General features: G+C 38.7%; 1 protein-coding gene across 1 annotated transcript; it reads left to right on the top strand.

Annotated features, from left to right (window-relative positions):
- The first annotated feature begins 22,392 nt into the window (after positions 1-22,392).
- On the top strand, positions 22,393-60,883 carry LOC122143623 (oocyte zinc finger protein XlCOF6-like). The gene is made up of 3 exons (XM_042754173.1): positions 22,393-22,674; positions 25,483-25,620; positions 59,037-60,883. Exons 2-3 carry the CDS (start codon positions 25,539-25,541, stop codon positions 60,746-60,748), a joined length of 1,794 nt encoding a protein of 597 aa, XP_042610107.1. The 5' UTR covers positions 22,393-22,674; positions 25,483-25,538; the 3' UTR covers positions 60,749-60,883.
- The last annotated feature ends 11,206 nt before the right edge of the window (positions 60,884-72,089 follow it).

Genomic DNA, 72,089 nt, shown 5'->3' with positions numbered 1-72,089 from the left:
GCTGATATCAACTGCAGATACCGTAATTTTGAACAAAAGTTTCCATATATTGAAGTAAAGGATTCATAGCTAAGAAAATCTCCTTTATCATTCAGTAAATCATTTACAAAAAGTACATTATTATCTAAAAAAGGACTGCCAATATACAGGTTTTTTATCTATGCAAATATTTGGAATTTAGCCACAATATCTGCTGTTTAATCTCTAATATATTATCTGGCGTAGAAAACTGAAAGCAAAACCACATAGACAAACAATTTCTAAAAAAAAAGAGAGAGATCAGGGAAAAAATTATTCAAAGTTACTTTTGATTCTTGATCTAGTTGAAAAAAAGGATAAAGTTTGGCTATTGATGGTGCACCACATTGCGCTATGAATAATTTAGATGAAAACCAGTGTTGGTTATTATATAATCGTTGGATCCAAGCACCTTTTAAAGCCATATCAAGTGTTGCAAAACTCTTCAATCCTAAACCTCCATTTTCACGTGTATTATACACATATGTACGTTTTATTTTGTCAGTTTTACCATTCCAAATAAAATTAAAAATAACCTTTTCATATGGTTTTCCTGAACAGTGTATCAGGTGAAGGTAAGGCTTGCAATAAGTATGTAAATTGTGAAAGTATCAATGAGTTAATTACAGTTACTTTTCCAAATATAGAAAGATATTTGCCTCTCCAAGCCTGAAGAATTTTATTCATTTTTTGAAGTTTTATCTCAAAATTAATCTTTACAAGGAGCTCTTTATCTACTGGTATATGTATACCAAAAGATTAACAGGGCCTTCTGAACATTGAATAGGTACAATAAAGGAAAATTGATTTGATCTTTTTAGAGATCCAATTCTAAGAATAGAGCATTTATCGTAATTTGGTTTTAATCCAGAAAGTAAGGCAAAAGAATCCAATTCTGTAATAAGTGAATCTAATGACAAAGCATCTGGATTTATGTAAAATGAGGCATCATCTGCATAAAAGGAAGACTTTGATTCTAACCCGTTTACTTCCAATCCCTTAATATTTGCATTATTCCTTATTCTAATGGCCAACATTTCAATTGAAAGAATAAATAAATGAGCTGAAAGGGGGCAGCCTTGTCTCCCTCCTTTCGATAAAACAATTTTATCAGAAATATGTCCGTTGTTAATTATTTTACTGCATGGGTTTTGATATAGTACATGAATCCATTTAATAAAACTCTCACCAAAGTTGTAAATGTTTAGACATTGATATATAAAATTCCAATTTATCGTATCAAAAGCCTTCTCAAAATCAGCTATAAATATCAATCCAGGGAAATTTTCTTTATCATAATAATCCATTATTTCAAGTAGGCGTCTAATGTTATCGACTATGAAGCGTCCTTTTAAAAAACCTGTTTGATCAGGGTGAATTAAATCCTGAATAATGTTTTTTAATCTCAGTGCTAAGCATTTGGCCAAAATACGCGTATCACAACATAAAAGTGTAAGGGGTCTCCAATTTTTTAATTTCACAGGGTCCTTGTCCTGACCCTCTTCGTCATGTTTCAAAAGTAGTGAAATTAAACCTTCTTTCTGAGAATTTGATTGACAACCAATCTCAAAAGAGTAATTGTAGCATGCCAGTAAAGAATCTTTAATCTCTGTAAAGAATGTTTTGTATACCTCCACTGGTATTCCATCTAAACCTGGTGTTTTTCCATTTTGAAAGGAACAAATTGCATCATATAACTCCTTCTTAGTAACAAGACCTTCACATAATTTTTGTTTAACATTGGTAAGTTCTGGGTGGGGATACATTTCCATATGCTCAGACAAAGAAAGATAAGATAAATGAGGTTCCTTTTCATTAAATATCCCATTATAATACTCCATCAATGTTTCCAAAAAGCCATTTGTTGAAATAATATTTGTTCCGTCATCTTTCAAAATTTTTGATATATTATTTCTGGGATAATTTCTATTTTGGAGTTGCAAAAAATACTTGTTACATTTTTCACCTTGTTCCATCCAGTTGGCTTTAGTTCTATATATAATTCCTTTGATTTTATTCTGATAGAACCTCTCTAATTCTTTTTCTTTTTCATCTTATTTTTGTAAATCTTGCTCAATGCAATCAGATTTGTTTGTATCCAAGCGATTTTTAATGTTGTGCACCTCATTTAATAAAATTCTTTCTCTATTACAAGTTTGTTTATATTTCCATGAATAAAATTTTATAGCATGGCCTCGAAAAGCACATTTAAATGCATCCCAAACAATATGTGGATTTGCTGAGTCAGTGTTAAAAAGAAAAAAATCTGAAATGAATTGTTTTGTTTTAATAATAAAATTACTATCTTCTAACAATGATTGATTGAATTTCCAATAGCCTTTACCCCTATCAATGTCAACAAAATTTAATTTTATTATAATAAGATGATGATCAGATCTAAATCTTTCAGCAATTGTTACTTGAATAGCTTTTGCTATAAGAGAGAAAGAAATCAAGAAAAAATCTATTCTACTTGCAGAAGCATTCCGCCGCCAAGTATATCTAATTAAGTCAGGATTTTTTAATCTCCAAACATCAAAAAGATCCATTGCAGACATCATAGATGTAAGTGCATGTCTTTTTTGTCCATGACAGTCCCTGCTCTCTCCGGCTCTATCTTTAGAAGGCTGAAGGGCAATATTATAGTCTCCAGCTAGAATTATAGGAATATCATAATTTCGAATCATATTATAAACAGTATCAAAAAAGATTGGCTCATTATTATTTGGAGCATAAACATTAACCAAACAGAAACGTCTACTTTTAATTTCAACATCTAAAATAATTATACGACCGTCCATGTCTCGTTCTATTTTATGCACACAAATTTCAAGATGCTCTCTAAACAATATTATAACTCCTTTTTGGTTTCTTGTACCATGATTAAAGTGAATAAAACCCATTCTCGCCTCCATTTTTCTTCAACATCCTGAGTAGAGTGACATTCTTGTAAATAGATTATATCCAATTCCTTTTTTCTAGCTAACCAGGTAAATATTTCAATTCTTTTTGTATCATTAGCCAGGCCATTACAGTTATAGCTGGCAACACATAGGGATGTAAGATTCATAATACTTTAAAAAAAAGATTAATTTCTTGCCATTAGAGTTTTATTATTAGAGTGGCCTTATTATTGAAATTAATCGTAGTGGCCTTATTCTGAAAACAAAATATTATGTATGCATAGACAATCAAAAAACTAAACAAAACAAAAAACAATAAACAAAACAACATAAAATTAAAGGAAACATACCATATGTTTGGCATATTAAAAGACCACAAAGTAGGCTATGTCAGTAGCAACAACCAAAATACGTATTTCAGGGAGATCAATTTTAAATTCATTCTTGTTCACATTCATTTAAGCTATCATCATCATACGGCTCCAGTAAGAATAGCCATGGTGTGATTGTTATATCTTTGCTTCAGATACAGCATTTCGCCATCGATATAAAGTTTATCAGCAACAAGTCTTACTCTACCCTTTTCTTTTTTGTTCTTTTTTTCTTCTTTAAATATGGGAAGCAGTGCTTTTCGTCTGTCCACAATCTCCACAGGGTACTGCTGATTAATGCCATAGCTTTTACCCTTGAGCTTTGGTCCCAACCCAAAGACCATTTCTCTGTACCTGTAATGCTCGAAGCAGGCGATGATGGCTCTTGGTTTGGCCTGCTCCTCTACCACAGCGTTCGAGTATGAACTTTTCTTTAGTCTCACAGGTCCAAGTCTGTGCACTCTGAGGAATGAAATCTTCTGAACAATCTCCTTATTGATACCCAGCTCGTTGATAAAAAAGGTTTTGAGCACGTCTTCCACATTCTCGTTTTTCTTCTCGGGGATACCGCTGAATATCAAATTATCTCTCATTGAGCGCGCTGTCATCTCCAGCATTTTTTCCTTCAGCTTGAGGTTTTCCCTGGTAACATCTTTCACAGACCGCTGCACGTTCTTCACCTTTTTTTTCGCAGACTCAAGATCCTTGCGTGTCTGCTCCAGTGATAGCTATCCCATTTGCGATCACAGTCTCTTTTAGAACTTTGATATCATCCGACATTGAGTCCAACTTGTCAAGCTTCTTTAATTTCTCATTTATTTCGGTCAATATTCCCTCCATATCCAGTGTAAAAGAAAAAGAATTATCCGGACTGCTTTCTAGTTCCGTGTTTAGTCGCTTGTTTGGTGGCTCAACTCTTTTTTTGTTTGAAGCTCTGGGCGTCTTTGTTGTATCAGACGCCATCGGAAAAAGAAAAAAAAAAGTGTGCCACTGGAGCGTAACGCCAACTTAATTTTGGCCCATTCAAAAGTCAAAAAATGATTCTTAATTGAATTTTACCATTTTTTCACTAATAATGCTTAAAATTCTCCCATAAATCAATAAAATTTGTCACGCGACATCACCTGCTGCTCACTCACTCACGCATGCGCATCACTCTCCGATTTAATTTTTAATATCTATTTTACTGTTCACTAATATTTCATTTAAAATTGATACGCAGCCAAAACGTTTACTTTCATTTCAGTTATATAGACCAGATAAATAACACGACTTAACATGCCTATAAATGTCTCATTATGATGAATGCAATTTTAAAGTTCATTTTGAAGAAGCTGGCATGAAGAAAATTTATTTACAAAACTATGCAATCACAACCAAAAAACAACAACAGAAGCTGTTATACAGAAAGTGCCTAGCTATAAAAGAGAGAGTAAAGGGGACTATGTGTCAAAATTTTTATTGATGACCGTCAAAAAATACAATTTAAAAACTAGTTAGAGTTTGTTAATGATACAAAGTTAAATAAAATAAAAAAGAGCTGACCATCTAACCATGATCTAAAACAAAAAGTACCAGATACGTTCGTTAAAACAACAGCATAAGATACTTGTCTAACATTACAATTTTAAAAAAGGTAGAGATTGTTATACAAGTTAGAAAAAAAAGAGTCGAGCATCTTACGCTATTCCACGATAATACATCCTCACTTGGCACTGCACAAACTTAGGTGCGGGACCGGTTAAACCACACCCCACTACCTGGCCCATAAACTGGTGGGGAGGACGAGGTTGTTAACGCAAAGACACATTTAAATGTATGGGTAAAAGAATTAAACAAAGTAATGTTTATAAAATTAAAGAGAGTTGTTTTAATAAATCAAGATGGCGGCTGTGTACATGGCAAGCCACTTGCTGCTCTCACCTACATTTTCTACTTTGTCCTGCTGTTGGCTGGTTATGTTTTCTCACGGGACTGAACTATGTCGAGACTCTCACTTATGATCACCAATCACTCCTGGACATTCATAGTCGCTGTATGGTTGTCTCTGAAACGAATCTGGGAAAGTTCATGGACATCCCACACAGGAGTATTTTATGAGACATTCCGGATTTTCTTCGTCGATGGCCGCTTGACATCATCCCGAGAAAGCGTCGGAGAAGACATGGGAAACGCGGAGGAGTGATCATCAGACTAAAGTCCTATCTGCGAGCTGGCGCTGTCCTTTGCCTCGGACCACAGATTATTGGTGTTTTGTGGTTCGGTATTTACCGGTCCAGCTGTCGCACTGGCTTCGTTACACTCTGCCGGTCCCTCAGGCCCTTCCGGATTCTCCAGATCATCCTCCCCTGGATCTACATCCTTGGATTAGCCTTCGGCCTCACGCAGTGGGAGTAAACCCTGCTAATCTTCGATCTGTGAGTATCACAAAACACTCTGCGTTCTCCAAAAATGGCGCTGATTAACGCTCATTCTCTGGTTAACAAGACCTAGATTCTTAATTGAGCGCAGCGTTAGTTCAGTCAGGCCACGGAGGCATAGGCTGCGAGCAGCTGATGCGGTCAGCTGTCAAATCGCTCCAAGCCCTACCATTCTCCTATTAGACACGGGACATATATACGTGGCACTACTGCTCGGCGAGTATGCTCAAATGGCTCACAACCTTCCCTCCCCATTATAAGCATGAGCATTTTACCGTGCACCTTCTGATTGTCGTCTTCTTTGTTTCAGATCACTAAGGCTTTCGAGTCCCGGTTGGCATGGACCTTACTGCTGAGAGACATTCATCCTCATAACCAAGCTACAGGATAGACGTCCCACTGCCACATCTACACGATTACCACTGTTTGCTTTTAAAGACATTATTAAGTGTCTTAATTGTCATGTATTTCCAAGCTGATGGTTCCAGGGGGTTAATGTTTAAGCTCTTGTATGTTAAATTAATTTAGGAGCAAGAACCCAGATAAGGAACCATACCGCCAAAGATAAACTGTGTTCAATAAACTCAAGTAACTTGCCAAAGTGGTCCTGTCTGAAATGATTTTATGTCCTCTCACAATCTGGACTTCTTTTTTATTACTGAAACGTGGGTGAAGAAAGGAGACTTAAGCCCCTATTCTGAATTTGTTCCAGCAGATTACTGTTTTTACGACTGGTTGGCTATTATCACAAGGAAAACTTTTAAATCACATTGTCGTCTATTATCCTCTGCCACATATACAAGCTTTGATATATATAACTATTATTAGATATTATTGCTTAACTGGTCTGAACCAATAGTCCTAGCTTTGATATATCGGCCACCTCGCTTAGTAAATGGTTTTATAGTGGAATCTTCTGAATTCATAGGGGACCTGGTTACTAAACATGACAGATTTCTTTTAGTTGGTGACTTCAATGTTCATGTGTGTTCCCCCTGTAAACAGTTATCCACTGAATTCCTGAACACCACTGACTATTTTAATTTGCTGCAATGGGTTAGCCGTCCTACACATCTACTAGGACACACTTTAGACTTAATATTGACTTTTGGTCTATCCATAACGGACATTGAAGTGATTGAATCCCCCATATCTGACCACTTTCCCATTGTATTTATGATGTGTCTTCCTGAGATTCCTCAGATAACAGTCTCTGATATAAGACAAACTCGCGTATACTCGTCACATTTTTGCGAGAATTTTAATGAGCTTTACAATAAAGTTAACTCTTCCCTGTTGGTGGAGTCATAATTCTCTGTTCTTGATGCTGAACACCATTTCAATTCTTTAAATGCAGCCTGGACAGACGTATTAAATTCCATTGCACCTTTTAAGCATTTTAAACTAAAACTCAAATCAGAACCTTGGATTGATAATAATATTCGCTCACTGAGTCAATCCTGCAGAAAGAAAATGGAAAAATGATAAACTGCAAATGTCTTTTGATATTCTGAAGAATTGTTTGTCCTCATATCAGAGTGCTGTTAAGAAAGCCAAGGCCTCCTATTTTTCAAATCTTATTGAAAAGCATCACTGTACTCCTAAAATACTTTTCTCTGTCATTATCTCTGCTCTAAATTCTCCTACTAATTCTTTTCAAAATCCTTCCTTTGTGCTTTCTGAGGACTTCATGAGATACTTCTGTGACAAAGTTACAAATTTGAGGGCCCAGATACAAGTAACAGATCATGTTGAGTTGCCACCTACACTGTTAAAAATCGCTGTAAAAAAAACGGCTAAATTTTGTTCATCACTAGTGCTCAATCATCAATTAATCACAATATTAAATTAAATTCATTTTATTTGTATAGCGCTTTTTACGATACAAATCATTGCAAAGCAACTTTACAGAAAATTAAGTTTCTACAATATTTAGTAGTAGCTTCACTGTTAAAAATCGCTGTAAAAAAAGGCCAAATTTTGACAGTAACAAACTGTTTTTCATTAAAACAGTGCATTCTGGGTAATATTCATCTTTTTCGAGAAGGTAGCCTGCTGCTATATATCGTAAATTAACAGCGTTCAAAGTCGACACTCAGAGGCTGTGTTTCAAATCACACCCTACACCCTCATTCACTATTCCCTACATGAGTTTACTAATATAGTCCACCTGACAGAGAGAATGAAAACTAATGAGTGAATTCAGACACTGACGAACAGCTGCTGTTAACGAGCAGAATCACTGAAGAAAAGAGAAACAAGACACACACAAGAACTACAACTGACTTCAGCCGCAGCCTTAGATGAAATCAACTGAAGATTTAAACAACTCAACAAACAGCTTTACCAGCTTCACACATAACTAACCAGACTGACTTTATTTCTGTCAGATCAGAGATCAGAGATCAAAAGATCTTATGAGAGTTACAGAGATTCAGATGATAATGTTTTACTGTTTCGTTTGACGTTACCATTGCGGAGATCAGTGTTTGCTTTAGTTGCGCTCCCGACCCTTGAATTTGAAACTTTAAGTTCTGTTTGGTTGCTGTATTTGTGTCTTAGTGATGCGTCTGTTTTAGCTGTGTTTATTTGGATGGTCAAGTGATTATGGTTGTTTCTGTCAGCCATGATCAATTAGACTGACTTAAAATGTTGTTAGAATAATTTGGTGTTGAAACATATGTGTGAATTATTTTTTTTTTTAAACTTTATAAGATTGAACAATAATGTGATAACCAGAACATATGGATATGAGAACAGCTTGGGTTTGAAATATTTTGAGCTTCATTGTCAGAAAAAGACATGAACAATCAGCATATGAATCTCAACAATGGTGACAATTAAATGGTTCATGATGCAATGCATGCTGGGTACCAGCACGGGACAAAACTCATCCATGACTCCCAGCATGCATTGCGGCATGAATAAATTATGCCCCTGAATTTTCCACTTATTTTCTTGAATTCTTATGTGCTTATATTTTTGCTTTTGTCTGAAGTTTTAGTAGCATGTTTTGTGATGTTCAGAACTTAACTGTTTATTAGGAACCTAGGTGTGCTATTTGATAGCAACCTTTCCTTAGAAAGCCACGTTTCTAGCATTTGTAAAACTGCATTTTTCCATCTCAAAAATATATCTAAATTACGGCCTATGCTCTCAATGTCAAATGCAGAAATGTTAATCCATGGGTTTATGACCTCAAGGTTAGACTATTGTAATGCTTTATTGGGTGGTTGTTCTGCACGCTTAGTAAACAAACTCCAGTTAGTCCAAAATGCAGCAGCTAGAGTTCTTACTAGAACCAGGAAGTATGATCATATTAGCCCGGTCCTGTCAACACTGCACTGGCTCCCTATCAAACATCATATAGATTTTAAAATCTTGCTTATTACTTATTAAGCCCTGAATGATGTAGCACCTCAGTATTTGAACGAGCTCTTGTTACATTATAGTCCTCCACGTCCGCTGTGTTCTCAAAACTCTGGCAATTTGATAATACCTAGAATATCAAAGTCAACTGTGGGCAGCAGATCCTTCTCCTATTTAGCGCCTAAACTCTGGAATAACCTTCCTAACATTGTTCGGGAGGCAGACACACTCTTGCAGTTTAAATCTAGATTAAAGACCCATCTCTTTAACCTGGCTTACACATAACATACTAATACACTTCTAATATCCAAATCCGTTAAAGGATTTTTAGGCTGCATTAATTAGGTAAACCGGAACCGGGAACACTTCACATAACACCCGATGTACTTTCTACATCATTAGAAGAATTGCATCTACGCTAATATTAGTCTGTTTCTTTCTTATTCCGAGGTCACCGTAGCCACCAGATCCAGTCTGTATCCAGGTCAGAGGGTCACTGCAGTCACCCGGATCCAGTATGTATCCAGCCCAGATGGTGGATCAGCACCTAGAAAGGACCTCTACAGCCCTGAAAAACAGCGGAGACCAGGACAACTAGAGCCCCAGATAAAGATCCCCTTTAAAGACCTTGTCTCAGATAACCACCGAGGCAAGACCACAGGAAACAGATGATTCTTCTGCACAATCTGACTTTGCTGCAGCCTGGAATTGAACTGCTGGTTTCGTCTGGTCAGAGGAGAACTGGCCCCCCCAACTGAGCCTGGTTTCTCCCAAGGTTTTTTTCTCCATTCTGTCACTGATGGCGTTTTGGTTCCTTGCCGCTGTCGCCTCTGGCTTGCTTAGTTGGGGACACTTCATTTACAGCGATATCGTTGACTTGATTGCAAATTATTGCACAGATACTATTTAAACTGAACTGAGCTGCATGATGACATCACTGAATTCAATGATGAACTGCCTTTAACTGTCATTTTGCATTATTGACACTGTTTTCCTAATTAATGTTGTTCAGTTGCTTTGACGAAATCTTTTTTGTACCCCCAAACACAACCCCCCCCCCTCCCCCCACCCCCCTCACCCAATCCCCCCATCACCCCCCACCCCAATCCCACACCAATCTTTGTGTTTGACGCAATCTTTATAAATAAAGATGACTTGACTTAATGCGAATATTTTTAAGAAAAGCTGTTTTTATATTTTTGCATCAGCCTATAAACAACATTTTCTTTCTGAAACAATCAAAATTAATTTGAAATATATTTGTATGTTCTGTGATAAATGGCAACAAAACATCTGACACCCTGTCAGTTTTCTCTTCCACCCTCAAAGCCACGACTGACCAGAGACCCTTGATCAAGAACATAACCCACAACTGCTACCCTAGCACCACAGCAAAAAATGGTGTGTGTGTTAACAGTGTGTGTGTGTGTGTGTGTGTGTGTGTGTGTGTGTGTGTACTTGGATCATGCACCAGCACCCCCCAAGAAAGACCAAAGCACCAGCAAAAGTATGAAGGTGTCAGGGGAAAAGAAAACATTTATAATTATCTGTTATTTGATACTGAGCTCCACAGTAATGGATGTGCCTTTAATAGAGAAATGCACCTTTTCATATGTACTACAAAATTAGAGAATATTTATTTTTTTATTATTTGAATTGTTTTATAGCAGACATTTCAAGCTCTCTATAGATTTCTTTCTCATGTCTGTGAGCTGTTCTTATTATTTTGTATTTATATTCTCTACTTTAATGGTAATATCATTCCTTTATTTGATATACCGACACAAATATATATATACAAAGCCCTTTAACTCAATAGATTAAACATTACAGATCCCAATAATGCCCCTGTGAATAAAGGTGACTTGACTTGACATATCACCTACCTAAAATTGTTGCAGACCATGTACACACCTTCATGTTAATGGTGTTCCCTGATTGTAGTAGCCTATTTAAGCAGGATAATGCAACCCACCACACAGCAATAATTGTTTGGGAATTGTTCAGGAATGGTTTGAAACATGAAAAAGAGTTCAAGGTGTTGCCTTGGCCTCCAAATTCCCCAGATCTCAATCTGATCAAGCATCTGTGGGATGTGCTGGATCAACAAATCCAATCAACGGAGGCCCCACCTCACAACTTGCAGGTACTGCTGCTGATGTCTCAGTGGCAGATACCAAAGGACACATTCAGAGGTTTTGGAGTCTGTGCCTTAGAACAGTATTAGAATTGTGTATATGAACAGTTTTCCAAACATGCCACGAGAGAGCGGAAGACTACTGCACTGTTAACAATTGATGTAATTTTTATAGTAGATTTTACAACAACACATTGTATTCATGTTTTTATTGTAAATGCAAATGCATGATGGGAAATTGATGGACAGTCCTGTAATATTATTGTAACTACACTGTAGAAGCATTATTTTACAGTCACCACATAGCATTGTGGGATAGCATTACTGGTACTTTCCCAGCTAACAGAATTTTGTTATAAGAACAGTGTTTGATTCAGGTGGGCTCCTGACTCTCTACTTTTGTTGCGTTGCTTCTTTTGTAGAATTGGCAGTTGTTTTCAGAAAACATTTCTGAATTGATTAAAGCAGATCAACATGTCTGTTTTAATAACAAACAAATTACTGATTTAAAGTAGCTTAACTAACTAAACTAACTTAAAAAAAATCGAAATGCTGTTATTGTGTTTCGCGTACATTCACAATATTTTAGAGTGCATATATATATTGTTGTTGTTAATTTTTTAAAACAAGGTAAGTGTCATTTATACACTCACAGACATCCACATTCAGCATATGAAACACAACAGTGGTGACATGCTTCATGCATGCATGCATTGCTGCATTTTTTTTGTCACCATTGTTGAGGATTATATGACAACAAAACAAAATACAGCATTTTACTGTAACAATCATATTATGATCACAGTAGTGCTGTTGTATAAACACAGTACTTTGTTGTATTAAAATGACAATACATTAGCTGTATATTATTTGCTATAAATTCATGGCAATTTGTTGTCAGGAGTTTCCTGTAAAATTACAATAAATGGTGTGGGGATCAGGAGAACATAGTAGTGAATATCTCCTGGCATATGATGTAATGATTGATGAGTTTGACCTTTGACCTAATAATTATGTCCATATGGGCCCTTTGATATTATAATAAGTTCCATACTAACCCCGGTGCGTATGAAATTCATCCGTCATCCTTTGAGGTCCGGGGGCTGAAATGTGTTGTTTGTTCAGTGACCAAGTGATGAATGAGATCCCTGAAGAATGTGTTTGTAGATTTTATGGAACGTTCCCATATCCGGACTCATCTGCGGACGCGTCTGTGTGGTAGGTGACCACGGTATCAGGTTGCAGTCTGTAATGTTTGCGCTCTCTCTCTCTGTATGGGGGCTGTGATAAAAACAAAAACGTTTTGATGAAATAACTATAAACCTTAAAAAAAGCTTTAAATTGTCTTTTTTTCAGCTTTGGTCCGTGGATAGATTATATCCAAATGTGTCCTAATGGATTCTTAACAACTTTTCAGTTGAAAGTTGAATCTTCCCAAGGAATTGGTGATGATATGGCCGTAAACAACATCAGGTGAGTTTTTGTCATTCTGCTTAGAGTTTGCCATTTAGGGTCTCAGTTTTCCCTCATGAAGCTGCTCAGTTAAGCAACATCAGTCAATACGAGGCATGAGGCCACAGGAGAGAATCAGACCAATAACACAATTATATTTCTTTTACTCAAATTTTATAAACATTAAAGTAATAGGTCAGTTAGTTCATATAGTGAAAGTATACATACATATAAAGGCTCATAATATCGATTACAGGATCAACTGTTTTCTTTCAGTGTCTGAAATGCTTTGATCAAGGATTCAGTAATTCAAAGCTTTTAATAGATATCAACTGCGCATCCTATTAGTTTTCTTTATTAAAAACACAATGTTTTCTTGATATCGTGAGTGCACACAAATAAAAGTAGACCCTTTACAGTTCCGAATGATGTATTATTCTTACCTTTATGAGTAACAGTTACAGCGTAATTCATTTGTTTCCACTGATTTCCTGAAGCGCGCTTCAGCTTCCATTCTCTGCAAAAACGATTGGACATGTGCCTAACAGGAAACATCTAGGTTCAAATGTTTAAACCAATATTTTGATATGCTTTAAGTATTTTGTATCTATAGATTTTATATTTGGCAAATCGTAATTACAACATCGTATGACATTAGAATCTGATAACACCAGTAAAAGAATAAAATTGGCACTAGGAAAGATCTCCATGATTAGCCTGTTTTTCCCTGCTTGAGAATTTCTGTCCAATGAATGGATGACCTTAGCACACGTGTTTGTTTACAATTTCTGCACCAAATCACCTGAATCATCAGCATTGTATTTGGTCCGGACCAAAGCAAGTGAACTAGTGGACTTTCCTGGTGTGAATACACCCTGAATCTCAGCTCTTTATCCGCAGTGATAGGAAAATACCACACAAATTTGGTGGAGATCCACCATGAGGTATGAGCCGAAACGCCTAAAAGTCATCCCGGCAGCCATTTTGAATTGGGCTTGCGGGGTAATTAGCAAATTTCTCGGAGGCTGCTGTCTGGAATGCAGCATTAAGGCCGTTCCACACTGAGCGTGAAGCGAAAACATTCGCCTTCTGCTAATTCACGCCTGCGCGCTAGTGGTGCTGACCAACAATGCATTTTTCCTCAGATATGTATCTTGTAAATGGATTTAACGTCGTCCACTGCTCAATATACAGCATTAAATTATAGTAAAGTTTGGTTCTACACCAGAAACGAAAACTATCTATTATGCTTACAAGAAAACATCTTAAAATATAAATAGAAGTACAATTAGCATCAAGCCACATTTGAAAATGTATGTAATTATTAATGTATTTGCTTAAAACCCACTTTAAACCATCATCGAGTGCTTGTAATAACTCCCGATTGTGATCTATGGTTGATTTTGATTCTATTATAGGCAGAAATGCACTCTTTGTATGTTTAATAAAGCCACACTGCTTATTGTAATAAATTCAATTCAATTCAAGTTTATTTGTATAGCGCTTTTTACGATACAAATCATTACAAAGCAACTTTACAGAAAATTAAGTTTCTACAATATTTAGTAGTAGCTTATCAGTGGTGACTGTCAGTTCATGTGCATATAGCAGAAATGTTCAGAAAAAATCAATAAAAGACGTAAACAAACAGACGATTAACACTATTAACAGCAATTATGCAATCAAACTTATAGCAAAATGTGGTAGTTCTGTATGTTGTCTCTGGGTTAGCATCATCTGAGGTCCTCTGAGGGGTTGGCATCATCTCTTCTCAGGTGTTCTGGATCCAGACTGGAGCTTGTGTAAATCCTAGTTACCACAGGATGTAAATCCAGCAGAAACAGAGAAACAAATAGAGACATAATTAGCGTAGCTGCTGTTCCAGCCAAGTAAAATTAATTCGTTTAACCCAAGCTAAAGAATAATAATGCACATTTGATCAGATATAACTGCAGTCCAAAATTATGAGATGCATTATTTGAATGCTTGGCCAAAGAGGTGTGTTTTTAATCTAGATTTAAACAGAGGAAGTGTGTCTGAACCCCGAACATTATCAGGAAGGCTATTCCAGAGTTTGGGAGCCAAATGTGAAAAAGCTCTACCTCCTTTAGTGGACTTTGCTATCCTAGGTACTATCAAAAGTCCGAGCGTTTTGTGACCTTAGGGAGCGTGATGGGTTGTAGCGTGGTAGAAGACTAGTTAGGTACGCAGGAGCTAAGCCATTAAGGGCCTTATAAGTAAGTAATAATATTTTGTAACTGATACGGAACTTAATAGGTAGCCAGTGCAGAGACTGTAGTATTGGGGTAATATGATCATATTTTCTTGACCTGGTAAGGACTCTAGCCCGCTGCATTTTGGACTACCTGTAGCTTGTTTATTGAGGATGCAGGACAACCACCTAGCAGTGCATTACAATAGTCCAGTCTAGAGGTCATGAATGCATGAACTAGCTTTTCTGCATCAGGAACAGGTAAAGGTAGTTCGTAGCTTGGCAATGTTTCTAAGATGGAAGAATGCTGTTTTTGTAACATGGGAAATATGATTTTCAAAAGACAAGTTACTGTCTAATATAACACCCAGATTTTTGACTGTAGAGGAAGTAACAGTACATCCGTCTAATTGCAAATTGTAATCTATGAGATTCTGTGTAATGTTTTCTGGTCCAATAAGTAATATCTCTGTCTTATCTGAATTTAATAGGAGAAAATTATTGGTCATCCAATCTTTTACATTTTTAACACACTCTGTTAGCTTAGATAATTTTGAAGTTTCACCTGGTCTTGTTGAGATATATAGTTGAGTATCATCAGCATAACAGTGGAAACTAATCCCGTATTTTCTAATAATATTACCAAGGGGCAACATGTATATTGAAAATAGCAGAGGACCTAGGACAGATCCTTGTGGCACTCCATATTTTACTGGTGATAAATGAGATGACTCCCCATTTAGATAAACAAAGTGGTAGCGATCGGACAGGTAGGATCTAAACCATCTTAAAGCCTGCCCTTGGATACCTGTATAGTTTTGTAATCTATCTATGAGTATGTCGTGATCTATGGTGTCGGAACGCAGCACTAAGATCAAGTAAAACTAGCAATGAGATGCAGCCTTGATCTGAAGCAAGAAGCAAGTCATTTGTAATTTTACAAATTAATATTAATAAACATAATTTATTGTTATGAAAATACCATGAGCTGTACACAAAACACATACAGAATATATCGTCATAATCATATGTCTATTTTCTTTCATATTTCATGTGTAGAACAATGTTTCGCTCAATATTTTTAGTATGGAACTTCTAGAGAGTTAACGCTCTGATTCATAACACTCATGCACGTGGAAGAAAAGGGACAGTGCTCTGCAGAAAACATAATTCAGAGGATAATTAAAGGGGTCATATGATGCTTTTTAAAAGATCATTATTTTGTGTATTTGGTGTAACAGAATATGTTGACATGATTTAATGTTCAAAAAACACATTATTTTTCAAATACTGTACATTATTGTAGGTCCTCTAAGCCCCGCCTCTCTCAAACGCGTAATTTTCTACAAAGCCCCTCCTTCTGACAAGTGCAGTGTGCTCTGATTGGCCAACTGGTCCAGTGCATTGTGATTGGCCGAACACCGCAAGCACTCGTCGGAAATGTAACGCCCCTTTCCATAATCGTGAGCTTCATTTTTCAAAATAAATGTAAAGACAGTTAATAATGCCCTTAGTTTTACCATCAGTTCAAGACCGAAAGAGGAACAGAGTCTCGTGACAGACACAGTGATGAAGCTCATGTGTGTTTGCAGTACACAAGCCACGGACGGTTAAGACAGCTGACTCCACTGTGTGACCCTCTCTCTCTCTCTCTCACACACTCACACGCGCGTACATTAGGGGTTGCACAGACTAATCGACTTCAATGCTCTGCCATGACGCTTTAAGCTTGACATCAACTAGTCACTGGTCCTGTAGAGGGCGCAACAGGGTAATAAATCTTTGAAGGACTTCCACATTTACCCTCCGTTTCCAAACAGTTAAAATGACAAATAAATGTATACTCCGAAAGCTCCACAAGACATGTGTGATTATATTACTTGATGCTCGACATTGAATGGGAGAATGCACATTCTAAACAGATTATTGTACGGGTAAGTTAATCGCTGTTCTAATCTAATGTACTGCTGCTCTGTAAAACACACACATAGGCTACAGACAGTAGCTTGTATGTCATGCGCAGATCTCGCGCGCACAGAATCATTCAGAATCAATGTGCTAGTGAGGCCAGCAGGGGGTGCTCACCCTGTGGTCTGTGTGGGTCCTAGCGCCCCAGTGTAGTGATGGGGACAAGCACCGTCCTTCGGATGAGACGTAAAACCGAGGTCCTGACTCTCTGTGGTCAGTAAAAATCCCAGGATGTCTTTCGAAAAGAGTAGAGGTGTGACCTCGGCATCCTGGCTAAATTTGCCCATTGGCCTCTGACCATCATGGCCTCCTAACAATCCCCATATCTGCTGATTGGCTTCATCACTCTGTCTCCTCGTTCTGGTGCAATATGGCTGCCGTTGCATCATCCAGGTGGATGCTGCATACTGGTGGTGGATGAGGATATACCCCCTGACTATGTAAAGCACTTTGAGTGCCTAGAAAAGCGCTATATAAATGTAAGGAATTATTCAGCGCGGAAATGTACTGTGAACGCTGTTCTGTGATTTCTCAATAAAATAGCTTAGAAACTGAAAAGTTCAAGCATATATTTCTTAACTAAATACCACAGCGTCACTACTACTAGAGAGACACTGCCATGTAGAATTAATTCACACACGCATTCACTCTCACTAATGCATTCATATAAATGTAATCTTTACTGTGCTACTTTATTTGTATCTGATTTAGAATGAGCAGAAACCTGTGAGAAATAAAACGACCCAAAGGCAAAAGAACTGTAAAAATTAGCTGTTATTGGAGCAACAGCCACACGGGCAGCGCTGTGTCATATACCATAGCTGTGCACAAGGGGTTTGTCACAGCTCCAGACTTATTTGTTCATTAATGACATCATCAGTGACTAGTCGACTACGACTCGACTTTCATTACATAAAAGTCAACTTTAAAAAATCAGAGGTCGTTCAACCCCTAGCATGCATACACACACACATACTGTACACGACACGCAAAACTCTGCATTTGAACAGTCAATAGTAAATACTTAAACTAATAACAAAACATACTTCCAGTAGCTGATTCAGAAGCACCAGATTGTCATAGCAAAGTCTCAGAACGACCTCCTCTCCTAGGTTCACCAAACGGTCATCCATAAAAATGTGTTGCTGTTCTGTTGTAAGTAATCTTAAAGATTCCTAAACGCATCTACTTTCGGAAGACCAAATAAAGTGCTTTTGCTTTCTCCTAGATACACACAGCATCTTCCTGACATGACTGCTTCAACACTAACTACGGTTACTGAAACCACGCCTTCTTTCTTTGCGTGAACATTTGGGCGGCATTAAATATTTCCACATAGTGACGTAGAGATGTGGGGGCATGTTAGAACGAGCCATTTTAGGGGGGCATAGCAGAGTCTTAACTTTGATAAAGAATATCTCTTTGGATTTGAGACTTTAGTCTGTAGTCTCTACTCCTGAAGTCAAGTTCATTTTCCCAAACCCTGATCATTTTAATGCTGTGAGAGTTATACCTTGACAGGATAATTGCATATATCTTAGAAATAATCCCACCCATATGAGGATTCAGTTTAAATGCCTCTTCTTTGTAGGCAGGGAGGGAAACCCAGAGAACAGAGAGGAGGCACAGTTCCTGATTTGAAAGTTATGAAACAGGTGAGAGGGAAGCAGATTAAATGATGAGGATAATTCAGAAAAACTTGCAAACACATTATTAATGAAAAGATCTTCAAAGCATTTCAGACCTTTCTTTTCCCAGAAAGAGAATACAGAATCTGAAAAGGGAGGAAGAAAGAGATGATTATTTTGTACAGGAGCCATGGCTGTCGCCGAGGTACATTTAAAATGACGCTGAAACTGAAAGAATATTTTGAGAGAAGTGCACACTATTGTATTATCTGTGTAACGTGAAGAGAAGAGAACACCATAGGTACATTTACCTTTAATTTATCAGTAGCTTGTAGCTGGTCAAGCTACAGATTCAGACTAGCTTCCCCAACACTGCAACTACCAATGGTAGGTTTCCGGCCGACAGCAAAAATGTACTTTGCCTGTGTCACAATATGAGGTAAATCCAGCCCTGTACATGATACTGGTTTATGCTGCCAGATTGGTTTGGAACAGTTGTTGAATAAACAACTAAACTGATCTATTATGCCTGTCTATCTGCTTGACTGACAGTTTTATTGATCACTGAGAGCATTGATTTATGATGTTGGTTCAATAAAAAATAGCTTAGACGTAATAAACTTCTGTTGCCATGTTGCTGTAGCTTAGCTTGCTATATCTCCCAGGGCTGTAGCTTTAGTGTAGTAATGTTTCATTTAAAGAAGAGTAACTGTTAGCTTAGCTCACTACATTTTCCAAGTAGCTTGCCCAACACTGCATCTTGTTCATTAAAAGAAAAAAACAGATCACAATATTCTAAGTTTTAATTAGGGCTGCCCTTGATTTTCTGGTCAACTAGCAGTCATTCATTTGAAACATTAGTCGACTAATCACACATACATTTACATTTAATCATTTAGCAGACGCTTTTATCCAAAGTGACTTACAAATGAGAACAATAGAAGCAATCAGATCAACAAGAGAACAACAATGGTATACAAGTGCTATGACAAGTCTCAGTTAGTCTAGTACAGAACACGTAGCCAGGTTTTTTTTTTTATTTAGAATATGATAGACAAGAAAAGAAAAGGTAAGTACTAGTATTAGTTGGTTGAGTGCAGGTGAAAATGAGTAAAGACTCAGCTGTTCGAATTGAGATCGGGAGGTCATTCCACCAGCTGGGCGCAGTCCAGGAAAAAGTCAGTGAGAGTGATTTTGAACCTCTTTGGGATGGCACCACAAGGCATCGTTCACTTGCAGAGTGCAAACTTCTGGAGGGCGCATAAGATTGAACTAATGAGCTTAGGTATGTTGGCGCTGTGCCAGTGGTCGTCTTGTAGGCAAGCATCAGTACCTTGAATTTGATGCGAGCGGCTACTGGTAGCCAGTGTAACCTGATGAGGAGAGGAGTAACATGGGCTGTTTTTGGCTCATTGAAGACCAACCCTCGCTGCTGCATTCTGGATCAGTTGTAGAGGCTTGATAGTACATGCAGGAAGGCCCACCAGGAGAGCATTACAATAGTCCAGTCTGGAGAGAACAAGAGCTTGGACAAGAAGTTGGGTGGCTTGCTCTGACAGGAAGGGTCTAATCTTCCTAATGTTGAATAAGGGAAATCTACAGGACCGGGTCGTTGTAGCAATATGGTCTGTGAAGCTTAACTGATGATCCATCACAACTCCTAGGTTTCTGGCTGTCCTGGAAGGAGTTATGGTTGACGAACCCAGCTGTATAGAGAAGTTGTGATGAAACGATGGGTTAGCTGGAACCACCAGCAGTTCAGTCTTAGTAAGGTTGAGCTGAAGGTGATGGTCATTCATCCAGCTAGAAATGTCACTCAGACAAGCTGAAATGCGAGTAACTACCGTCGGGTCATCTGGTTGAAATGAGAAGTAGAGTTGAGTGTCATCAGCGTAGCAGTGATAGGATAGGAAAAGCCATGCTTCTGAATGACAGATCCTAATGACGTCATGTATATGGAGAAGAGAAGTGGTCCAAGTACTGAGCCTTGAGGAACCCCAGTAGCAAGTTGTTGTGACTTAGAGACTTCACCCCTCCAAGACACCCTGAAGGATCTATCAGAAAGGTAGGAGTTAAGCCACTGGAGTGCGGTTCCAGAGATGCCCATCTTTCTGAGGGTGGACAGGAGAATCTGGTGATTAACAGTGTCAAAAGCAGCAGATAGATCCAGCAAAATGAGTACTGAGGATTTTGAAGCTGCTCTTGCCAGTCGCAGGGCTTCAGTAACCGAGAGCAGGGCAGTCTCCATTGAGTGGCCGCTTTTGAAGCCAGATTGGTTGCTGTCCAGGAGGTTGTTCTGTACAAGAAACATTTATTAATAAACTGTACAAGAAACATTTATTAATAAACGGTGAAATCATAAATATGAACCTTTAACTGCCTGCAAAGCTTAATAAGTGCTCAAGCACACACATAAAGCTTGCCAAGGCACACTGATTATGAATGTGTCGGGGAAAAACAGTAAACAGTTTCTACACCCGAACACACTGAAGTTCTGCCTGTTCTGAAGTTCTCAGCAAATAGATATTAATAATGTTAATATTAATCCTACAGTAGCATTGCCAGTATCTCCACCTTGATTTTTCACAATACCTTCTGTGGATCTCCAGATATTTAAAACTATAATGGGTAGGGTAATTAAAGTTCATAATGTGATTGTAGTGCAACAGCATCTTGAGAGTGAATATTTTCACTTTTTACAAATATTTACAGATGGTTCCAAAGCATAGAAATTTTACAAAATCTGTATAGACTTTGCCAGTTGAGACTTTTAGCAGTATTTTTATGGGGGCATTATTATGTTGGTGTGGAGGTTTATAAGGATTTTGACAATTTAGTCTATTAGGCCCTTACAAATAATGTTATTGATTTAGAAATACCTTTGGGTAAATCTGAAATAAAAAGCTTAATTAAAACAGCTATTAAAAATATGTGGCAGGAGAGGTGGGATAAAGGAAATAAAGGTCATCTTCTGTATAATATACAATATATGGGGAAGTCGTGGTCTAGTGGTTAGAGAGTTTGACTACTAACCCTAAGGTTGTGGGTTCGAGTCTCAGGCCGGTAATACCACGACTGAGGTGTCCTTGAGCAAGAAACCCCCAACTGCTCCCCGCAGCATAAATGATACCCACTGCTCCGGGTGTGTGTGTGTGCGTGTGTGTTCACGGTGTGTGTGTGTGCCCTTTGGATGGGTTAAATGCAGAGTACCAATTCTGCGTATGTGTCACCAAACTTGGCTGTATGTCACGTCACTTAAAACAAGTTGGCTTAGTTATGGCAACAGAAAAGAAGATACAGTAATTTCTCATCTGAGAATTGGTCATTCTGCCTTCAACAAAACACTTCAAATGATAGGGAAACATGGTTCTGGTCAGTGCAGTAAATGTGGACTTCCAGAAACTGTAGAGCATGTAATAATCAATTGTATGGCATATGAAAGGGAAAGAATTAGATTAAAAAACGATTTCATTTCTGTTGGCATAAATTCTTTAACTCTGCAGAATATTAACAGTTCTTTCAAAGGATATGAGGCACCTTTTTTTTTTTTTTTTTTTTTAAAGCAACAAAGCTATATAAGGAAATATAGAAAGGTAGGGTAGGTGGTGTTAATTTTTTTTCTCTCTCTCTCTTCTGAATGCAATGCCTCACACTCCATCCCAGTACGTGCCGGAATATGCATCAAAGCTGGTTTGCCAACCGCCGTTAAACGTCAAAGAAGAAGAAGAAGAAGAAGAAGAAGAAGAAGAAGAAGAAGAATCAACTCTGAACTTTTCTGTGCATTTTTTTATTTTAGACAGCAGGTGATGACGAGACTTTTATTTTGGTGTAGTGACGTGACGTCATAAGACTGCGCCGCTCTCCTGTGTCTGTTGTGATTCATTTGAAGAGAGAAAGGTTTGTGTTTTTAACCATTTAAAGTGTTTAAATCAACGCAACCAGATCAGGAAGTTTCATAGTTTTAACAAGCAGCGTAAAAGGGCTTCATTATTGCAGAAGAAAACGTGCTACAGCAGGGGTCCAATCCAGCTCGTGGTGATCGACTGTCCTCTAATAAACACACCTGCCTTTAATTTCCAAGCGATCCTGAAGACCATAATTAGTTGCTTCGCGTGTGTTTGATTAGGGTTGATGCTGAATTTTGCAGGACAGTCGATCACCAGGAGCAGTATCTGACATTAATGAAGGTCGTTTTTGTGAGTAAAGAGTAACAGAAACTCATTTCTCTTCGTTTAGTGAATCAAACTCCGAGTCAATTCAATCGATTGGTCGCAAAACGATTCAGTGATTCGAAGCACAAATACAACAAACACAAACACGCAATGACAACTTTTACAAACCTATAGCATTTTATCCCCCTGAAAACCTTATCTATTAAATATAACAAGTATTAAATGAACGGATAATTCAATTCAATTCAAGTTTATTTGTGTAGCTCTTTTTACGATACAAATCATTGCAAAGCAACTTTACAGAAAATTAAGTTTCTACAATATTTAGTAGTAGCTTATCAGTGATGACTGTCAGTTTATGTGCATACGGCAGAAATGTTTTAAAAATCAATAAAAGACGTAAACAAACAGACGATTAACACTATTAACAGCAATTATGCAATCAAACTTATAGCAAAATGTGGTAGTTCTGTATGTTGTCTCTGGGTTAGCATTATCTGAGGTCCTCTGAGGGGCTGCATCATCTCTTCTCAGGTGTTCTGGATCCAGACTGGAGCTTGTGTAAATCCTATAATAATAACTGCAGTCCAAAATTATGAGATGCATTATTTGAATGCTTGGCCAAAGAGGTGTGTTTTTAATCTAGATTTAAACAGAGGAAGTGTGTCTGAACCCCGAACATTATCAGGAAGGCTATTCCAGAGTTTGGGAGACAAATGTGAAAAAGCTCTACCTCCTTTAGTGGACTTTGCTATCCTAGGTACTATCAAAAGTCCAGCGTTTTGTGACCTTAGGGAGCGTGATGGGTTTGTAGCGTGGTATAAGACTAGTTAGGTACGCAGGAGCTAAGCCATTAAGGGCCTTATAAGTAAGTAATAATATTTTGTAACTGATACGGAAATTAATAGGTAGCCAGTGCAGAGACTGTAGTATTGGGGTAATATGATCATATTTTCTTGACCTGGTAAGGACTCTAGCCGCTGCATTTTGGACTACCTGTAGCTTGTTTATTGAGGATGCAGGACAAACACCTAGCAGTGCATTACAATAGTCCAGTCTAGAGGTCATGAATGCATGAACTAGCTTTTCTGCATCAGGAACAGGTAACATGTTTCGTAGCTTGGCAATGTTTCTAAGATGGAAGAATGCTGTTTTTGTAACATGGGAAATATGATTTTCAAAAGACAAGTTACTGTCTAATATAACACCCAGATTTTTGACTGTAGAGGAAGTAACAGTACATCCGTCTAGTTGCACTCCATATTTTACTGGTGATAAATGAGATGACTCCCCATTTAGATAAACAAAGTGGTAGCGATCGGACAGGTAGGATCTAAACCATCTTAAAGCCTGCCCTTGGATAACTGTATAGTTTTGTAATCTATCTATGAGTATGTCGTGATCTATGGTGTCAAACGCAGCACTAAGATCAAGTAAAACTAGCAATGAGATGCAGCCTTGGTCTGAAGCAAGAAGCAAGTCATTTGTAATTTTAACAAGTGCAGTTTCTGTGCTATGATGGGGCCTGAAACCCGACTGAAATTCTTCATAGAGATCATTTTTTTGCAGGTAGGAGCACAATTGAGCAGACACAACTTTTTCTAAAATTTTAGACATTAACGGAAGATTTGAAGTGGGTCTGTAATTTGCTAGTTCACTAGGATCTAGTTGTGGATTTCTTAATAAGAGGCTTAATAACCGCCAGCTTGAATGGTTTTGGGACGTGACCTAAAGATAACGACGAGTTAATAATATTGAGAAGCGGGTTCTTCTGCTACAGGTAACAACTCTTTCAGTAATTCAGTGGGTACAGGATCTAATAAACATGTTGTTGGTTTAGATGCAGTGATAAGTTTATTTAGCTCCTTCCTGTCCTATAGTTGTAAACACTGCAGTTTATCTTTGGGTGCGATGGATAAAACTAAAGTATTAGACGCTGTAGAATCTACATTTGTTATTGTATTTCTGATGTTATCTATTTTATCAGTGAAGAAATTCATAAAGTTATTACTATTTAACTGTGAGGGAATATTTAGATCGGGTGGCGTCTGGTTATTTGTTAATCTAGCCACTGTGCTAAATAAAAACCTTGGATTGTTTTGGTTGTTTTCTATGAGTTTGTGGATATGCTCGGCCCTGGCAGTTTTTAGAGCCTGTCTATAGCTGGACATACTGTTTTTCCACGCAATTCTAAAAACTTTTAAATCTGTCTTTGGTGGCTGGAACAATAGTTCTGCCCGGACGATAACGTGAAGCCATCGTCCGTTATCTTCGATGGCTTTAATAATAATAATAATAATAATAAACAGTAAACTATAGGCTTAGCCTTGGCTTAATATTTTAGCTATACAATTCAAGGATCAAGGATTTACCTGATCATTATAATGCATTTTGATTGCTTTAATTTCTACAGTTTATTAAAAATTTATTTCAGACATGAAATTCAGTTTGTTTCTGTAAAACACACATTTCAGCTTTAGAATAATCTCTCTGCTGGTCATCACTCAGAAACATCTGCAACATTTCAGTTAGTTTGCATGGTTATGAAAGTAAAACTAAAAATAACCTGCCGGCGAATGATGTCAAACAAAAAGAAACATTCAGACAAAATAAAAATCTGTTTAAATTAGTTTGAGTTTTATTCTGAATTTGGCATAATTTAAAGCTGATACTTTGTTTATGCGCCCGGTGAAGTTGTTAATCAGGTCATTAATTATCTCTCTGACTGACTCACTTAGCAGTGCAATAACTAGGAATCTGATTGAGACGCACCCAGAGATTTAGTTTGGGTTTATTTTTATTCCTGTTCATTATTCTCTTCATCTTAAACAGGACAAACACACAGAAACACTCCTGCTGGAGCATCTGAGATCCATGTGTTAATAAAGATGGCGTTTATTAAAGAGGAGAGTGAAGACATCAGGATTGAAGAAGTGTTCAGTCTGAAACAAGATACCGAGGAACAAACAGGTTGGTTTTCAATCTTAAAACTCGACTCACTCATTTGATCCTTATTAAAATGTTCAGCTCTACAGAAATGAATTATGTTTATGAAGATTATCGTTCAGCTATACAGTAATGAATTTTGTTTATGTAGATTATTACATGGTTTTTGTGTGAAATATTCATTTTGTAAATAATTTTTATGTGATTAATAAATTCAAATTGATTTATATTTGATTATTAAATTTTGAATTGTTGTATTTTATGAACACTTTGGAATATAGACGTAAGGTTGGTCTCTTTTTAAAGAAGAAAATTAGCAGATTTTGGCAAAAGTGGATTTTTTTCAAAAAATTAAAGTATCAAAAAGTTATAGAAGTTTAAATGTACTGTAAATAAAATACGCTATATTAATTTTAGTTTATTTTATTTATTATAAATATTTTACATAACAGGTTTTACTCTAAAATTGGTATAAAATTAAAGCCTTGTGTCTAAATAAGTTATGTTCCAAATTTGAAGTTGATAGGAAAAAAATTGAGGTTCCTGTGAGATTTTATTTAGGGCGTCATACCACAAACAGCCACTGGTAGGCCATCAAAACTCCTCTGAATTTTGTTTAATTAATTTTTCCCTAGATTTCTCTGTCAATTTTACTTCAATACTCAAAATAACCACCAAATATGGAATCCTGAGACTCAGACCTTTCCGATGATATGTTTGTTGGCAAGATTATAAAAAGTTTTGATTCTAAAAGACCGTAATGCATTTTGTAATATGACACTTGACTCCGCCCACTAAGGGGGAGGAGACCGTCATAAGATTTTAAAGTACCATTTCCATGGTAACGCAATGTCCGATTTCAAAATGGTTTTCACAGGATGAATCTTGGGCTTCTAAGCTTTCAAATGATATATAATTTATGATGATTGCTAAAAGATTTTATAGAGAAAAAGGACAACAAAAAAAAGAGCGCCAAGCGTCCCACAGGTGGGACGGTGACAGTTATGGGGTTAAAAAGTGTTTTTTTTAATTATAATGTTGTTATTATTAGTAGACCAGAACACGTGGATATGTTGTCATTCTTACACTATATCCCTGTTCGCACAGGATTAGTATGACCTGGTGACCTCCAGTCATTTGTGATAATTGCGGAGGTTGTCTGTGATTTTAATCCCGTGCGAATCAGCCATGTCTGTAATTTGTAAAGTAAAAATTCCCCCGCAAATGACCTACCATTTATTCACCGAACACCGAGGTCCTGTGGTAATATTAGTCCCATGTGAATCGGCATCTCTGTGATTTGGCCAGTATTTGTCGGGTCGTATATCATTTTTCGATGTTTTTGTTTCCTGTGTGCCTTTTTAGCCATCTTTCTTGAAGAATGGAGCTGTGTTATAGTGTTTTTTGGATGCTGTCATATCACTACGCCACACAATTTGCAGAAGGAGAAAGCTGAAAAGGTTTTGAGGTTAATGTATTACAAATAAATGAAGCATAAAGCTTGAGATATTATTTTAACCTGGTGAAATGTAAATGACACAGCGCACGAGACTATATTATTATTATTATTATTTTTTTTAATCCATCTAACCGGACCATAGAACGGGACTCTCAAAGCCTTGACATCCGGGTATCCGGGAGATAAGTCAGTAAATTCGAGTAAAATCCCAGGCTTTGTTTATCCCGTGCGAATGCACCACATGAAATTCAGATGTGGGGAGGGTAATTTCAAAATCACTCAAGGTCCCAAGATAATACTAATCCCGTGCGAATAGGTCTTATGATACTGAACTTTGATTTCAGTGATTTGGACTGTGAGATGGACACTTGCTTCTTGCACTCTATGTTGCACTTTACTTTTGCTTTAAAAAAAGGATTTCATAGAAATTTGGATTTCATTTGGTTTAATAAAATATTCTTGAGTAAAATTGTAGATTTTTGTGGGAAATCGTTTAGATTAATCGATAAAATAGTCGATAGATTAATCGTTAGTGGCAGCCCTAATGGATGAGACTGTCAGATGCGGCTTTACGGAGCTTCAGGCTCTGGAGCTGTGGTGTAAACAAACGCTACTGGCTATTTAACCCCTTAACTGTTTCTCACATTTTTGAACAATGACTTGAAAGTGCACAATCCTAACTTAAATTTTTCTAATTCATGAATGAAAACATTTTGTAACATGATATTGTCATCAGTTATTCCTTACATACAGTGCCTTGCAAAAGTATTAATACCCCTTCATTTTTTTTTTTTATGTTTTTTGTTTATGTTAATATGTTTTAAGTTTTTTTTTAAACTGATTTATCTACACTCCATACACCATATTCGTAAATTTCTTAAAATAAAAACTGAACTAAGTACATTGCATAAGAATTCATACCCTTATCTAAATATATAGCTGAAGCACCTTTACAGCCTCAAGTATTTTTGGGTATGACTCAACAAGCTTTGCTCATCAGCATTTGGAAATTATCTGCCATCCTTCTCCTCATCTCTTCGACAAGCTTTGCTCATCAGCATTTGGAAATTATCTGCCATCCTTTCAGGTTTCTCCAGAAATGTTTGATTAGGTTCAAGCTCAGGCTGTGTCTGGAACACTCAAGGACATTCACAGAGTTGTCTATAAGCCACTCTTGCTGTGTGTTTAGGGTCACTGTCCTGTTGGAAGATGAACCTTCTGCCCAATCTGAGCTTCTGAATGTTCTGGACTGGGTTTTCATTAAGGCTATCTCTAGCTTTTTTATTCTACTCTGATGAGTCTCTCAGTCCCTGCTGCTGAAAACAGCCCACAGCATGAGGCTCCAGCACACTTTACTTTTGGGATGCTGCTCTGCAGGTGATGAGCAGAGCTGGTTTCCTTCAAACATGATGCTTAGAATTGAGGTTCATCAGCCCAGAGAATCTTATTTCTCTCAGTCTGAAGGTCCTTTAGGTGCTGTTTTGTAAATTCCAAGCATGTTTTCATGTGTCTTCACTGAGGAGAGGATTGAGTTTGACCACATCGTCATAAGGACCAGATCAGTGGAGTGTTGCAGTGATGTTCTCCACATATGATCATGGAGCTCAACTAGAGTGACCATCAGCTTCTTGGTCACCATACTAACCAAAGCCCTTTTCCCTCAGTTGGTCAGTTTGTCCAGGAGGCCAGCTCTATGAAGAGTCCTAGTTGTTTCAAACTTCTTCCATTACGGATAATGGAGGCTACATGCTTCTGTGATCCTTCAATGAAGCAGAATTATTTCTGAACTCTGTCCTAGATGTGTGGCTTGACACAAACCTGTCTCTGAGCTCTAAACGCAGTTCTTTTGATCTCAGGGCTTGGTTTTTGTGCTGATATGCATTATCAGCTGTTAGACCTTTTATTAACCCTCTGGGGTCTAAGGGGTTTGGGGGCCTGGAGAAGTTTTGAAATCCTCTGACTTTTGTGCTTTTTTCAGTTGCTTATAAACATGTACATGGCTAAAGTCTAATAACACTGCAATCAGTAAAAACTGGGCTACAATAATATGTAAATAGCATGTATGTACATGATTGTGTTTTTGAGAAAACAACGTTTATGTGTGATTAGTGAAAAACTAAAATTTTAAAATCACTGAAATAAGGTCATAAAACACCTAGAGAACATTTGTTCACAAGACATGGACCTTGTAGCCTAGAATTTTTGCTTCAAAATGGTGTTATGTGTGATTAGTGAAATAGATTAATTTAAATTAATTTAACTTTTTGTTTCAAAAGGGCATATGCGTGTAGGCGTCAACTATCATGAATATTTGTGTGATTCACACCTGAGAAGACAAAGACCCACATAATGAGCTGCATAATGAGTCTTTCAGTCAGGTGTGTGACTGAGAGGGAAGAGTTACAAGAAAGAATGTGAGGACAAAATAAATGTATATATTTTTATGTTTGTAGTTTATTTAGAATATATTTAATTATCCCACAAAATAACTTGAGATTCACTTGTGAGTGCAGTTAAACAGTTTATTAGGAACAATCAAAGCTGACTTTCAAAGCTGAATTTTTAGCATCATTACTCCAGTCACACAATCCTTCAGAAATCATTCTAATATTCTGATTTGCTACTCAAAAAAAAAAAAAAACATTTATTATTATTATTATTATTATTATTTTTTTTTTTTAATTGAAAGAACAGCATAGTTTGTAACATGATTATTGTATTTATAATCACTTGTGTGCTAAATAAGTTCCTCATATTACTTTTATATCTTATTGCTGTCTACGTTAGAACATTAAAAAAAAAAAAAAAAAAAACATCCTGGCATCGTGAAACATTGAGATGATGTAAATGACACTTCATAATGTTTCACTTGATTATACATTTAGTCAAGAATTATATTTTGGAAAAAGTCTAACTAGTAAAATGTGTACAAGTTATATGAAAACTAATACAAGTAGATTAATAATAAAAAAGACTTACTCATGTTTATCTCTACTGGGTCAAGCCGCTTCGTTCTTCTTTCTGAGGTAATCCAAATCTTATCCCTCTCAGCGGTCTTATTGAGGTGAATTATGTCTTATTCCTCTCAGTGCGAAGCGAACAGTAACATTTAAAAAAACGTGAAGTTCAGTCTCGCAGCTTTATTTGCTCTGATGAGGGCGGTTACCCACCGCAAGCTTCACGTAGACGATTGTAATGTCAATACCACGTTCAGCGCGGGGGCGTGGTGGCATTAGATATAATAAAGGGAGACGTGAAAGACGGACATCACGTTGTTTTCATATGGATTATTTTATCACAGAATATTTGTTTTTGGTAGCACTTGCTCAGTTTAAAAGTAGACATGTCAAGCTTTCTATAGATATCTCTCTCATGTCTCTGTGTTGAGTATTTGCTGAGTTACAGTTCATTTTAATGATGAGTTTCTAAATGAAGATCAGCGCAGACCAAGGCTGCAGACAGCGCACTCTGTTTTTTTTTCTTTATTTTGTAAATGCACAAAGTTTTGTTGTTATTATGTGTGGATACAAATAAAAGTAGACCCTTTACAGATTCGACTGATGTATTGCTCTCATCTGTACGATCAAAACTGAAAGTGTAATTTAAGTTATTTTCGGGGTTATCAGGAGAATATGCCACAAAAAGCGTATCCGTGTTAAGTCGACTCCAGAGGGTTAAGATGTGTGTGCCTTTCAAAATTATACCCATTCAATTGAATTTGCCACAGGTTAACTTCACTCGAAGTGTAGTAACATCTACAAGCAATATGAATGCTCCTGAGCTAAACTTCAACTGTCCCAGATAAGGGTATGTATACTTATGCAATGGAATCATTTAAGTTTTTTTACTTTTTAATATATATAAAAAAATATACACCCACGACTGCAAGCCTGTGTTCATCAGAGACAACGATGAGACTGCCTACAGGGAAGAGGTACAGCACCTGGCCACATGGTGCACTGACAACAACCTGCTCCTTAACACCAGCAAGACAAAGGAGCTCATTGTGGACTTCAGAAAGAAGAAAGGAAACACGCACGACCCTATCCACATTAACGGGATGGCTGTTGAACATGTCTCCAACTTCAGGTTCCTGGGAACCACCATCTCGGAGGACCTGTCCTGGACTACAAACACCTCCAGCCTGGTCAAGAAGGCTCACCAACGCCTCTTCTTCCTCAGAACACTGAAGAAGAACCAGCTGTCTTCAGCCATAGTGGTAAACTTTTACCGGTGTGCGATCGAGAGCATCCTGACCAGTTGTATCACAGTCTGGTATGGGAACTGCTCTGTGGCTGACCGCAAAGCACTGCAGAGGGTGGTGAAAACTGCCCAACGCATCACAGGGACACCACCTCCTGCTATTGAGGACATCCAGAGAAAATGCTGTCTACGTCAAGCTTGCAGCATACTTAAGGACTCATCTCACCCTGACCATAGACTGTTTAACCTCCTGCCCTCCGGGAGGCGCTTCAGGAGCCTCCGGACAAGGACCAGCAGATCCAGGAACAGCTTTTTCCCTACAGCTGTCTCCTTACTGAACTCTGCCCTCTGACACCCCCACACCATACACACACACACCTCCTCATCACGACATCTGATTTACAAACAAGCAAAAAACAGTAAACTTGTTATTACTTGCACTACTGTCTGTTCATCCAGAATACTGAGTAATCCATTTGCACACTGAAATATTTGCACTTTACTCTCCATTGCAATAGTGTAAATGTTCATATGTTTATAGTTTATGCTTATAGTGTACATACACTTACAGATAATCCATCTGTATAGTATGTTCATAGTACACCTATCTGTATATCATGCTGATAGTATTTAAAATCTGTAAATTATGTCCATAATACTGCCTTATTTGTATATTTATTGTACATTTGTAACATATTGTAGACACTGTATATTCTGTACTTACTGCACTTCTGGTTAGATGCTAACTGCATTTCATTGCCTTGTACCTTACATGTGCAGTGACAATAAAGTTGAATCTAATCTAATCTAATCTAAATATATATAGTTTGATCTAATTTAGTATTGTATAAGTATAGGGAAATTTGTTTGTTGTTGTGTTTGTGTATATGTAATTATGATTGTTGGGTTAATATGAGACAAAATTACAGAATGTCACATTTTATTATTGGGTGATTCAACACAAAGATGTTTTACCAGTTAGAGTTTCATCTCCCTGTCTGATGTGAGCATTAGTATTGGAACCGTTGCCTCACAGGTCTTTATAAGTGTTCAGCTGTGTCCTGTTGCATTAATTCTTCAGATATTAAAAGCATGAAATGTGTCTTATCAGTTATATATATATTGGATCAGGACAATGACCCAAAACACCCTGCCAGTTCAGTCAAGGGCTTTATCAGGGCAAAGAAATGTAAAGTCTAGGATTGCCCAAATCAATCTCCAGATTTAAATCTGATTGAACATTAATTTCACCAGCTGAAGAGGAGACTAAAGACAGAAACTCCCCAAAACAAGCAACAGTTGGAATTGGCTGCATTAAAGGCTGGAGAAAAGCATTTCAAAGCATAAGACCAAGAGTCTGGTGATGTCTATGTTCAAATAAAGTATCAAAAGCAAGAAATCTTATGGTTTTATTGGACAAAACTGTTAAAATACATAATGTATTATAAACAATAGAGCTAATGTACATTACGCATTACAACAAAGGCCTGCACGGGGTGTCAACGGCCTGACAATTGTTTTTTCTAATACTAAAAATATATTACACAGACTTTTAGGCTACACTGGCCTAAAGAGTGAAAGAGTGAATGGCCTTTGAAAGAGTGGGGAAGTTGTGGCCTAATGGTTAGAGAGTTTGACTCCTAATCCTAAGGTTGTGGGTTCGAGTCTTGGGGCACGACTGAGGTGCCCTTGAGCAAGCATAAATGATACCCCCTGCTCTGGGTGTGTGTTCACGGTGTGTGTGTGTGTGCACTTTGGATGGGTTAAATGCAGAGCATGAATTCTGAGTATGGGTCACCATACTTGGCTGTATGTCACGTCACTTTCACTGTCACTGTCACTTTCATAAACTATTGCAGCGGTTTTCAACTCCAGTCCTCACGGCCCCCACTCTGCATATTTTATGTTTCTCTTATTGCTTTAGACATTTGATCTATTTGACCAAAAGTGCCCTGCGAAGTGGACATCACAGGATATTCTGCCATGATTCCAGTTCGAAGCAAGCGTGTATGTTCCATTCAAAGGGCATTAAAGTGTGTGAGACGTAAATTTAAATAGTATTTATTTACAGAGGTATATTATGTCACACTTCACACTTCTCAAGTAAGTTTCATCTGTGTGTGAGGTAAACATCAACAGATCTCCCATGCTCAGGGAGCAATGAACACTCTAGGGACCATGTCAGTGGGAACACAGTTCATGCACAGAGCTCATGATTATCTGAATCAGGTGTGTTAACTAAGAGAGACATGCAAAATATACAGGACTGGGATTGTGAACCACTGAGCTATGGAACATAAAAGAAGATAATTTGGGAAACATATCAGTTTTTTTTGCTAATACAATCTGCTGGCCTCGCTAACACCTCTTCCAGAAGCAACCTAGGTTTCCCAGGAGTGTCCCATCCAGGTACTGACCAGCTCAACCCTGCTTAGCTTCAGTGGGTGACCAGTCTTGGGCTGCAGGGTGATATGGCTGTGGCATAGATTGTACCGCGTTGACATCGCATACCTACGTCATGTACGTGTTTACCGTGCATGCGCAAAGTGACATATGCTATGTCTATAACACGCATGTGCATTAACGTGGTGACAGCGCAGGCGTGTGTAATTTGCATTGCGTGATGACGTTAGGTGTTTTCGCGCCATGCGTGACAACATGTCATTAAAATTCATGTGCATACTTAACAGAATACTCCAATAAAATGTAAAAGTATTAAAGAACACTTAAATGTAATACATCACATATCCATGATTTTAACCATGTTTCAGCTGAGGCAAAATTATACGGAAATACAGAGTTTATTCTGTAATATCTGTGTAGTATTCTATTTACAACTTATTAACATTCTGTTGCACTTTACTTCACTTTGTATATTGAAATATTACACTTTAATGGCACCTTATATATTTCTTATTGGAATAGTCAACATTACAAAAGATAAATAGCAGTCGTCAGCTCTAGTGGTGCAGATGGTAAAATGTGTGTTGTTCACAATTTGACGCGATCGACCTGGGTTCGAATCCACCTTTTGGCGAAATTTTTACATTATCACATTAGAAAAGCATTTATTTATTTATTTTTTTATATAAAAATGAAGGAAATCATCAAAAAGTTTCGAGGGAGGGCTTTATTGTCCCAATAAAGTTGCATCCATTTAATCATTTGAATTAAAATTATAATTTACACTCAATAAGTTATTACTGCATACTGTTTTATAAAGTACTACAGTACTGAGGTGCAGATAATTTGCAATAAGTAGTATAAACAGCAGAAAATCCTGCTATTTTGACAGTGTAAATAGAATCTATAGCTATTTACAATTAGTGCAATTGCCTTTCTTATTTTAATCTTTCCACTGTCATGGTTCTTGTTTATTTATTTGTTAAGTATAATTTTGGACATTTTTCCTTTGCTTTGGCAATTCTGCATGTGAAATATTTAAGCTAATAAAGTAGTTTTAAGTTCAACTGACTACATACAGTATATTTTCAGTGTCTGCATCCAATTTCATGCATGGTGCCTCTAAAAAACCAAACTGATAACTTTTTTTGATCTTTTTAATTTTTTTATTTCAAAGAACAAAACAGAAAATATAATTGTATATACAAATATAGATTAAGACTATAGACTATAAACATGACACAAGAAAAAAAAAATAATCTACTTATTCTGAAATTCACCTCCATCACTGATAAAACAATCAACCGAGTGTAGCCCTCTAATTCTTTGAATGAATAAAACCCACACAGGACTCCCCTCCTGCCATTCCCCTCATACCCAGGTGGGCAGTCTTTAAATATCTCACTGCACCGTAGGCATCGGGTCAGTGAACATGGCACCTGGAACTCCTGGTTGTATTGTGCAGAAAATGCACTTTCAGTTCATGTCACCTAATTTACATAAAAGAACAAACAATATGAAAGCAATATTAAATCATTTTGAAGAAAGGCAAAGGAGCCATACAAGGAAAAGATTTTAAATGTATTTTTAAATATATTATAGGATGGTGTTAGAAAAAGTGAAGAGTTTAAATCCATAAATCCATTTTGATTAATTTGAGTATAAATGTGTTTTCTTTACCAAGAAAGTGGCACGATTTAAACCACTATTTTATGTTTAAAACTTTCACATAGCATCTTTAGGTTATAATAACATTAAAAATTAAAATCCAGGTTTGATTTTCAAAGATTTATTACAAAATTGTATAATTTTTTCCCCAAAATGCAATAAAGCCATATTACTTTTTCTCCTCAAAATGCAATAAATCCACTGAATCAATATGAGATTTTTTTTGTTTGTTTCATATTGAAACTGATGAAAATACACATAGTAAGTTGATCCACATATGAAACCTCTGAACCTGGTCAGTACTAATTATATTATATCATAATCAGTACTTATATACAGGCACTGGACTAAAAATATATCCATCAGTCATCGCTTCCGAACTCAACGGGTCATATTGTTAATGCTATAAATTAATTACAGCAATAAAATAAAAATTCCTCATGAGCAAGAACATTAACAATATCACATTAGACCACAGACATTCCAAAATGACATTTCCCTTACATTCAACTTCCAAAAGCATTCATCTTTGCCATGTTACATTCATTTAGTTTGTAACAGTCACCAACAACACGTCACATAAAGAAAATGAAGGGGGATCAATCACCGTTGAATAGCATACTATATTTCCTTTAGGAGCACACAATTACAGCATCAAATACCATACATGTCTAAACCATATTTTGTGCAACAGCGCTGTCGGTCTGTCCCTATTTAGAGGCAAAACCTTTTAAATGTCCTTTAACATTAAAGTTCTGAATAACCACAAATGTCCTTGGTTCATCACAGTATTGTAGATGTTTAGGATGTTAAAAGGATAAAGTCCAAGATCATCCACAGTGATAATCCAGTGTAGAGTAGAGAGCAATTCAGAAGAAATTCCAAGGTTGAAGTAAATAGTAAATCAGAAACATTTACCGGTTGAGTTGAGATGCCCTCAAAATTAAGTGGATACACAAACCCTATTGAGATGTAGAACACCAATGTTCCTCAGTAAGGGTTTGAGTAAGCATGGGGAGAGCAAACACTCCCAGCTCACAAGTGTCCTTCCTCAAACTTCCCGCTCCTCTTATTCTCTGATCTAGAGAAACTTCCCTGATAATGACTCCATCACGCCCCCTCATGACTGGGAGTAAAATTACCACTTTAAATGAAAATAAGGTAACAGCTTACTAGCTCTGTTACAAGTTGACTAGTGCTATATGCTGTATTAGCAAAAACAAAAATGTTTTAATAAAAACACTAACACTGACAAGCTACGCAATATCACGGTCATAAACGAATGCGATTCATCTGATGAATGTGACATAGCGCAGCTTGTCAGTAATCTGCGGCTCTGTGTATTAAATGTCGCTCCATCTAAAAGCATGTGATGGAGATTTACCAGTACTATTAATCACAGAACTGGCTTGACTGACGAGATGCGGATAACAATCACATGCGATTTATCGTGCAGCCCTTGTTTGTTGATCACAAAGTACAAAATAGAGGAGTAAAACTAAGATGAGGAGTGTATTCAAAGTGCTGCCATTACTGTCCAAGGTGCATGGAATGGTGCGCTGTGATTGGTTGCTTACTGTTTACAGTGCGTGGAATGGTGCACTGTGATTGGTTGTTACTGTTTACAGTGCGTGGAATGGTGCGCTGTGATTGGTTGAGCGGATATATCGCATTCTGCTAAAAAGGGAGACTGGCGCTTGCCACGGTTTGGAAAAAAAGGGGGAAAACATGAAAACTCAGCGAATATCACATTTTGCGTATAATTAAAAATTGACTTTTCAATACCGACCAGAAACAATACTGATTTTGGCGGAAACTCATTTTTTTTTTTTTAATGGCATTTATCGCGTTTTGGTACCAAACTCTTCAAGTGTTATTTGCTTTGTCTGTAAAGTACCTAAGAGATTTAATTTAAAACCAGCATTAACATCAACTAAATTAAGAAAGTTTGTCAAGTCAAAACTAAGGTTGGCTTGGCTTGAGAAAGCATAGCCTCAAAGTTTGAAGTTTTTTCAATTTGAAAATTTTACAGTTGAGGGCAATACAGTCTATCAGAGAGAAGAAAAAAACAGATAGTTGAGAAGAGACAGACAGAAAGATGAAAAGAGACAGACACTCAAATACTCTTTACAGTTCTCACATGTTAAGGAGTTAAAGAACTATCTAGCCACATGAAGTGGGCCTCCTCTCTGAATTTCGTCTCACTGAAAATGTCCCTAAAAAGTCATATGAAGTCACATGAAGGTCAATTTAAGAGGTAACACTTTACAATAAGGTGTTATTGGTAAACACTAGTTAATGTATTAATTAACATGAACTAACAATGAACCATACGTTGGTTACAGTATCTATTAATCTTTGATAATGTTAGTTAATGAAAAAGATTACAAATATGAGAAACTTTTTTTTTTTTTTTTTAAATGCATGCAACCATCAATGGTATTACTTTATTAATATAAGTCTTTCTGCTCTATTTTAAGACATCTTTAAAGGCTCTTTTTTGGCAAAATAAGACTTTTAAAAACCCTTTAAAGACCAGCAGAATCCCTGTCACCACGAATACTATATCATAAAACATGGCATAAATGTTTGAAATCGCACACATTTGCAATGACACTCCCTATGATTATGACCAAAGCATCCTTACAATTAAAAGGCGTTTACACAAACGCACATTTAAAAAAAAAAAAAAAGTAAGTGAATTTTCTTTGACTTAAAGGTGCCATGTGTCATGTCTGGCAAAAAAAATCAAGTCATACTCCACATTCCATACCAGATGGGGGCAGTATGCCTCAATAAAGTGAATTGGTCTACTCTAGAGTAACAAACGAGAAACGGCATAGTCTCTATGCTCCGCCCCTACCTTCACAACAACCCTAGAGCCATAGCCGAAGCCTAAGTGGACGTTTTGCCTCCAGAGGAACGTTGGGTGATGTCAAGTGATTTTGAAACATCTTCAAGCTACACCCCTTCACATTACATTTTGAGTTGTATATACACATTATTTGAATTAAATTAATTTTGACAGACAGCATTCTGTCAACATCATTGGTCAACATCAGACAGCTGATGTTGACCAAGCTAGCGCCAACCAACGTAACCAGAGCTGCCAACTCTCAAGCATTCACCATGAGACACACGCAATTGACTCTTTTCACACGCTTTCACGCCACACATCAATTTTCTCACGCACAGAAAACCCACGAAACAAAGAGGACACGGAGACCAACAGACTAGACAGAGCAGGTTAGTTATGATATAAAAAAAATATCAGATTCTGTCAATTTTATGACGCAATTCAAACAATACCGTTTTGGCACTTGTAAATGTTACACGGCAGATCCCTAGTGCACGTGAACAGATCATCTCTACTATAGTAAAAAAAACACGAACACCGTTGAAAGATACAGTAGGCTACAAATGACCAAAATGTATTTCTCATACATAATATCGATCAATCAGTGTTTTTTTTTTATCAATGTTAAGAGGTCAATAGGGCTGATAGGACTCTCTGTATGTTTACAGCATTAGGTGATTTTTTTTTATTATTTCTTGTTGTAGTTTAGTTAAAAATGATAAAGTATTCATAGCTGCACATATACAAGTGAAAATATGGACAACATCTATTTAGAGTGTTACGTATGCTGCCCGCCTGATGCTAATTTAGCAGCATATATCAAGTTTGATTTTCATTAGCAAAAACTTGACCGCTCTGAATATAGTGAGTGAGTGCGCGCGCGGCCGGGGCCCGCTCTCTCTCTCTCTCTCTCGGGTTCATTATCATCGAAGACATTTTAAGCTTCTTAGGTAATGTTACATTTTAGCATCAGCTTGGTAGAGAGGGGCTTTGGTAGATAACAGGTGAAAACCGGATCGGATCTGTGGGTAAGTTATAGCTAGCTAATTATCAAACGCAGCTACGGTTAGCCATCGCTAACATTAGCGAGTTTGTGCGCGCGCGGCCGATACATTTCTATGTTATAACTTCCCGAAAAAAATACGCAAACATATAAAACAAACTACTAGCGAAATACTAACATGATCTTACTTACCAATCCAAAAGAAATGTTGCAAGTTCGGAGTCGAACCTCATTTCTTTCAAGTCCATCAGTTGTCTCCAGCGATGGAAAGCAGTGCCGATGTTTACTCTGGTTCGGCTCCTTTTCTTATCGGATTTGATTTGTGATCCCGAGCGCGGTTGTTTCCCTGTTGCGGGTGGTGGTGGTAGGTGTTTCTTGCCAAGGGCTTCAGCCATCCTTCCACTCTCTTCCCTGAACTGAAATGAAGTAGTGGGCTGTACTTTCCACACGATTGACATCAGGTTCAAGTACGCCCACAAGCCGTGCGAGTTATTCGTGTATTGCAGGTTGGCTGGTGGTTATGTTGCCCGCATACCGCCTCCCATGGCCGAAACTGGTATTACGACACCTGTCGGGCCGTGGCTAGTAATGCTAATGCTAATTAAGGTTGATATCTCTGCAGCACTATAACTTGACATTTTTTTAATGACATCATCGCCCTTTTTTCTTCTCATTCTTTTGATGGGTGTAGGTCATTTTTTGGATATTTTTACCTCAATTTTTACACATGGCACCTTTAACTGCCACCGAATCTCAAATCCACCATACCTTTTGAACATCCGGAAGTGAAAGAACCTGTACATGAGCATTAGCGCCAGTATTTACAGTAAATCCATATGTAACATAGGTATGTGACGTCACCGCGCTACAGTCTGCAGCGAGGAGTACTTGTAGCTATGTTGCTCACAGACACACAACAGTTCTGCTCAGGCTTTATAAGTAATATTTTTGTTGGCAAAATTGAGCGAAAACAGATAATACTTTGTTAAATATATAATTCTTAATTGGTTAAATATAATTTTACATTCTTATTTACTGAACTGTTGCATAAAATCACATTTAAACTTGTGATATTCAGGACAAAATAGCAATCGCTTGAAATTGATCTTGCTGCCTGTGTGATATCAAATATCATTCATATGATACACGTAAATATGAGACAAAAACTCACATGGGCATTTTTTCCCCCCAATATCTTGAATTTGAGGGCATAACTGCATTCATGGAGCTGTTGCCCTGCATCAAATTTGTCAGCAGTTAACTGTATGAAATGTCAAGTCAAGTCAAGTCATCTTTATTTATATAGCGCTTTAAACAAAAAAGATTGCGTCAAAGCAACTGAACAACATCAATTAGGAAAGCAGTGTGTCAATAATGCAAAATGACAGTTAAAGGCAGTTCATCATTGAATTCAGTGATGTCATCATGCAGCTCAGCTCAGTTCAGTTTAAATAGTATCTGTACAATAATTTGCAATCAAGTCAACGATATCGCTGTAAATGAAGTGTCCCCAACTAAGCAAGCCAGAGGCGACAGCGGCAAGGAACCAAAAATCCATCAGTGACAGAATTGAGAAAAAAACCTTGGGAGAACCCAGGCTCAGTTTGGGGGGCCAGTTCTCCTCTGGCCAGACGAAACCAGCAGTTCAATTCCAGGCTGCAGCAAAGTCAGATTGTGCAGAAGAATCATCTGTTCCCTGTGGTCTTGTCCCGGTGGTCGTCTGAGACAAGGTCTTTAGCACCTAGAGCCCCAGAGACAGATCCCCTATCTGTCTCTGGGGCTCTAGTCCTGGTCTCCGCTGTATTTCAGGGCTGTAGAGGTCCTTTCTAGGTGCTGATCCACCATCTGGGCTGGATACATACTGGATCCGGGTGACTGCAGTGACCCTCTGACTTGAAATGTAAGATGATGTACAGGTCTGGGGCCAGGGCCAGTGGATTAACTACGTTAAAATAGTTTACTTGTGCTATTTTTTCATAACTAAATAAGTTAATGTGTTAAACTGACAGCCCTAATATATATATATATGTTATATATATATATATATATATATATATATATATATAAAAGTATATAAGTAAATATATAAGTGTCCCTGTCCATTTTATTATTTATTATAGTCCTTTCCTGTGAAAGTAGGATCACTGTAATCTCTGTCGCTGAGATCCCCTCGTTGAATTGAAGAAGTGGGGACAGTAGTCATCACCTTCCCGTTGCTTTATAAAGCTGCAGCATATCTTCTTTGGCAGTGAATTGACAAAATCCTCCGCTTTTTGAACATCAGCTGTTCACCTTTGTGCCAAAGTTTAATTGCTGCTGGATAGATGAGGAAAGGCTGCAGACCCAGATCCATCATCTTCTTCAGGATGGGATTGAAACTCTTTCTCTTGTCAGTTGTGATTTGACTGACATTGTCCTGCATGAGTTTCACCGGATAGGCTTTCTGACCTGGCATGCCATCTCAGTACACGGAAGATGAGAGTACACAGCCGATCAAAGTTGCCTCTTCTTCCATCATACACGCTCGGTCAATCTCGATGTTGCGGTCTTTCAATGAAGGCATCCACTTGGACAGATTAGCTCTGAGGAAGCCAGCTGCGTCGGCGCCCTCCGGTAACCCCACTGGGTTCCACTGGAATCCACTGGGGTCACGTGTCAGTTTTGCTGCGCTAGCTAACTTCTCAAATTCTGTTCCTAACTCTTTAACAGAATCATTAGTCACTTGTTATGTCCATACGCAGGTCACATAGTGATGGGCTCAGTACTGAGTCTATTGTTTCTTTTACTGTCAAAGCTACGACCGAATCCAGAGTACGTTGCTGTTCTTTGAGTGCTAGCTTAACCCTGTAAGACCCAAATATAGAAAAAAAATAATTTCACCAGTCAGATGTTGTTGTAGGAGGCCTCTGATGCAGATAATGAAGTTTTAATTTTATGTTTTTCGATACGTTTTTAGGGAATCATTGTAATACTAGACCAAGATGGCCTCGAGTACACATCGCAAGGTTCGGCGTCTCCCCAGTTTGTGCAATTTTGCAATAATTTTTCAGCTCATCTCGGGTCTGTTCGTACTGAACAGCTTTGCTTTTACATCCTACACCCAACAGGAGCTTTTGGATATTGGTGAGGACTTTTCCACAGTTTTATCACCAATCTTCGACTCATCCCTGAGATCTCCAGAACGCCCGAGGCTACACACTCTACCCAGCCAGGCCGAAGTGCTCGCAGGCGGTGTCGAGATCGTAAACAAAGGCGGGGGAAGCACGGAGGTCTAAGAGCTAAGCTAAAGCTAACACCACTCCGGCTCTCTTTACCCAGCATTTTCCTCGCTAATGTGGGGTCACTGGTGAACAAAATGGATGATTTACGACTTCACATCACCCACAGTAAAAGACTTTTGGATTGCAATGTCATTATTTTCACAGAAACATGGCTACACAGCGACATACCCAATAATGTTATTGAGCTAGCCGGACACAGATTTTAATCACTCCAAATTAAAGACAGTGCTCCCCAAATTCCTATCACACCAGAGGAGACAAAACTTTGGATCATGTTTACACAAACATTGATGGAGCTTACATTGCGATCCCCCCGCCTCCCCCACCTCGGAAAGTCTGATCACCTTTCTATGTTTCTCAACCCTAAGTATTCACCCCTCATCAACTGTGTGAAGCCATCAGTGAGGACCATTAAAGTGTGGCCAACTGGAGCAGATGCTTTACTTCAGGACAGATTTCAATACACGGACTGGAGTATGTTTGCTTCTCAGGCTGCCTGTGGCTCTCACACGGACATTGGTATCTATACCTCCTCTGTACTGGATTACATCAACACCACCATTGACAGTGTTACAGCAGAGAAACAGATAACAACATACCCTAATCAGAAGTCATGGATGAACAAGGAGGTGCGACTCCTGCTGAAAGCCCGCAACACTGCCTTCAGGTCAGAAGACGCACAGGCCTACAGCAAATCCAGGGCTAACCTGAAGAGGGGCAACAAAAAGGCCAAGTACTGCTACATGCTGAAGGTAGAGGAACACTTTTCCAACTCTGACCCCCGACGCATGTGCCAGAGCATCCAGGTCCTCAGTGACTACAAGTCAAACAACTGTACTCCAACGCTCACAGATCTCCTTCCTTAACGAGCTAAATGACTTTTATGCTCGCTTCAACAGCGACAGCAAGGAGACGGCCACCAAAATCACACACTCAGCAGACCACCAAACCCTCAAACTCACCTCCACAGATGTCCACACTGCATTGAGCTGGATCAACGCATGTAAGGCTGCTGGCCCGGATGGCAGTCCTGGTCATGTGCTTAGGGCATGTGCAGAGCAGCTTGCAGGGGTCTTCGCAGACATTTTCAACCTGTCCCTCACCCAAGCAACTGTGCCAACATGCTTTAAGTCCACATCCATTGTGCCAGTGCCGAAACACTCCTCCCCAATGTGCCTGAATGACTACCGCCCCGTAGCAGTCACACCTATTGTCATGAAGTGCTTCGAGCGACTGGTTCTAGAATACCTCAAAGACTGCCTCTCACCCACACTGGACCCACACCAATTTGCTTACCGTAGAATTAGAAGCACAGAGGATGCAGTATGCACAGTGCTGCACTCTGTACTCACACACTTGGACAATAACAACACAAATGTACAGATGTTGTTTGTTGACTTCAGCTCAGCATTTAACACTGTCATTCTCTCCAAGCTGACCCAAAACTTGGAGACCTGGACATTAACACCTCCCTCTGCAACTGGATTATGGACTTTCTGACCAACAGACCTCAGCATGTTAGGTCAGACCACACCTGCTCCACCACCATCACACTCAACACCGGCGTACCACAGGGGTGTGTGCTGAGCCCCACTACACCTACGACTGCAAGCCTGTGCATTGATCAAACTCCATCAATAAGGTTGCAGATGACACCACAGTGATTGGCCTCATCAGAGACAACGATGAGACTGCCTACAAGGAGGAGTTACAGCACCTGGCCACACGGTGTGCTGACAACAACCTGCTCCTTAACACCAGCAAGACAAAGGAGCTCATTGTGGACTTCAGGAAGAAGAAAGGAAGCCCGCATGACCCCATCCACATTAACGGGATGGTTGTTAAACGTGTCTCCAGCTTCAAGTTCCTGGGAACCACCATCTCAAAGGGCCTGTCCTGGACCACAAACACCTCTAGCCTGGTCAAGAAGGCTCACCAGCGTCTCTTCTTCCTCAGGATACTGAAGAAGAACCAGCTGTCTTCAGCCATCCTGGTGAACTTTTACTAGTGTTACTAGTGTCCTGACCAGTTGTATCACAGTCTGGTATGGGAACTGCTCAGTTGCTGACTGCAAGGCACTGCAGAGGGTGGTGAAAACCACCTAACGCATCACAGGACACCACCTCCTGCTATTGAGGACATCCAGAGAAAACGCTGTTTACGTCAAGCTTGCAGCATACTTAAGGACTCCTCTCACCCTGACCATAGACTGTTTATCCTCCTGCCCTCCGGGAGGCGCTTCAGGAGCCTCCGGACAAGGACCAGCAGATTCAGGAACAGCTTTTTCCCTACAGCTGTTTCCTTACTGAACTCTGCCCTCTGACACCCCCCACACCACACACACACACACCTCCTCATCACGACATCTGATTTACAAACAAGCAAAAAACATTAAACTTGTTATTACTTGCACTACTGTCTGTTCATCCAGAATACTGAGTAATCCATTTGCACACTGAAATATTTTCTATGCAGTTTTACTGTCCATTGCATTAGTGTAAATGATGTTCATATGTTCATAGTTTCTTCTTATAGTGTACATACACTTATACATAATCCATCTGTATATCTGTATATCATGCTGATAGTATTTAAAATCTGTAAATTATGTCCACAATACTGCCTTATTTGTTTATTTATTGTACATTTGTAACATATTGTAGACCTTGTATATTCTGTACTTACTGCTTGTTGCACTTCTACTACACACTGGCCGATACCGATTAATTAACCGATAGTTTTAAAATGGACACTGAAAGAAAATAAAAATAGTGCTTTACTATTTTTTTAAATAGTAACAGCACTGAACCATACCTTGAAAATGAATAAAAAATATTAATATTATTTATTATATTTATCATTAAAGTTATTTCATAGTTTGCTAATGTTAAAAGAAGAAACTTAAAATTTTTAAAAGGTAACTTATTAGTAGCTAATAGTGAATGTTGAAATGAACACACTCTAACAAGGAGGAATACTTGTACAGTTTTCATTAATGCTACAAATGGACTTATTGTAAAGTATTACTATTTAATTTCAACAGTCATGCTTAAAGATGGCCATATTTAAATATTTTTAATATTATTTATTATATTTATCATTAAAGTTATTTCATAGTTTGCTAATGTTAAAAGAAGAAACTTGTTTATTATATGATATAGAAAAAATAAAAAATAATTAGTCACACACCGGGCAAAAGTGCAGTGCTGCATCTAGGAGAACTCAGACGTATCACACACAACAGACATATGTGTGCTTAAAGAATGAACAATGTGGCATAAATGAGTTTGAATTTCGGTGTTAAAAAAAAAACAGCAAGCGGAAAGAAAAAGCACGATCTATTACAACTCTGAAGCATACAGACTTTTTTTAGAGCCACAGAAAGACAAACGTTTTGCTTTAAAATGCACAATACATAATTTATAGCCTAGGGTGAAGTCATTTTGTACATTCACAATGATTTGTGACAAATATAATATAATTTAATAGAAAACTATGTGAATGGCTCTCTGTTCCGCTGTCTGCTGTATTTAAATGCGAGTCTGGAGTTTCCTTTTCTGTGCAGCACGCAGAGTCATAAATAACATGTGCTGTCAGTGATTTCCGCCTCTAGAGGCCGATCTCGTACTGCATAATGCCAGTGGACCCTTCTCAGCCACTCCAGCAAAGGACGCAACCCGGAAAACTATTGGCATAGATTTTTGCCGATAACCGATAGTTCCGGCAATCAACTATCGGTGCCGATTAATCAGCAAAACCAATGAATTGGTTGACCTCTAGTTCACATGACCTCTCGGCTGGGACCTTATTTGGAGGATCCCCATAGGAGGAGGATCCCTCACCCTGAGGTGTCACTGTAATAGACGCCAAAGGTCTCCCACTGGCTGAAGATGGTCGCCCTCTCCTTGGTGTGGTAACAGCTGTGTTTGTCTGAATTAGATTAGAAAGGAATCAATTGTGATTTCAAACATTCATTAAACATAGTATAATTAGTAAAATATAAAATACGGTAAAGAGCTTAAATGGATTCTTACCAGGATGAGATAGGATGCTAGTTGCCCCTGAAATAGTCTCCTGTTCAGCATCTCTTTTTTTGGGAATATCTAGAGCTTTGTAGTCCCATTTGTAGAGGAGCCAGACATTGATCACAGCAAGGATAATGCTGTGCCAGAAGATGTAAATGTGCCAGCACCGCGGTTTCATGGGGAACTTGTATTTGGCTGCAGATGAGTCCAGCAAATCCACACCACCCATATATTTGTTGTATGTACCCAGAATGTAAGGTCTCTCAACTTCAGTGAAGGATTTGGTGGTTTGTTCCAGCATTGAATCTTTTGCGCAGTTTCTATGCCAGTGAAGGATGACACAAGTGTGACTGCCCTGTTGTTATACCATTTGACAGCACAGATGTTGTGGTTTGCCTCCACTCTGATGTCAAAACTTACTCTCCCCCTTTGCTTCAAGATCTTCTCATCTCCAAGGTTACAGTTGGGTAAGTGCACTTGCCTGGCTTTTCCCACATAATGAATTCCGTGATCAAGGAGCTGAACTACTAATGGGACACAGGTGAAGTAGTTGTCGGTGTAGACCTTGTAGTTCTGACCTTCTGTGGAGTGTGGAGGCAAGCTTCGTCACAACGTGACCTGACATTCCATGTTCAGATTAGGCTCGTTTTCCATTAAATACTGCCTTGGTACAGAGCGAAGTCACAGAGCATGCCAGAGATTCCAGTTCTTACCCACAATTTGAAGCCACATTGGCTCGCATATACTGCTTAATGCCACTGAATTTCCCCTTGAAAGGAATCACCTCTTGCTGGTGGCATTCTGAAATGGAAATAATAATTGTAAGAGTTAAAGTTTGTTCAAATATAAATAATTTAAATGTAAATGAATCCTATTTACATGATACATTCCACTAAAGTTACACCCCCACCATTAGTTATAGAACGCGTTTTGTAATGAATCAGATTACAACATTCAATTCAGGTCACCATAAGTAGTAGTAGTAGTAGTAGCCCTTTATTGTCACTGATCACAGGTACCAGCGAAATTAGCCATCAACCTGTCCATACATACAATATGACAAGGGGGTAGACAGGACAGGAAGACAGGGGATTGAGGAAGAAATACAGCATAACATGAGGGAGGGGAGGAGAAAAAACAACCCCCAGACTATGCTCCTGTGGGGAGCACATTGTGGGAACAGGAAAAAACACCTCAGCAACATAAGCACATAATCAGTACAGCATGAAAAACACACGACTTGCAACAGGGTATGGGAGTGGGGGGTGGAGGTAACCCAGCACAGACAAGCAGCCATCCGGTCCTGCAGCCATTCTCGGCGCTGGTCACAGACCCGCTTGTCAGACTGGTGGTACAAAGTGGCGAAGGCCAGGGATGGGGGGTGGGGGGGTGAATGCATATCTTTATATACAGTGGGTACGGAAAGTATTCAGACCCCCTTAAATTTTTCACTCTTTGTTATATTGTAGCCATTTGCTAAAATCATTTAAGTTCTTTTTTTCCTCATTAATCTACACACAGCATCCCATATTGACAGAAAAACACAGAATTGTTGACATTTTTGCAGATTTATTAAAAAAGAAAAACTGAAATATCACATGGTCCTAAGTATTCAGACCCTTTGCTGTGACACTCATATATTTAACTTAGGTGCTGTCCATTTCTTCTGATCATCCTTGAGATGGTTCTACACCTTCATTTGAGTCCAGCGGTGTTTGATTATACTGATTGGATTTGATTAGGAAAGCCACACACCTGTCTATATAAGACCTTACAGCTCACAGTGCATGTCAGGGCAAATGAGAATCATGAGGTCAAAGGAACTGCCTGAAGAGCTCAGAGACAGAATTGTGGTAAGGCACAGATCTGGCCGAGGTTACAAAGGGTGATCAGAACCCTTCCTAGAGCTGTCCGTCTGGCCAAACTGAGCTATCGGGGGAGAAGAGCCTTGGTGAGAGAGGTAAAGAAGAACCCAAAGATCACTGTGGCTGAGCTCCAGAGATGCAGTCGGGAGGTGGGAGAAAGTTGTAGAAAGTCAACCATCACTGCAGCCCTCCACCAGTCGAGGCTTTATGGCAGAGTGGCCCGATGGAAGCCTCTCCTCAGTGCAAGACCCATGAAAGCCCGCATGGAGTTTGCTAAAAGAGAAAAATGCTAAACAGAGAAATAAGATTTTCTGGTCTGATGAGACCAAGCTAGAATTTTTTGGCCTTAATTCTAAGCGGTATGTGTGGAGAAAACCAGATACTGCTCATCACCTGTCCAATACAGTCCCAACAGTGAAGCATGGTAGTGGCACCATCATGCTGTGGGGGTGTTTTTCAGCTGCAGGGACAGGACGACTGGTTGCAATCGAGGGAAGGATGAATGTGGCCAAGTACAGGGATATCCTGGACGAAAACTTTCTCCAGAGTGCTCAGGACCTCAGACTGGGCCGAAGGTTCACCTTCCAACAAGACAATGACCCTAAGCACATAGCTAAAATAATGAAGGAGTGGCTTCACAACAACTCTGTGACTGTTCTTGAATGGCCCAGCCAGAGCCCTGATTTAAACCCAATTGAGCATCTCTGAAGAGACCTGAAAATGGCTGTCCACCAACGTTTACCATCCAACCTGACAGAACTGGAGAGGATCTGAAAAGAGGAATGGCAGAGGATCCCCAAATCCAGGTGTGAAAAACTTGTTGCATCTTTCCCAAAAAGACTCATGGCTGTATTAGATCAAAAGGGTGCTTCTACTAAATACTGAGCGACATATCTGAATACTTAGGACCATGTGATACTTCAGTTTTTCTTTTTTAATAAATGTGCAAAAATGTCAACAATTCTGTGTTTTTCTGTCAATATGGGGTGCTGTGTGTACATTGAGGAAAAAAAAATGAACTTAAATGATTTTAGCAAATGGCTGCAATATAACAAAGAGTGAAAAATTTAAGGGGGTCTGAATACTTTCCGTACCCACTGTATGTGTGTGTGTATGTATGTAAAAGTTCTTGTATGTGTAGGCCTGGAGAGTCGCTACTCCTGGCATCAAATCTAGGTGCCTCAGTCCGCAGGATTGTCATAGCGATACACAGTAAGTTGCCATGGAGACAGCCTTGATCAGGTCCCAGACAGAGTCAACAAGTGATGTTATCCATATTGCGGTTAATAGTCCCAGTCTCAGTGCTGACCGCTCTGCCCACTGCTTCAATCATGACAGGCAGCCTTGTGAGGCTTAAGACAGCTGTTACCGTTTTCTGAATTCTTCGATAAACCAGGGCAATGCCTAATCCAATCAGCAGAAGACCTGTTATCATGGTTCCGAATAGGTAGATATCTTCAATGTCCTCCGTGGAAAGAGGTTCAGACACACGACCCGCCACCTCTCCCATGCGTCCATCATGTAGCCAGCTGCAAACGTTCCGGCAGGGCAGTCAGGTTCCCCCGAACCCAAGCTTCTCATCGAGAAGATGGTGTCAATTGTGTTGAGAGACCAGTTGATCAAATCCATGATTTTTTAGTTTGGAGAGCAGTGCGGACAGAGTCTCAAAGTATAAGACAATAGACGAGACGAGGCAGATTCAGTTTTCACCAGCGTAAGCCCTGGACAGTGCATCAGCTACAATGTTTTCTGCTCCTTTCTTATAGCGTATGTCCAAATCAAACTCCTGCACAATTAGTGCCCATGTCATTAAAGGTTGGTTGGAGTTTGACATACGAGACAGAAATGTTAAAGGGTTATGATCTGTGTACACTACAATTTGATAACCAGAGCTTAGGTACACTTCGAAATGTTGGAGGGCTAGAAGTAACACCAATGCCTCTTTTCCTATTACACTATAGTTTTGTTGACATTTGGTGAACTTTTTGGAGAAATAACTGACAAGATGTTCATCAGCTTGCATCAACACTGCACCAGCGCCACAAGCACTTGCGTCAACATGCAGAGTTAAGGGCATAGCGAAATTTGGGGCAGACAAGATTGGAGCATTGCACACCAAATCTTTTGCAGAGCAAAAGGCAGACTCACACTTTTCATCTCACACAAATTTATGATCAGTGTTAAGGAGATCGGTAAGGGGCGCAACCATTGTGGTGAAGTTCTTACAGAACCCCCTATAATAACCAGTCCTTCCCAAAAAATGTAATTCATGTTTATTAGTAGGTGATGGGAACTCTGTAACAGCTTCCACTTTTGCACTCACAGGTTTGACCTGGCATTGTCCAGCTAGTTTCCAGAGGTAAGTAACCACAGCCTTGGCGAATTCACACTTACTGAGGTTAAGTGTTAAAGATGCCTTAGCCAAGCGTTTCAGGACTAAATTAAGGGTGCATAAGTGGTCGTCCCACGACATGGAATAAACCACTACATCATCTCAGACAGCACAGTTTGCATTAATCGTTGGAATGTGGCAGGTGCGTTTTGCATTCCAAAGGCCATCACCATATATTGAATGAACGCGTCAGGCGTGACAAAAGCAGAGATCTCGGAAGCGAACGGTGTTAACAGCACCTGCCAGTAACCTTTAAGAAGGTTGAGCTTGGTTACATAGCGTGAAGAGCCCACTTTGTCGAAGCAGTCTTCTATTCTAGGAAGGGGAAAAGAGTCAGCTTTGGTCATGTTATTTACCTTGTGGAAATCAGTACAGAACCAAAGGGAACCATTAGATTTGGGCATAAGAATTCAAGGTGAACTCCATGGGCTCTGACTGGAAACAGCAAAATTACGCACCAAGTACTCAACTTCATCTCTCATTACTTGACATTTACACGGGTTCACTTGGTAAGCATGCTGTTTTATGGGCATGCTTTGACCTACATCGATGTTAGTCTGAGAGGGAACAAAGTTAAACAGAGTGGGATACTTGCTAATCAATTCAATATCACTGCAGTGTTTCTCTGACAGATATGAGAGGTAAGTTGGCAGTGTGGACAGAATGGCATGTTTGAAAGCCTCCCACAAGAGATTTGATCATTGCCAATTAAGCCATCTACCTCCGGCATGTAACCAGTAGGCAGACCAACAATATTCACTGCAGAAACACTGTTAGCTACAAGGTTAACGTCAGATCCATCTGTCAACAAATGCTTTCAGCATATTTACATGACAGACTCTGCTTTTGTGCTGTCGATCGGGAGTCAGAACGGTGTCATTCGTATCACTCAGTTTCTTTTCTATTTTATATGAGCCAGCAAATCGAGCATGCATAGGAGAACTGGGTACAGGCAACAACACAAGCACGGAATCCCCAGGTTGAAAACAACAAGCAACACTCTTTCTGTCAAACCTAGTTTTCATCTTAGACTGAGAGTTGGAAAGATGCTACGTAGCGACATCCCAAGCTTTATGGAGATGCTCACAGAACTACTCACATAATCCAAGATTGGCACACGGGGAGAGCCTTTAGAAAGGAATTGTTCAATGATTAACTTCAAGGGTCCCCGAACTGATTCGGCGGGACTGAACCCTAAGGACTCTTGCACGGTGCTTCTTACAGCCAGCATTAAAAGGGGCAATCCATCCACCCAGTCTTTACCGGTTTCGACATACAATGCGAGCGCAGCATTGACTTGAATGTCTGATTAAAGCGCTCGAGCGAACCTTGAACGCAGGGGCACGGCTTCCAGGTAGTGCATAGCTGTACACATTATTGTAAGGATGTATTGGTCACCGGACTTGGCTTTAGGCAAGGGGCCTACGCAATCAAGGATGAGATTTTCGAAAGGCTGTCCTATAACAGGAATGGGTTGAAGCGGGACTTGAGAAATTACTTGATTAGGCTTACCCGCAAGTTTACAGACGCGACAAGACCGAATAAATGCAGACAACAAAGACTTCATACTCAGCCAAAAGATATGCCTAGCGATACGATCATGTTTTTGTAACACCAAGGCAAGGTGTTTGTAACACCAATGTTTTTGTAACACCAAGGTGTCCCAGACAAATATGCTCATGGGCCAGTTTCATTATTTGAGGTCGATAGCCAGTAGGGCGAACAATCTGATAAGCCCTCTCACGTTCAGAGTCGGACAGCTTCCACCAGCGCATTAGCACACCATCATCCCAACATTAACCTACCGGCACATCTGAGATTTGCGTTCTGTCTGTAGCAGCACTGATATATATGCTGAATGATACTTCAGATTTTTGAGCAGCAATTAACTGTTTTTTACCCACTCTTATAGGGGCATTAGTCAATTTAGAGATTTTCTGCTTATTTAAATGCACTATAATGCTCTCTGGCAGACAGCTTTCAGAATCATCCAGCAAAATTAGTTCTTGCAAATCCTCAATTGTTGTATTTTTAGTAGAGAGACACCATTTCTCAAACAAGGTTTTCTTTTCATGTGTAAACTCCACAAAAAATTGCTTGGCTGTCGTTGAACAAGCCCTGAACTTCTGCCGATATGCCTCCGGGACCAGTTCGTAAGCTCGCAAAACAGCCAGTTTCACAACATCATAATTTAGCGAATCTTCAATTGGCAAAGCAGCACAAACTTCTTGGGCTTTGCCAACAAGACTGCACTGCAACAGCAATGCCCACATATCTCTGGGCCATTTTAATTTAGCCGTGACCTGTTTAAAGCAACAAAGTATGAGTCCACGTCAGTTTCACGGAATGGAGATACAAGTTTATAGTATTTATCTACATCAAAGTCAGGTTTCCCAAACTCAGAACTACTGGAAGGGGGCCTGGCGTGCGGTAGAGGGACCAGTTTACTACGCAGCATTTGAGCTTCCAGATCTAGTTTTCGTAGCCTTATTTCCCAATCAGTCTTTATCGTTAACTCTCTTAATCTGAGTTTTTTACACCAATCAAATTCTTATAATGTAGACGAGAGAGTTAATTTAATTAGATCACATTCCATATTAAACCATATGAAAGCATATGAATGAAAGAGCTGTTGCATTTATCTTCCCCTACGTCAACAGTGGGGAGAACTTTTGGAGTGCGCACTGGAGAAAATAAAATTTTATGCGTGAACATGAATTCGTCGGCCAGAATTGCAGCATCAGTCCATTTAGAGACTTTCTGGTCATTTAAATTCAAACAAGGCTTTCTTTTCACGCACAAACTCCACAAACATTTGCTTGGCTGTCTTTGAACAAGCCCTGAACTCAACGAACCCAAACGTTCATGGAGTTTGCACGTGAAAAGAAAGCCTTGTTTGGGAAATGGTGTCTCTCTTCCAAAATTACCACAATTGAGGATTTGCAAGAACTAATTTTGCTGGAGGATTTTTAAAGCTATCTGCCAGAGAGCATTGTAGTGCATTTAAATAAGCAGAAAGTCTCTAAATTGACTGATGCTGCGATTCTGGCCAACGAATTTGTGCTCATGCTTAAAACTGTATTTTCTCCAGTGTGCACTCCAAAAGTTCTCCCCACCATTGACGTAGGGGAAGATAAATGGAACAGCTCTTCCAGGCCTGCAAGTGAGCTGAAAAATGCTTGAAAACGGCCTGATAGAAGACCAGTTTGTTTCTATTGTCTTAATCCTGGCCACTTGATCTCAAATAGTAAAGCCTGGAAGCAGAAAGCAGGTGGTAAGCCTTAAGGGGTAGCATTTACCTCTCTTACCTCTGTTCCTGAATGGTCGAGTCCACAATCAGATTCCTCTGCCTTCGAGCCGCTTCTGCAAACATACACAGTAACACTCCCAGATGGTTCTTCTGATCCTAGACCTATTGTAATGTTAAGGGATACAGGGTCCGCTCAGTCAATCATACTGGAAAGTACGCTGCCATTCAAAATTGTACATGGATAATAATGTGCTCATTCGTGGTATCGAAATGGGCTGTACTTCAGTGCCATTGCACACTATTCATTTGAAATCTGACCTTATTTCTGGTCCTGTGAGTATCAGTGTGCATTCACAATTACCTGTGGAGGGCGTAGATATGGTACTAGGTAATGATTTGGCTTGAACCAAAGTCTTTCCGTTCCCTGTGTGTCTGCGGAGCCTGGTTTTAGTGGCCAAGATGACACGCTATCACAGTTCCCTTCTCTTTTTCCGTCAAGCGCTGTGACTCGCTCCCAGAAGAAATTTGACTATGTACTTGATCTTGCTAGTTCACCGGAGAGTGCTGAATGTAAATGCTTATACAACTGCAACTGTCCCATGGTGATGAGTATTTGAAAGAAAAGGATTACTCACACTATTTCAATGGCAAGTCAACAACGGCGTTGTTTAACAACACTACACAATCAAACATTGTCTGGGGCAGGAGACAGAGGACAGAACGGCATGACACCCACGGCGGAGCTTCACTATGCGCACACTACAGAAGCTCTCCAACACTGCTCTGCTTCACAGCATTCAAACGCTTCCACTCAAAATGCAATCTCCTTCAGCTGGTCCCAATCAAGCGCTGGGAGGGAGAGAGAGAGGAAGAGAAAAAGATAACTGTGCACAATCTGTAGCACACAATGCAACATACACAATACATGCCAATGCAAATAAATAAAAACAAATAAATACAAATAATAACTTGCGTCCAAGGACGTAACATAACAGTAAAAAACAAAAAAAACAGTAAGTAACTTTGCAACTACATGTCATCTAGCTGTCATTAGAGTATTAGTAGACTATCTGCTTAATATCTTCTAACACTTTATTTTGATGGGCCCACAACATACTATGACAAACTTTTCAAGTATATGTCAACTTATTCTACTAACCCTAAACCTACCCTAACGGTCTACTCTGAGAGTTAGTAGACATATAGTTGCAAATGAATGAGAATTAGTTATAGACATATATTTGACATGTAGTTACAAAGTTACTTATAGTTAGTAGAATGTCTAAAGTGGACTATCAAAGTGTAACCAAAGGACATTGCACACTGAGTCCAAAATTTTCTCACGTTAAAAAATAAATATGACCTCATGTTGTGTCAATCAAGTTTATAAAAATAAAAAAAAATCTGATCAGGTTTGATTTTCCGCATTTTTGCCTCCGTAGCATGCATTTTGATAGGAAAGGATGACAAATACGAAAAAACAGAAAAACTTCAGGCTCAGTGTTCAAGGAACTTTACTCTCCAACATCGATTATATCTGTGCAAATAATTAATTGATCATTTTCTTTAAAATTTCAGTTACTGTGTGCATCAAGAACAATTCATAGTGCTCTCTACTCCTGTGTTGTGATCTAACAGAGGCTCGGTAGAAAGTGATATGATTTAGAAAGTAATTTTATGCAAAATCAGGGCTCTGAACCGGTTCAAAGAACGAAAACCGGAAACGAACGAAATTTTAACTGGAACAGAACCAGAAACAGAAATTAAATAAAATTTTATAGTTCCGAACAGAATCAAAATTTGAAATGCCCATTAACCGGTTAATAACATTATATTATCATTCCATTTAATATTTGAAATTTGCTGTCAACCAATCATGAATTCCAGTAGTACTGTCTATGCAAATGTGACGCTGAAGCCAACGAGTGAAATGTCCGCTCAGCTGTGAACTCATCATAGGTAAGTCGCAATGGCAATGCACTGCCCTTAGAGTTTATCTGAGGATAGTGTAAGATGAATGTAACAGATCACATGCACCTGCAGCACTTCGGTGAATGGAGAAAACAGAAAAACTATAGGCTTACATAAAAAGGAATATAGGCATATACACTAAATATATTTTACTTAAATCATATTGACAGATTAATGAAACGAAAAAAAATTTGCTAAATTAAGTTTCGTTAATTAAGGTTTAAGGTTTTTTTTTTTTTTTACAATGCAGGAAACTTTTTTAAATATCTTAAAAATACTTTGATGTCTTTAAAGTGTTGATAGATTTTTGTTTTTTGCTTAGTAGCCTACATTTGGCCAAAATCTAGAAATGATGCCTTATTGGCTGTGACTAAGCTCAGCGGGTTATTGGCTAACGTTACCCTATCTCTCTTTTTTCCTTTTCTTTTTGAGTAAAGAAAACGCTGTACTTTATTATTAGTAGGGGCCAAGCACCGAAGGTGCTTAGGCACCTATTGTATCCGTTAGCGTGATTTTTTTCTTCCGCTGCAAGTCTATGGCACCGCATATATAACCGCTTGGAGGAAAGTTGTGAAATTTGGCACACTGATAGAGGACAGTGAGAAAAGTTACCATAGCAAATTTGGAGTCTCTGACTCAAACTCTCTAGCGCCACCACTTGTCTAAACTTTAAAACATTTTATGCTAATAACTTTTGAACCGTAAACCACAAAATTAAATTTTTTTTTCCCTCTGATTCCTTGGCTCATGCAGAGTCAAAAGGACACCAAAATTCAAAATCGTTAGGTTTAGTTTTTTTGCTATTTTCAATTGTTGGTAAAAACTACTTTTTCAAACTCGTCCTAGGCCATTGAACCGATTGTCACGAAAATTGAACCAGATCATTTTCAGACCACGCTGGCAAAAAGTTATGGAATTCAAGTTGATTAGTCATATTGTTTCCGAATAGCACGTGAACGAATTCTACAAAAGGCATGCAAAAGAGGACGTGAGGCTATATCTCCGCAATGGCTTGGCCTTTTGAGACCAAACATGGTGTGTGTTATAATAAGCATGACCTGAGACTACCTGCAGTGTTTCGGCACTGTGCCCCCTAATGGTCAGGAGATATGAAAAATGCAAAATGTCTCGTTAGATTTGGTGCATCAATTTTCCAATGTCAGCCATTTTGGGCGTCGGCCATTTTGAATTATGTTCTAAAATGCTGTATTTTACGAACGCATTAGCGTATCTTTACAAAATTAATTACAAATATCTTCGGCTCCATACCCTCATGGTACTCAAACATTTGGGGGGCAGCGCCACCTTGTGGTCAAAAGTTATGATGAAATTTGGAAAAATGCTAATAACTTTTGCTTACATTAACCTATTGTAATTAGACTGATGTTGATATATTCCTTGGATCATGACAAGAACACAGATACCAATTTTACCAATATTGGCTGAACTTCCTGTCCACCATTTTGATTCTTTTTTTGTACTCCTTCTAGAACGTTGGTCCGATTTTCACCAAATTTGGCTCGGATCATCTTCAGACAAAGCTGGCAAAAAGTTATGGATTTCGTGTTGATACACGCAACTGAGGGCTTTATTTCTGCAAAGATTTGACATATTTACACCAAACTTTGTATGTGCCATTGTCACCTCACACTGACCACGGCACATCAATTTGGTAACAGCGCCACCTATTGGCAAAGAGTAATAAGCCATTCATTAACCTTTAATTATGAATTTTCCAAAAATGCTAATAACTTTTGATTGCAATAGTCTATTGTAATGAAACTGGTCTCCAAATATTTATTGGGTTGTGCCGACAACAGACATATAATTTTTTAGTAGGAAATCTGAACTCCCTGTCCGCCATTTATATTTGTTGAAAACCTACTTTTTTGAACTCCTCGTCAACCGTTAGTCTGATTTTCACCAAAATCGAGTCAGATGATCTTCAGACTGTGCTGACAAAATGTTATGGATTTCGTGTTGATAAACAAAACCGTATTCATACAGCGACGCTACAAATTTTAGGCATAGTGCCAAACTGCATCTGAAGCTGTATCTCTGCAAATATTTGACATATTGACACCAAACTTTGTATGTGCCATTGTCACCTCACACTGACCAGGCCACTTTAATTTGGTAACAGCGCCATCTATTGGTCAAACGTGATAAGCCAATAAATCATGTTACTAGAGATTGTATTTATGATTTTTCAGCCGTTTTGACTAAAATCATCCTAAAATGGCTTCAATGGCTACTCATTTCTGCAGTTGGTCTGATGCTCCATGCCATGTTTAGCTCCTAAATTTGCATCTAGAGTGCTTGGCCCCGCAATTGCTGCTTCCAGCTATATTTATTATTATTATTATTATTAGGTAAATTATAGGCAAAGAAAATTGTTTTTAAAAAATAACGTTATTAACCGGTATGTCCTATTGAATTTTTTATTTATTTATTTTTTATTTTCAAGCCCTGTGCAAAATAATTGATCTTTATCTACAGAGCAAGTATAATAGGAACAATCATCTTGGAGAGAGTTTTATCGTCTTGACTGTTATAAACGAAAGCAATATGCAGTTTGAACTCTGAATGGAGGATGACAGACAGCCGCAGCAGCCAGAAGGGTTTACGTGAACTTGAATTTAACAACTTAAATATTCATCTGTACCTCACAATTAACTATATAATGGCTTCAGAACGCTTGGAATATAGTGCAGGAAAACTTTATGGTGCTTTATAATGTTTCTGTGCCTTTTGTGGGGCTTAACAATAACAGAGTAGTAAACACAAAATATGGTATTTGGACCGATACCTGATCCGGCAGAAAAGAGTAATATTGGAGCTGATATGAATACTGAGTGTGTGGGCTGATGGACAACATTGGAGCTTTAAAGAAAATGGAGCCACTGGGTCAACAGACCAAGACGGAGCTGATGAATCAGAGCCATGGTTAATCTTCATAAGAGACTGGTCTATAATAACCCAGTTTTGTCAAATAATGTTGGTTTTGATATCTGTTAAGCCATTAAACTGCCATTAACTTGTAATTTTTTTTTTTGTCTTTAGACCTGATGGCACTGAAAGAAGAGAAGCAAGAAATGAAAAAGATAGAACAGAATGATTTCATGACTGTGGAAAAATCCATACAGGCTGAAGCATCATCACAAAAAAAAGCTCAGAAGACCAAATCTAACAGTTGCTTCACCTGCCATAAATGTGGAAAGAGTTTCAATAAAAAATATAAACTTAAAGACCACATGAAAGCTCACACTGGAGTGAAACCATTCACATGTGATCAGTGTGGAAAGAGTTTCAGATGTAAAGCAAGCCTCAAAACTCATATGAGACTTCACACTGTAGAGAAGCTTTTTACCTGCAGTGTGTGTGGAAAGAGCTTCCCATATAAATCACACCTTGACACCCACATGAGAATTCACACCGGAGAGAAGCCCTTTTCCTGCAAACTGTGTGGGAAGAGCTTCACAAACAAATCACACCTAGATTCCCACATGAAAGTTCACACTGGAGAGAAACCATTCACATGTGATCAGTGTGGAAAGAGTTTCAGGCATAAGTTAACCCTTAATTCACACGTGAAGAGAGAACACTCTGGAGAGAATGCTGTTGTATGCCGTCAGTGTGGAAAAAAATTCAGCTGTGAAGCAAGCCTCAAAACTCATACGAGACTTCACACTGTAGAGAAGCTTTTTACCTGCAGTGTGTGTGGAAAGAGCTTCCCATATAAATCACACCTTGACACCCACATGAGAATTCACACTGGAGAGAAGCCCTTTTCCTGCAAACTGTGTGGGAAGAGCTTCACAAACAAATCACACCTTGATTCCCACATGAAAGTTCACACTGGAGAGAAACCATTCACATGTGATCAGTGTGGCAAGAGTTTCAGACATAAGTTAACCCTTAATTCACACGTGAAGAGAGAACACTCTGGAGAGGAAGCTGTTGTATGCCATCAGTGTGGAAAGAGATACAGCTGTGAAGCAAGCCTCAAAACTCATACAAGACTTCACACTGTAGAGAAGCTTTTTACCTGCAGTGTGTGTGGGAAGAGCTTCCCATATAAATCAAATCTTAATTACCACATGAGAACTCACACTGGAGAGAAGCCCTTTTGCTGCAAACTGTGTGGCAAGAGCTTCTCAAACAAAAGAGTTCTGAAGTCACACATGAGAATTCACACAGAAGAGAAGCCGTTTCTTTGTGATCAGTGTGGACAGTGTTTCAGACATAAATTAACCCTTAATTCACACATGAGAACTCACACCGGAGAGAGTCCTTACACCTGCACACTGTGTGGAAAGAGCCTCTCAAATAAATCAGCCCTTAATGGCCACATGAGACGTCACACAGGAGAGAAGCCCTTCACCTGCACACTGTGTGGGAAAAGCGTCTCAAATAAATCAGCCCTTAATGGCCACATGAGACGTCACACAGGAGAGAAGCCCTTCAGCTGCACACTGTGTGGAAAGAGCTTCTCACTAAAGGAAAGTCTCAAGGGTCACATGAAAACTCACACAGGAGAGAAGCCTTTCATGTGTGCTCAGTGTGGAAAATGTTTTGCACTCAAAAGAACCCTTACTAAGCACATGAGGCTTCACTCAAGAGAGATCTCTTTTGTTAACTGTCATCAGTGTGAACAGAGATTCCCGGACAAGAGACGCCTTAACTATCATGAAAAAAGCAATTCTCGAGAGACATCTTTCACGTGCCATGACTGTGGAGATTCAGATTTAAAGGAAACCTTACAGTTCACATGAGAATCCACACTGGAGAGAAACCTTTCACCTACACTCAATGTGGAAGGAGCTTCAGTCAGAGCATAAGCTTTCAGACTCATGTGAGGTTTCACACTGGAGAGAAGCCTTTCAAGTGTCTTCAGTGTGAGAAGAGCTTCAAATATAAAAGTGTCATGGACCATCATTTGAAAACACATTCTGGACAGAAACCGCAGTGCTCTGTCAGTGGACAGAGGCTTTGGAAAAAAAAACAGAAAAATCATCCGCCATAAAACATATGCTTTGCCATCACACTTACAGATACACCTGAAAAGTCATGCAGATGTGAGATCCTCTTTGTGCCTAATTGGTCATTTCAGAACAGGCCTCATTTATGAAACGAATGTACAACAGAAAATTGGGTGCACGGTCGTTTCGGTGGCTATGATCAGATCTCGCATCTGGTCTCAGCTCGTGTACGCAAGTTTTTGAGTAAGTTGAAATTGTGCAGCATAGAAAATTGTGGAGAACTGTGTAATGACAGCATTTTGGTCATTTAGATTATTTTCCTGACCGACAAGTGAAGGTTTTTTTTTTTTTTTTTGCTTTTTATGTATAAAAAGTACAAATAACAGCATAAACAGACCATGAAGATTCACACATCATTGCATCACCCATCTGCCACGCTTCTATGAACCAAAGAAAGACAGAGAAAAGGAATAAAATAAATATGGCTACACACAGAACTATTTCTATTAAATAATTAACAGATTAACAAAATTAAAAAAAATTAAAAAAACTTTGTGACAAGTAGGCCACTTTCGTTTTTCACACTCTTAATGCATTTCATTTGTTTTCTTTATATCTATATTTTATTAAATTTAACATCATGCAGGCACGTCCTGCGCACACACACACACAAGGAATAAAATAAATATGGCTACACACAGAACTATTTCTATTAAATAATTAACAGATTGTCAACCAAACATAAGTTAAACGGAAGTTAAAAGTAGATCGTTAGTATACCGCGATAGCCTTCCTTTTAAGCCCTCCTTGTGTGAAGACCGAAGAGTGTAAAGACCAGCGACTCTGCCGTGCGACTCCACCAGGCAGGAACACCGCCAAGGGATATAAGTATCGTTTTGATTCATTTGACTGTAAGAGGTGGAGGTACTGGTCTGCTTATCTCTAATGATTGGAAATTTAATCCTTTACCATCTTTGGGTATCAGCAGCTCCTTTGTATCTCATTCAGTTACTATTACCTACCCTCTTAAAATCCATTTTGTAGTTTTTTATCGACCCCCAGGTCCACAAAGGTAACTTTTTGGATGAATTAGATGTGCTGCTCTCAACCTTTCCTGAGGATGGTACTCCCTAGTTATGCTTGGAGACTTCAGCATCCACCTAGATAAACCTCTATCTAAAGACTTCCACACTCTGCTTGCCTCTTTTGTTCTCAAGCGGGTGTTAACTACAGCTACTCACAAATCAGGCAACCAACTGGACCTTATTTACACACGACACTGCTCCACTGATCATGTACTGGTTCCTCCACTGCACACCTCAGAGCACTTCCTCCTCACTCTTAACCTCAACATGGTCCCTGACACATCACATACCCCTCCACATCTTTTGATGCTAACAGCACTACTGATACTTTCTGCTCCACTCTTAAATCTTGTTTAGACACTGTTTGCCCCTTGTCTTCCAGGCCAGCCCGTACCACCCTTTCTGCCCCTTGGTTATCTGATGTTCTCTGTGAGATGTTCTAAGCTTAGAGCTGCTGAAAGGATGTGGCGCAAATCAGCAAATCGTGTTGCGCTAACTCTCGCATGCTCTTTAAAACATTTTTCTCACTCCTTTGTCCTCCTCCTCCCCCTCCTGCATCAACTCTAATAGCTGAGGACTTTGCCACGTTTTTCATTAATAAAATTTAAAACATCAGTGCACAATTTTCCACACCACAATCTGTCAAGCACATCTTACCAGCAAACATACACTCATTCACATCCTTCTCTGCACTCTCTGAGGCAGAAGTCTCCAAGCTCATCCTTTCTAATCATCATTCTACTTGTCTGCTTGATCCTATTCCATCTCATCTCCTTCAAGCCATTTCTCCTGCAGTTGTACCTTTACTCACTCACATCATTAACACATCCCTTTACATTGTTTTTTTTCCCTCAACATTTAGACAGGCTCGTATAACCCCACTACTTAAGAAACCCACCCTCAACCCATCTCTTTTAGAGAACTACAGACCAGTTTCCCTTCTTCCTTTCATTGTAAAAACACTTGAACGAGTTGTGTTCAACCAAGTCTCTACCTTTCTCACACAGAACAACCTCCTTGACAGCAACCAATCTGGGTTCAGAAGTGGACATTCAACCAAGACTGCCTTGCTCTCAGTTGTTGAAGCCCTAAGACTGGCAAGGGCGGAATCCAAATCTTCAGTACTTATCTTGCTGGTTCTGTCTGCTGCTTTTGACACTGTTAACCACCAGATCCTTCTGTCAACCCTATCAGCAAAGGGCATCTCAGGAGCCGCACTCCAGTGGTTTGAGTCTTACCTCTCAGATAGTTCCTTCAAAGTATCTTGGAGAGGTGAGGTGTCCAAGTCGCAACGTCCAACTACTGGGGTGCCTCAGGGCTCAGTTCTTGGACCACTTCTTCTACATGGCATCACTAGGTTCTGTCATTCAGAAACATGACTTTTTATATCACTGCTATGCTGATGACACTCAACCCTACCTCTTATTCTTTCCTGATGTTCCTACGATAGCTGCTCGCATCTCAGAAAGTCTAACAGACATTTCTTGCTGGATGAAGGACCATCACCTTCAACTCAGCCTTGCCAAGACAGATCTGCTTGTGGTTCCAGCAAACCCACTGTTTCATCACAATTTCACCACCCAGTTAGGCACATCAACCATAACTCCTTCAAAAACAGCCAGAAACCTTGGAGTTATGATTGATGATCAACTAACTTTCTCAGACCACATTGCTAAAACTGCCCGGTCCTGCACATTTGCTTTATTCAACATCAAGAAGATCAGGCCCTGGGGGGCGCTGCTGAGGTGTGCACGGAGTAGACGTGTTTCATCAAGCTCCTCCACACCAAGTTTTTAGATTAGTGAAACAAGACGCCATCTTTTTTTTATTTCATGTACGTGTGTTGTGAACTTCTGTTTAGTTTATATCTCTGAATTGGTCAACACCTTGATGCACGAAAATGCCTTTAAAATCAGCAAAAGCCTCGAAAAGTTCTAGCCCTCAGCCGTTGGCTAGTCGTGACGAAGCTAATCCCGCCGTTAGTCAAGCTTCTGCCGACGATGATACACTGTTGATGTGGGTAAAGATATCAAACAGGATTCTTGCAACCATAAATTAAAGATTTGACAAGTTCGAGGAAGACTTTAGGTCTCTACAGACATCGGTACAGGATTTTGTGGAGAGAGTGGAGACTGTTGAGGGTCAAACACGAGATCACGAGGGCCGTTTATGCTCTCTCGAAGTGACTTTGACTGATTTGCAGAAGACCAATAAAGCTCTTAGAGTGAAGGTCAACGACTTAGAAGGGCGATCTCAATGCAACAATATAAAAATAATTGGTATCCCTGAGGGAGAGGAGAAAGGGAGACCAACCGAGTTTGATGCAGCGTTGATTCCAAAACTACTGGGGGAGACTCACTTTCAAGGACAGCTGGTCATTGACCGGGCTCACCATGCGCTCAAGCCAAGGCCATCAGATGGGGAGAGGACCCGCATCATTATTGCACGAGTGCATTTCTTTCAGAAAAAGGAATTGATTCTTTGACTTCGCCGAGATCGCACCCTGGAATACAATGGACACAAGGTTTATATCTTTCCGGACTACACTGCAGAAGTTATGGAACAGTGAAGGGCGTTCAGCGACGTGATGCGCGAGCTGAGAGAGCTAAAAGTGACACACAGTCTTCGATTTCCTGCATGTCTCCGTATTCAGCACAACGAACAGTTCAAGACCTTCACTGACCCTGCAGGGGCTGTGAAATTTGTGGAGACCAGCTTGAGACAGCAGTAGAGACATATGTGCAACACTGGTATTACTCTTAAAATAATTTATACTGCCTGTTGATACGTTATAGTTTTTGTTTTCATTAAGAGTTTTGACAAACTGTATCTTTATGGATGGCGTTATTGTTAATAGTTCTAGACTGAAATGTTTGTAACTTGGCAGTGGAGTCGAGCGGGATCGCCACGATCGAAGTGACTGGAAATGAATCCTCCTGCTACTTACTGTACATGCGAGTATTGTTCTTGGGACGAATAGGGGACAAAGTGCTTCATTTCGGGGAAGCCAGATGTGGGAGGGGATGGGTTGAAGTTCTAAGTTCTAAAGAGTTCTACATGTTCCTGTCTTATGTGATTATTATTATTTTTTTTTCTGGACTGCCTCATTTTAATGTCCCAATCTTTAATTGTAGAGTTTGATGTCTAACATTAAGGGAGAAGCTATCACATTGGCTTCTTGGAATGTAAGAGGGTTTGGCCATGTAATTAAAAGAAGTAAGTGTTTGCACATTTGAAATCACTCAAGGCTGATATAATATTTCTCCAGGAAACCCACCTTAGTGTAATGCAGACTCAGGACCAACTGGATATTGCAGGTTTACCAGGCCCCATTCAATGCCAAAGCTAGAAGTGTAGCTATTCTTTTTCGTTAGAATGTTCTTTTTCGACTTTCATCCATGGTTGCTGATCCTCAGGGTAGATATATAATGGTATCTGGGCATATTAACTCTCTCCCAATAACTTTGCTTAATATATATGGCCCCAATTTTGATGACTCTGATTTTTTTCGCAAAATCTTTAGTGTAATTCCTGATGCAAACTCTTCAAATGTAATAGTAGGTGGAGATTTCAGCTGTTACTTAGATCCTTATATGGATAGACTATCATCACAATCACCACCTCTATACAAACACTTAACAACCTAATCAAATCTAGAAATATGGTTGACATTTGGAGGCTTCAGCATCCGACAGATAGGGATTATTCCTTTTACTCTCATGTTCACAAATCATACACTAGAATTGACTAGTTTTTGGTTACATCTGAATTGGTTTCCAATATTAGTAATACTGAATATCATAATATATTATTATCTGATCATAGCGCAGTTACGTTCCAAATTGAAAGTGTTTTGCCAAAACGAAATTACTCATGGTGTTTCAACCCAATGCTAATCAAAGATTCGACTAACGACAATGGAGAGGTTTCAGATTAAATTTTGTGGGATACTTTTAAAGTCGTAATGCGAGGCCATGTAATATCATTTGAGTCGTCTAAAAAGCGGGCTTTAAATAGTAGGCTTCAGAAAATAGTCACTCTCAAAGTCTGATTATAATAAAATCTTAAAATTAAAGTATGAGTATAATTCTATTCTACATGGCCAAATAAGTAACCTCCTCCTCAAACTCAAGCAGAAGAATTTTGAGTTAGGGGATAAACCTGGAAGGTTGCTTGCAAGGCAACTGAGGGGAGAACAAGCTAAGAAGGCAATTCACGTGATTAAATCAAAAACAGGCATTTTAATAACTAATCCTAGTGAGATAAATGAATGTTTCAGGGAATTTTATTCTGAATTATATACTTCCAAAATTACAGATTCAGACCATAATTCTGATATTTTTTTTCTAAATGAAGTCTTCCAAAACTTAGTGAATCCTCTAGGTCTGACCTAGAATCTGAACTCTCAATTGAAGATTTATTAAAGGCAATTCATGCTTTTCCATCTGGGAAAGATCTGGCGCGGATGGGTTTGGCTGCAAATTTTTTAAAGCTTTTAGTAGGAGGCTGGCCCCTTATATGCTGAGAATGCTACAGGATTCATTTCAAAGGAAAAAACTTCCTGATTCTTGTATGAAGCAAATATTTGTGTAGTTCTGAAAAAAGGAAAACCTGAGACAGATCCAGCCAATTATAGACCCATTGCCCTCTTAAATTTTGATCAAAAAGTTTTGACTAAAATATTGGCTTCCAGATTAGCACAACGCATCTCAACGATTATCCATCCTGACCAAACTGGGTTTATTCCAGGAAGGTTTTCATTCTGTAATGTCTGCCTACTTCTTGATATTTTATATGCAAATCATCAGTTAGCCAACAATTCTGCAGCCATTATTTCACTAGACGCCCAAAAAGCCTTCAGTCAGATTGAGTGGCCATATATGTTTGAGGTTTTGAAACAGTTTGGATTTGGCAACAAATTTATCAACTGGATCAAAATTGTTCACTTCCATCCGTCCTCATGTGTTTTGACCAATGGTATTAGATCCAGCTCTTTTGAACTGAACCAGGGTGTATGACAAGGTGATCCTCTATCACCTCTACTTTTTAACATTGCACTCGAGCCATTAGCTGTAGGAATTAGAACCCATCCACATATCCATGGTATCTCTTTGGGCAATGCTGAAAGTCTGATAAGTTTATGTGCAGATGATCTTTTACTGTGTCTGACAGATCCTGTGGTTTCTGTCCCGAAAATTATAGATTACATTGACACTTTCAGTAAACTTTCAGGATACTCAATAAATTGGAGTAAAAGTGAATTTATGCCCCTAACGAATAACTTAAGTGATACCTTTTTGAGCAGTATACCATTTAAAATAGTGGATGACCACTTTACATATCTCGGTAAAGTATCACTTTACATATCTCGGAAAATTCCAAAGAACCCTAAACAGTTGTTTAAATTAAGTTTTTTAGACATTATTAATAAACTTAAACTAAGCATCGAAAGCTGGAAACTGCTCCCTTTATCACAAATTGGCCGTGTGAATGTGATAAAGATGGTTACTCTTCCTAAGTTTCTATATCTTTTTCAAAACCTCCCTATTTATTTGCCTGCAACCTTTTTTAAGCAACTTGATTCAGTTATTCTTTCATTTGTATGGAACTGTAAAACACCTTGTATAGTAAAAGCCCACTTGTAAAAAACTACTGATTGTGGAGGCCTTAGGCTTCCCAATTTTAAGCATTATTATTGGGCAGCAAATGCCAGGTATCTCACTTTCTGGCAAAGGGGTATTATGGATGACATGCTACCTGATACTTCTCCTCTATGGGTTCGTGCAGAGACTTTGTCAGCGCCAGAGTCTTCTCTCCCAACTTTACTTTTTACATTGTAAATCTATCTGTAAATTAGGCAGCAGTAATTTTGTGTTGAGAAATTCTTTGAAGATTTTGAATCAGATCTTTTAAAATGTTATAAACTACCAAAAGTCTCAATCAGTACACCAATATCATGCAATCCTTCGTTTGAGCCTTCTCGGATTGATGGAGCTTTTTCAGGATGGAGAAAAAATGGTTTATGCTGTATGGTTGATGTATATTTTTAAGGTTGGTTTGAGTATGGCTTTTTACAGCTTAAAAATAAATTTGTACTCCCACAGTTTATAAATAAACCTGAAAATTCTATTATTCATGAAATTTTATCTTCTAATCCTGAATCTAGACATTTGGTATCTTGTTTTGTTCATGCTTTTACAACACCCATATGCACCAAACACCTTAAAATAGCCTGGTCTACTGTCGTGAACGACGACGTGTCTGATGAGATCTGGGAAGAAGGCCTGTCGAGAATAAAGAGCTGTTCTGTAAATTCGAGATATAAATTTATCCAGTTCAAAATTATGCATCGCATTCATTACTCCAAAACTAGATTGAACAAAATATTTCCCTCCATTTCTCCTCAGTGTGATAGGAGCAAGATGGCGGAGGGGACATTGGTACATTTATTTTGGTTTTGCCCTATTCTGTATGATTTTTGGTCTAAAATTTTTTAACATTTTTGCATACAGAATTAAGATTCAACCTGACCACAATCTGGCTATTTTCGGCTATTCTGATGTTATGGATACTATCCCGCATACTCATCAGCATGCTCTAATTGTAGGCTTAATCACAGCCAAAAAGGTAATACTCCTCAACTGGAAAACTTCACAAGCTCCTGGTTTTCAAAGATGGTTAAACAAGATGCTTTATATTATCCAAATGGAACAATTACGTTTTGGAGAGCTTGGCTCACAAAAAAGATTTGAAGCCACATGGGGACCTCTCTTGAGACTTTTGGAGGTTTAAAATAATATACTCTGTAATCATCCACTTATATTTATTAATTATTTTTTTTTTTTTTTTTAAATTTGTATCAGTTTTATTTTCTTCTCCTTTGGTGATATAACTGATTTACAAAACAACTGTAAATATTGTCAGTTATGTTTATTCTCAATAATTATTTTGTATATATTTGCTGACTGAGGCAATCCAGATGTTTTTTTTTCTTTGTATTTTGTGTAAATGTGTGTCCTTGTTGTCTTATGTTGGTTATTGTTTTATACCTTTGTGTTTGTCAATATAACTTCAAAACTTGCTGCACAACTCCTTGTTCAAGCTCTTGTTCTGTCCAGGCTGGACTATTGCAGTGCTCTCTTGGCAGGTCTTCCAGCCAGTTCTATCAAACCTTTACAATTAATCCAGAACATGGCAGCAAGATTAATTTTTAATGTGTCCGAAAAGAATGCACATCAAACCTCTGTTTATCAGTTTGCACTGGCTACCAATAGCTGCTCGCATAAAATGTAATGCATTAATGTTTGCCTAATGTTTGCCCTTTACCTAAATTCATTACTTCAGACTTATATGCCTCTAGAAGCTTGTGCTCGCTTGATTGTTCATCCCAAAGAAACACAAAGTCACTTTTATGGACTTTTAAATTAAATGTTTCCTCCTGGTGGAATGACCTGCCCAACTCAATCTGAGCAGCTGAGTCCTTATCCATCTTCAAGAATCAGCTGAAAACTCATCTCTTCCATCTTTATTTGACCCTCTAACTCTAGCACTCTCTAATCAAATTCAGTTCTTAAAAAAACAAGTATTTTAGACTTGCACTCTATTCATTTGCTGCTTGTTTTCTTATTAAAAAAAAACTTTCTAGCTTACTAATCTTTTTGTATTCTGTCCGTTTTCTTTTCATTTATTATACAATTAACAAAAGTAAAAAAGACCTGTAACACTAGCGTGCTCTATTCTTTTTCTACATCTGTTTTCTTTTTATTTATTATATTATTTAAAATGCCTTTGCTATGTGTACTGCATTAAGCTAACTGAGACTGGTTCCTTGCCACTGTTGCCTCTGGCTTGCTTACTTCATTTACAGTGATATCGTTGACTTGATTGCAAATGATTGCACAGATACTATTTAAACTGAACTGAGCTGCATGATGACATCACTGAATTCAATGATGAACTGCCTTTAACTGTCATTTTGCATTATTGACACACTGTTTTCCTAATTAATGTTGTTCAGTTGCTTTTGACGCAATCTTTTTTGTTTAAAGCGCTATATAAATAAAGATGACTTGACTTGACTTGACATGTTATAGCACAAGTATACATATCTCTTTTGTTGATTTTGATTTCTTCCATTTTCCTCATTTGTAAGTCGCTTTGGATAAAAACATCTGCTAAATGACTAAATGTAAATGTAAAATATGTTACACTGCTCAATTTAATATGTCTGCTGTAAAATCAGCATGCAGCGCCCAAACAGACATTTTTTGCGCTAATGAGGATGGTGTTTTATGTGGATATTGGAACATAAGTGTGAAGTAAAGCCTTGTTTAGATCATGGATAGATAGAGTGGGGGAAAACGCTCCCTTAAGGATTGTGTTATTTTATATCTCTGTGAAACAAAAGTTAAATGTTAAATTAAGTATATCAGTAAATATCAGTATTCAATGTTTTATGTCTTATATATTAAAACATTATTTATGCATTTGTAATTCCAGGTTAAATGCATTCATGTCTTGCATTAAACAGTGTGTAAATACATATTCAGATGCAGCTTCTGTGTTGATTTGATTTGCTTGGTAACAGCCCAAATGTCTTATTCTAATTCTCTGATTAAATGTAAGAATTTGACTCAAAAGATAATAGGATATTTTTAGGGGAAAATGGCTATAAAATGTAAAAATCAGTTTAAACTTGTTGGAAAAGATTAATTTCTATCAGTGTGAACTGACCACACAGAATATGAAGAATATCAAAAACTTTAGCAGTCAGCTGTCCAAGGTAGAGGTCTTCACAGAGGACCTGGGACCCGACCCGCTGCTGCCCTCCAGGAATAGAGTTTGAGACCACTGCTTAGGCTGGCCAAAATAAAAGGCCACTCTAAAATGTGCAGTTCTACTTTATTGGGGCAGTGCAACACATCTCATTAGCATAGAGTTGATCAGGTTGTTGATTGTGGCCTGTGGAATGTTGGTCCACTCCTCCTCTTAGTGCCGGCCGTTCTATCTGCCGAGGGAATATTCAGCCATACTGCTCGTTAGCGTTCCCCCCAGCTCCAACAACAACAGAAGTGAGGCACTGAGTAGCCGCTTTTCCACTGTCGGGCCAGTGCGAGCCAGGGCTTAAAACGGGCCGGGCGGGGCTAATAGCCTTGGGCCAGTAGCAACAAGGCCAAAATAGCGCTGCATTTCCACAGTCGGGCCAGAAGCTCCGCTGTGCTTCACTAAAACCCGCCCTTTACACGACTCTCAGAAACAACGTCATGCAATCCAATTATTTCACCAACAAAGAGAAGTTATCAGAAAACTAAAAAAAAATAAATCACTGGAACATGCGCGATCACAAAAAGAACACGATAACAGCGGCCTTTTGTTTGCATGCTTTGTTAAATATTTAAATTCAAAAGCATCAATGTTTTACTATAATTAGTGATAGCCTACATTGAGCATAATGAATTAATTTATCAAGCTTGAAAATTTGTCACAGAAATAAATGTATTTCTATTTTATTTATTTATTTTTAATGCTGAAGTGTTATGAAAATAGCCTGCTTATTCAGTCGAGACTGTTTCTGTTTATTTGTAGTCGCATACATCACATTTAGAAATAATTATAATTTCTCTATTTTTATAAAAGCTCCCGAACAAAAAACATCATTATTTTTTTATGACATAAGCTACGCAGAGCTAAACTCGAGATGAGACTTATGACAGATAAAATATTACTACACGATTGTGATTGAGAATAAGAAGCTGACGTCTGATTTCTTCAAGCGGTCACATTTACCATGTTTATTATGGTAATGTTAATACCTAGCGTGTTCATATTCTTTTGCATCGCTTATAAATATTTCTGCCTCGTATGGTGATTATAATCCACATCGGATCATGTTATTTCAAACACTCGCTGCTGACTGAAAATTAGTTTTGAGCTCAACTTATTTTAAAATGTGTTTAATGCTGGTGTTATAGCTGTAGCTTTATGAAATGATCCGCGGCGCTGATGCTCTGCAGACGCGGAGAAACTCCGCCTTTGTTCATAACCACTCC

The sequence above is a fragment of the Cyprinus carpio genome, unplaced genomic scaffold, assembly GCF_018340385.1.
Source record: "Cyprinus carpio isolate SPL01 unplaced genomic scaffold, ASM1834038v1 S000006466, whole genome shotgun sequence".
NCBI classification, from domain to species: domain Eukaryota; kingdom Metazoa; phylum Chordata; class Actinopteri; order Cypriniformes; family Cyprinidae; genus Cyprinus; species Cyprinus carpio.
The sequence above is the reverse complement of the archived record's forward strand: the minus strand, read 5'-3'. Positions and strand labels throughout refer to the sequence as shown.

What these genes read in the sequence shown, in the direction of transcription:
- LOC122143623 (XM_042754173.1), top strand. Translation starts at nt 25,539, where the DNA reads ATGGCGTTTATTAAAGAGGAGAGTGAAGACATCAGGATTGAAGAAGTG. An exon ending in AGATACCGAGGAACAAACAG is followed by an intron (nt 25,621 to 59,036) that starts GTTGGTTTTCAA and finishes TTTTGTCTTTAG; the next exon opens with ACCTGATGGCACTGAAAGAA.